The sequence below is a fragment of the Lampetra planeri genome, chromosome 1 (assembly GCF_965212315.1).
Source record: "Lampetra planeri chromosome 1, kcLamPlan1.2.h2, whole genome shotgun sequence".
In the NCBI taxonomy this organism is placed as follows: Eukaryota; Metazoa; Chordata; class Hyperoartia; order Petromyzontiformes; family Petromyzontidae; genus Lampetra; species Lampetra planeri.
In genome coordinates, this window is record NC_136107.1 from 13,282,031 (window position 1) to 13,354,119 (window position 72,089).

Genomic DNA, 72,089 nt, shown 5'->3' on the forward strand with positions numbered 1-72,089 from the left:
GAACGGCTGGGGACAGGTGTGGATGGAAGAAAAGAATTAAAGGACGAAACCCCTGCAATCTTGTGTCGGCTCTCCTTTACAATGGTATGGACCACAATTCAGCTCAACACTGATTTTTTTTATTCAAGGCGGGATAGTTTACCCACTGTGACTTACGTAATACATGTGGTCTGAAATCTTCCAGTACAGTACAAATGCATCACCCCCTCGTGCGTCGTGCCATCCATAATAGGTGCTCGCTAACAGCACTTGCCTCAAACGTTTATGTTGGCTACACGGAGGCGGCAGGGGGTTGGATCTTTGCCTTTATATTATATGTTCCTCCTTTGTAGATAACAAATGCCGGCGGGAAGGACACAGACGTGACAGGATCAACCTCCGATGACGACACCAACATTGCAGCCCTTTATGCCATTAGCCCCCAGCAGTGAAGGTCAGATGGACAGAAAGAGCCGGCCACCTGGCCCTCACAGCGAGCATATCTCCTGATTTCTGACACAAAAGACAATGGCAATCAGCTAAGTGGTGACCTGCTGAGGAATGCTGGTCCACAGGGGGAATGATGTAAGATAAAATCACTGTATGCACTATTGTCTAAACCTTCAGAGGTCATTTGACAAAAAGCATAGCCTTGTGAACACAGCAGTGAATACACAGTACAGGCTATACACATATACACGCAGGCACGCACAAAATAGATGAATATCTATGTGTAGGCGTTCACGTGAATAGGTAAAGGTATTATCACCATGAGCCATGGTCTATCCACTGCTGATTGAAAGCCTCCCTACACCGTTGCCATCCCTTGTAGTTCTGAGATGCCACGATTTTTCTCACTCTTGCACATCAGCTGATCCCATCGCGCTATCTCCATGGCAACTGAACTCTTTACGATAAGGGTGCTCAGTAAAAACATGTCTTCATTTAACATCCTTTCATCATAAAAAATACATATAGATTTAAAACTAATTTATTTAGACCTGGTTTTTGTGTTTAGTTAGTTGTCCTTCCCTCCGCACCTCCGTTTACGCTACACATACGTGTCTGTCCCATCGGTGTTGTAACACCTTCATGTCAGAAAGCATTCATTTATTTAGTTAATTTCAGGACACCTGCAGTTGCTGTGCTCACTCGCCACGGATCTCCCTTGCAAAATAGTCGGGCACGTGGCTCTAGGATCATCCACGTGGAGTGGCGTAATGCGTGGGGTTATCAAAGAGAGAGGGTGCACCTGAGTTCGCGCAGAGGTAAGCGGGGAGACATGGGTTAGGCGCCGTAGAGGTAGCAGCAATTAGGGGGAGAAGCATTAACTGAGCGGGTGCATTTGGGGACGAACAGGTGCGAGCGTTGGAACACGGGGTAGGCGCCGGAGAGGCGGGAGATGGAGGCGATAAGAGAGCGAGAGAGCTCGTGCCGGAGGCGCCAGCTTAATGGGGGGGGGGGGGGGGGTAAGTGAGCACCCCAAATGAGGAGGGATATATAAAGGAGTGTGCGGAGCAGTACGGGGAGTTGGTTGGTGCTCAAGGGATGAAGAACACAGGAGTCGGGGAGAAGACGCCTGGGACCTCGCCCTCCCCAGCAGTGTTGGCTGATCTCCTGCTGGGGGCAGGGACGAGGGTGGAGGTGTGAGGGCAGCAGGACAGGTTAGCGGAGTATTGAGTGAGAGAGATAGCGGAGAGACAGAGTGGTTAGCGCGCACGAGATGTGCGGGGATGAGTCGGGGGAAGTTGGGGAGTTGTATAAAGTGACACAGTGTCCGTGTGAGTATGCCACTAAACATGTAACAAATCAAATAAACTCACGTCCTCGTCACCTTTTACCAGTGCACATCCATTTTCAAATATTTTGCACCACCCAAAAACACTTTTAGGTATGTATCAAAAAAATCCACGAATAACTATCGAACAAAGACGGTCACCGCATCACACGCTTTCAGATGCACTTCTGCGGCCGTCTGAAAGGCTCCTCCGATATTAGGAAGCCACTGGAGATATGCACTTTTAAATCTAAAAATACTTTCTTTAGAACTGATTTTGTGTTGTTTGTTGTCCCCCTGCACCTCCGATTAGTACGGTTGGCTACGTACGGTGCGAATGAAGTTCAACACACATTCAAATCACTGCACGATGGTCTTCCCGGCGTCTTGGCCAGTGTGGATTGGTGAAGGCAGGGAGGGGCTCAAGGACCCGCTCAGATCATACTCTCTACTGATGTTAGCCCTGGCCTGGAATCAAGCTCAGGTCGTCAGGTTAAAGTTATGCCTTGAGACAAGGAAATGTCTGTTTGGAACCAGGGGCGGTTTCTTCATTAGGGCGATTGGGCGACGCACCACCAATGTCATTCAACCACAGAGTCACGCTAGCGGTCACTGTCAGCCTCTGGATATAGTCCAATCAGCGTCATGTCACGTTCTGTGGAGTACCGCCTCTTTTTGGGCGATTTCACTACGGCTGAGAATCGCCCCGAGTGGCCCCATAGACTTACATTCAAAGATGTTTTTTTTCGAATGGGGGCGCTGCAATGCATTCTCTATGGCTTCCGGGAGGGCATGCACTAACATGCTTACGTCATCATACGTGCTAACGTCATCATACGTAAGCACGTTTCATCCAACAATATAATTTATCGCCACCTAGTGGAATCTTTAATACAATAAACTTGAGTGGTTTGTTTTAATAGTGAGTATATAAACAAACAAGATGTATTGTAAGAGTCACTTTATTTTTCATTAATATTAAAGAAGTGAAGTTGCCTTTACATGCTTAAGCTGTTAATTTATTCATTGCATGGGTGGACCTTATCCTTATCAATCATCCAGACATTTGCCCCCCCTGAGAGATTTTGCAGGAGCCGCCACTGTTTGGAACACTGATAGAGAAGTGCTTCGCCAATTGTTTGAGAAAGGCCTGTGGAAAGTGACATTTCTGAAAGTCACGTTAACGCGGTGGCGCACATTATCGCATGCCCTGCGAGAGACGTGCTCATTGCACGATAATAACACCACATTGCTTCGAAAACATACTGAATTTAGTGAAAACCGATTTTTTTTTTAGATGATTAGTTGTTTTCCACAGTCATTGGTCACCCAGTTTATTTGCAGGCGATGTCAGCTCATTGCCCTGATGACATTGAGCCCCTTAGCCATCCAACCTCCTTTGCTCCCATAACTACCGTGTGTCATTTATGACATACACAATTTAAATTTCGATTTAAAGCTTTCGTGACTGCAGAGATTCATATTCTTGGTTCTTTCGGTAAAGTCACGTAGAAGGGAAATAATAAAATAATAAAAATAAAGCAATAAAATTATCACGACGTTTCGATTGCAACACAAGCAATCAAACACCTGATGATGATTGCTTGTGTTGCAATCAAAACGTCGTGAGAATTTAATAGTTTAATTTTTATTATTTCCCATCTCCGTGACTTTACCGAAAGAACCAAGAATATACACAATTTATTCACAACAGATGTCAAATTCCAAGCGCGTTGACACAATTCCATTCCTTCGTGAATTTCCGTCGGTTAAATTGCCGTCTTGGGAGGCTAAACCAATGCTATATTTTTTTCACATCTCGACGTCACGATGCGCTATTGGCGTGCAGAGTGTACCCGGTGGTGGCTGCTCGTGTCCCACGGGTCGTTTCTACTGTGGCGTTGTGAAAAGTGCGATTTCGGTCATCTCGATGGTGTTGGGGTAAAATATATAGAAACTGTACTGTATTTGCCAAACATTCCACTGTTGAAAAAAAAACATGCCTGCCAAGGGGATTCGACAAAAAAACATCATCACTCATTACTGTGTGGGGGGAAAAAAGACTTGGCACGGAACCATCTGCAAAAGAGTTTTGAGGAAGGTCTTCCCGGGTAAAGAAGCGGCGGAATAAACACATTCCTGTGGTGGAGGGAGCTGGTAGGAACGTTGGGTTGCTCGGTCAATGGCCAGGGTCAACGGCGGCGTAGTGTATTCCGCAAATATGCCCGACTGTGAGGGCGGGCACAAGCCGGCGTGAGTAGGTTAAACGTTGAGTTTTATAAGGGCACCACGGGGTGACCAGCCCCTCCCCACCCAGCCCCACCCCTCCCACCCCCCACCCAGCCCCACCCTCGCCACCCAGCCCCCCCCCCCACCTGCCCCACCCAGCCCCTCCCTACCCACCCAGCCCCGCCCCTCCCACCTCCCACCCAGCCCCACCCTCCCCACCCAGCCCCTCCCCACCTTCCCCACCCAGCCCCTCCCTACCCACCCAGCCCCACCCTCCCCACCCTCCCCACCCAGCCCCTCCCTACCCAGCCCCTCTCCACCCAGCCCCTCCCTCCCCACCCAGCCCCTCCCCACTCTCCCCTCTCCACCCAGCCCCACCCTCCCCACCCAGCCCCTCCCAACCCTCCCCACCCAGCCCCTCCCCACCCTCCCCACCCAGCCCCACCCTCCCCACCCAGACCCTCCCCACCCTCCCCACCCAGCCCTCCCCACCCAGCCCCACCCTCCCCACCCTCCCTTCCACACCCAGCCCCTCCCTCCCCACCCAGCCCCTCCCCACTCTCCACTCTCCACCCAGCCCCACCCTCCCCACCCAGCCCCTCCCCACCCTCCCCACCCTCCCCACCCAGCCCCTCCCCACCTTCCCCTCTCCACCCAGCCCCTCCCTCGCCATCCAGCCCCTCCCCACTCTCCCCTCTCCACCCAGCCCCACCTTCCCCACCCAGCCCCTCCCCACCCTCCCCTCTCCACCCAGCCCCACCCTCCCCACCCTCCCCTCCACACCCAGCCCCTCCCCACTCTCCCCTCTTTACCCAGCCCCACCCTCCCCACCCAGCTCCTCCCCACCTCCCCTCCCCACCCAGCCCCACCCAGCCCCTCCCCACCCTTCCCTCCCCATCCAGCCCCTCCCCACCCAGCCCCTCCCCACTCTCCCCTCTCCACCCAGCCCCACCCCTCCGATTTTTGGATGCACGACAGACGGACGGACACAATAATCCCCTGTGGGCTGGTGCAACCAGGAGGTATAAATATAAATAAGCGGTGTTACACCCGTGGGGGCGACTGTCGCCCTGGTATAAACAACTCGACACACACACATACCTGCCACCACCCCCCAGCTTCCTCCCTCTCTACGTCTCTGCCCCTGACCCCCTGCCGACGTCAAAGTTGAGGTTGGAGGAGGCGGCGGAGGAGGAGGAACAGCACGAGCCAAAGCCGTTGCCATGTGGACAGAGACGCCGCCCTCTGTGTGTGCGTGGACAGAGAAGAGAGAGGGGTGAAGAGAGCCGGGCATTCGAGGTAAGGACAACTCAACGCATCGGCAATGACAAAGCCACTGGCTTTAAAGGCACACCGCGGTTGCCTCTATTGGATTGCCAGCAACAGCAGCGATCGTTTTGTCAACCCACTGCTGGATGAAGGTCTCGGTCCAGAGCGTTTGGTTGACCATACTTCACCACCCTGCTCAATGCTGCCTATGTTAGTGGATGGTTTGGGCAGCGGAGTGTCAGGATTTGGCTTGGATGTCCATCGTACCGGTGCGCTCACCACTGTGCCACCGCTCTTTGTCTCTCTGTACCCTGGCTGCTTGTCGGCTATTTGCAATTGTCTCGTGACAATTGCAACGATCAACGACAAACGGGCAGCACAGGAGGAACGGTACAAAGGTTTGAGTTTTATCGGTACAAAGGTTTGAGTTTTATCGCTGCAAAGGTTTGAGTTGTATCGCTACAAAGGTTTGAGTTTTATCGCACGTGGGTTTGGTGGGTATCGTGGGGAGCGGTGGCGCAGAGGTTAGCGCGCTACTGAACTCGGTGCGGACAACACCAGTGACGATTATATCTGCACCGAACCAGGGCTTATCCAAGGGCGACTCAGCCTCAAATGAGAACCCGGTGCGTTCTGTAAACATCGACACTGGGGAGACAAAGGCGACCGGGCGTGATGCTGGCCACTCACCCCTTGCTTGCGTGTGCCGTGCCAAGCTTTATTATTGTAATTGCTACTCGCTCACAATACTTGCTCCAAAGAGCCTGATAAGGCTATAGTAGATGGGGGTGGGGGTGGTCTGTGTCACTGGCCACGCGTGGAGTCTGTCTCCATTGGTTGGTGTTGCTTGACCATACTTCACCACGCTGGTCAGTGCGGGTTTGTGAAGGTAGGGGAGGAAGAGGGCCTGCCAGGTATCATTCGACGACACTGAGGCTAACCGTGGTCTGGACTCGGACTCGCACTGGAGTGCATCGTCCTGCATTCGCCTAATTTTAAAATTATATTCATAGCATATACATTGCAAACAGGGCCGCGCAAATCCATCCAATAATCGATTCTTTTTTCAACTCTGGTAAATGTAGCGGCCACTAGTGGACTACTAATATACGATTTGAATAACGGATTCTTACAAGCGCTCATCATGAGAGCTTAAGCATGGATATTCGGCAATAGTACTCTTAACAGTTAACACGATAATACCCAACCCAGATAGGACGTGTGTGTTCATTATACTGTGTAAATGTATATAGCACATCGACATAACCCAATGGGGTTGTTGTGGATCCCATTAAACTGGCAGCAAGTAAGGGACAGTTCTGTGCTGCTGTGATTTACTAAGTTGAGCAATTTAACGTGGAGCGGCAGTGGCCTTGGCTATTCATGCAGTTGTTGTGCAACTGACAACTCGTTAAGACGTTTGATTTAACCGACATGAACACCGTTGGTATACCGTGGTTTAAAACATCGCATAGTAGTAATTCAGTATGTTGACTGATAATGCCAAAGTGTTGTTTGGCTTCAGCGGCGAGATTGGTAGTGCATCTTTGAGTTTTTTGTAATCAATCCGATATGTTTCGATTTAAAGCTTTCGTGACTGCAGGGAATCCTATTCTTGGTTCTTTCGGTAAAGTCACGTAGAAGGGAAGTAATAAAATAATAAAAATAAAACATAATAAAATGAAATAATTCTCACGACGTTTCGGCTACAACGCAAGCAGCCGTCTTCAGGTGAAGAATGAGACACTACCAAGCTAGGAGCTTATATATAAACTGGGTTGGAGGTGGAAGAGCGCCTTAACAAAAAAGAATGTGCATATGAAGAGGAATTTAGCATATTCATGGAAAATGCGTAGGAGGTGGGCGGGGGGGGGGGTTTCAAAGGCATATTATGCCCATGCATTATGCAGGATCAACAGCACCAAGGGGGGGGGGGGGGGTGCACGGAGTAGCATTAACAAAGGAAAGGAATGTTATTGATATGTAGCTGCAGTTACTAAACAACCACGTAGAAAACTAAAGTATAAACTACATAAAAAAAAACTGCATAGCACCATCAGTATACTTACTATACTCTACAATAAGCTGAGTTACTAACAGCAAGTAATACATTACAATTCTACGTCGTAAAAATTATATAATATGCTTCCATCTAAACTTTATTCTCTTACATCACACGAGCATATACCGTACTATATACTGCCATAGATAAACCCAACATTAAATTATATACTGTATTACTATAAACCACCCTATACCTTATACATTTCAACATAACACTATGTATTATTCTACCCACCCTAATGTGTATCGAAATGGTTTATTACGTCCTTCCAATGATTGCTAAGCCAGAATCCATCTTCTCGGTTAAAATTGTCTCTGTGTTTGTATATGTGGATCGCCTCATGAACGAATCTCTCATGATAGCCAGATGGCTTGCAGAGAACCTCTGTCTTGGAGAAGTCAATGTCATGTGAGCCCACTGAGTTGTAACAGTGATCTGCCACGGCTGAGGTGTTTGTCCTACCGTGTTTCAGGTCAGCTTTATGTTCACGGATGCGGTCCGAGACATGTCGTTTGGTTTCCCCAATGTAACTGCTACCACAGAGGCAACTTAGTTTGTAGACACCAGGGTACTGTATGTCTGGAACCACATCTTTTACAGACGGTACCAGATCACGGATTTTATGTACTGTATTGAATCGGACCTGGATCTTGTGTTTAATCAGGATTTTGGAGATTTTTTTTTTGTGACCCCAGCAATGTAGGGTAAGGTGATGGTCTTGAAAGGCTCCTCAACAGGATCCTTCTTGATGGTTGGAGTGATGGCTTTGCGGATTGTGTAGTCGGAGTAACCATTAGCCTTAAGAGCTTGGCGTACGTGTTTGAGTTCACTGGAAATGTGTTCATGGTCGGAGATGCATTGGGCTCTATGATATAGAGTCTTGATGAGAGAATTCTTCTGGGATGGATGGTGGTGGGAATCCGGTTTTAGATAAGCATCCGTATGGGTGGTTTTCCTGTAGACAGAGTGGCTCATTGAACCATCAGGTCTCCTTTTGATTAGGACATCCAAAAAGGGTAGCTTGCCATCAATTTCGACTTCCATGGTGAATCTGATGGCTGGGTGTATGGAATTGATGTGGTCGAGAAATTGGTCTAGAGCAGGCCGGCCATGTGGCCAGATGACAAAAGTGTCGTCTACGTACCTCTTCCATAAGGTCGGACGTAGAGTGGCAGTCTGGATGGCGTCCGTCTCAAATTTCTCCATGAAGATGTTGGCTACAACCGGAGATAAGGGGGAGCCCATTGGGGTGCCCTCAATTTGCTTGTAGAAAGTTTCATTCCAAGTGAAGTATGTATTGGTTAAGCAGTGTCTCACCAGGGGGGGTACCCCAGCATTCAGTCCTTGATGAACCAAGTCTTCAATGATTGCGATGGTGTCAGGTACAGGAACCTTGGTGAATAAGGAAACCACATCAAAACTGACAAGCAGGTCGTCTGGGGACAGGGCAATCCCCTTGATTGTCGATACCAGGTCAGTAGAGTTTAGTACTGCAGAGGTGGTTTTTCCAGTGAAAGGCCGTAGAATTTCAGACAAAAAACGAGCCAATTTATAGGTGGGGGAGTTGATAGTAGAAACAATGGGACGAAAAGGTGTATCTTCTTTATGTATCTTTGGCAAGCCGTATAATCTTGGTGGCCTGGCTGCAGAAGGTCTCAACGAGATCTGTTTGGTCTGATCAAATAATGCGGTTGAATCAGAAATGATTTTGTTGGTTTTAGTGACGAGGCTGTTGGTGGGGTCTCTTTTTATTTTTGTATAGCTGCCATCGTTGAGTAGTTCTTGAATTTTGTTGTTGTATTCTATTTTGTCCATGATGACAGTGGCATTGCCTTTGTCGGCTGAGAGGATGACAATGTCATCCCTCTTTTTTAATTGAGCTAATTCAAAACGCTCATCTTTGCTGATGTTGCAACATCAGCAAAGATGAGCGTTTTGAATTCTCTCATCAAGACTCTATATCATAGAGCCCAATGCATCTCCGACCATGAACACATTTCCAGTGAACTCAAACACGTACGCCAAGCTCTTAAGGCTAATGGTTACTCCGACTACACAATCTGCAAAGCCATCACTCCAACCATCAAGAAGGATCCTGTTGAGGAGCCTTTCAAGACCATCACCTTACCCTACATTGCTGGGGTCACAAAAAAAAAAAATCTCCAAAATCCTGATTAAACACAAGATCCAGGTCCGATTCAATACAGTACATAAAATCCGTGATCTGGTACCGTCTGTAAAAGATGTGGTTCCAGACATACAGTACCCTGGTGTCTACAAACTAAGTTGCCTCTGTGGTAGCAGTTACATTGGGGAAACCAAACGACATGTCTCGGACCGCATCCGTGAACATAAAGCTGACCTGAAACACGGTAGGACAAACACCTCAGCCGTGGCAGATCACTGTTACAACTCAGTGGGCTCACATGACATTGACTTCTCCAAGACAGAGGTTCTCTGCAAGCCATCTGGCTATCATGAGAGATTCGTTCATGAGGCGATCCACATATACAAACACAGAGACAATTTTAACCGAGAAGATGGATTCTGGCTTAGCAATCATTGGAAGGACGTAATAAACCATTTCGATACACATGAGGGTGGGTAGAATAATACATAGTGTTATGTTGAAATGTATAAAGTATAGGGTGGTTTATAGTAATACAGTATATAATTTAATGTTGGGTTTATCTATGGCAGTATATAGTACGGTATATGCTCGTGTGATGTAAGAGAATAAAGTTTAGATGGAAGCATATTATATAATTTTTACGACGTAGAATTGTAATGTATTACTTGCTGTTAGTAACTCAGCTTATTGTAGAGTATAGTAAGTATACTGATGGTGCTATGCAGTTTATACTTTCGTTTTTTATGTAGTTTATACTTTAGTTTTCTACGTGGTTGTTTAGTAACTGCAGCTACATATCAATAACATTCCTTTCCTTTGTTAATGCTACTCCCTGCACCCCCGCCCCCCCCCTTGGTGCTGTTGATCCTGCATAATGCATGGGCATAATATGCCTTTGAAACCCCCCCCCCCGCCCACCTCCTACGCATTTTCCATGAATATGCTAAATTCCTCTTCATATGCACATTCTTTTTTGTTAAGGCGCTCTTCCACCTCCAACCCAGTTTATATATAAGCTCCTAGCTTGGTAGTGTCTCATTCTTCACCTGAAGACGGCTGCTTGCGTTGTAGCCGAAACGTCGTGAGAATTATTTCATTTTATTATGTTTTATTTTTATTATTTTATTACTTCCCTTCTACGTGACTTTACCGAAAGAACCAAGAAGATAAAGCAATGTAATGTTTTATTATTTTTTATTTTATTATTTCTCATCGACGTGAAGAGAAATAAAAAAAAATTCAGCTATTTTATTGTTTTATTTTTATTATTTCCCTTCTACGTGACTTTACCTAAAGAACCAAGAATATGAATCCGATATGTATTTGCGTAGGGTTTTCTCCGGGTACTCTGGTTTCTTTCAACTGACCAAACACTAATTCATGAAATTGGCCCAACATCCCAGTGCAGGACCCACTTGTAAATGTCAGCCGGTTCGGGATTCTCCTTTGCCACAAACTACATTCGGCATTTATGTTTCACAGCACATTACACAACGTTCAACACCATATTGGAAATACCCACACTGCTATGCACATCTGTGTGTTCACTTCATACGGGACTTGATTGATGTCACTGCTGCTCCACAAACTTGGAGGGATCTGTAATTTTCTTACGCTTATCTACAATGAAAACTGTAGGTTAACTTAGAAGGACCCGCGCAAAAATATAAACCTTTTAATGTACTTTTTGTGTAATTGTCATTTTCCATGTCCTCAGATACTCCTCAATTTAGATACTTTATAAACTAGAGTTATGAATGCAGTGTGATCCATGTTTAGATACCCACTCATTTCTAATTATCCTCTTTTCAACGGGCGTTTGAATATTGTCAAAGAGATGGCGCCACATCTTACACAGAGTGTTTACAAATGTAATCAGTGTATTTAAGAGTGGTGTTTTCTCTATAATTTCCCCATAATCGATCATCTTGTATTATTGCTTTGCAGTGTTGGTCGGCGCATGGTGTGGCATTGTCCGTCCCTCCCGCCACGTCATACTTTGCGCTCCGTGCCTGTGAGACCGACTCTGTCGCCATGGAGGTGGAGGCCCCAGCTCCGCGTCGCCGGCCCTCGTCCCGCGTGACCCGCAGCGGGGGCAACCGCCCCCTGACTTTGGCCACCACCGCCAGCGCTTCACGGATCGCAAACAAGGAGGACGAGAAGACGGCTTATTTGGCCAAGGTAGCGGCGCAGCAGGACGCTAGCAGCTTCGTGGAGCGGCTGAGTCGCGGTGAGCAGCAGGAGCTCCTGGCTGGCGTCGCGTGCGGGTGGCTGCCTGCCGGAGACGACACAAGGCCCAACAGGGAGGCTCCCGCGGGGATCATCAGCCAGATGACCGGAATTGGTGTCTCCACCGAGATTCTGCAGCTGCTGTGGCCTCTGCGGAAGGACGGGCCGCCCCCGCTAGACGCGCGTGAGGTCCACCAGATGGTACGAGAGCTCACGCTTGGCTTGTACGGCCTCAACCAGGCACCCAGCGTGAGCATGGAGCCCGCGAACGACAGGAGCACGGTGTGCCAGTTGCCGCCCGCATACGTCCACACGAGGGTGGGTCAGGTGCTCGCCGAGGTGGACTACACGCTCAAGGCACTGTGGCACGGGGCGCACATGGGCCACGAGAAGCGGGTGCGGTTTGGGGAGTACTGGCGCGCGGGCCTGGAGCTGGACAGCATGCGGAGCACGCAGGAGGATAAGGATATCCTGCAAGACTTCAGCTCGGCCGGTGCGTAACTACCACACCTGTTAGGATAGAGTCGAAATACCAAAAAGGGAAACAAGGACTCATTTTTACTGGCTCTATTTGGCTGGGTTAGGGTTAGGGTGTGAGATACTGTAGATGCAAGGAATTTTGTGGTCAGGTAGAATAAACAATGTGGAGTCCAAAAGATAATGTGGCAGGGAAGTGTTGTAGATATGATTAGGAGCAAAGGTTATGCTGGGGAACACATGGGTGCAGGATGAAGAAGGGCCAGTTATTGAAACAGGCATTGTAATGGTCTCCACAAATCCGATGACCAAATGGAAGATCTATGACCACATGGTGGGATACTGTTAGGGGAGATCTTGAAGGTTGCGTGTCTACTATTCAGCAGCTGAGGATCTGCCAGAAGGTGCTGATGAGGTGTGGTGGCATCAGCAGCTTTGCCTATGATCAAGTCTTGATCTTGAATTTTACAGTTAACAGCGAGGATTGAGGAGGCGATAGGGGAGCAAATAGAGACAGGGAGAGAGGACAAGAACATACGTTGTGAAGCGATCTTGTCCTCTCATTACACACTCATGGTAATACTACAATAGTTTTACAGCCCTTTGTTAAAGCCTTCCTACGCTGGTTCGGTAATGTGGCTTGTTGACAATGTTTAACCACGCTGGTCAGTGCAGATTGGTGAACACGTTACGCTTGCCGTTAATGCAATCTGTCAACATTTTCTCCATGATGAAACTATCACTCTTTTGCCCAATATTAAAACTACCTGTATTCAACAAAATAGCAATTTCACATTCGTAAACATTAAAAATTATGGATTCATATTATAACTGCATTACAATAAAACGGACACAAACAGGTGACTCATCCATCCACATCAACTCCGGGTTCGGTCAATGTATACCGGCACTTCGTACTTCCACACCATCCCTTTCATTTACGAAGGTGAACACGCGATGTGAGCGCACCACGTAACGAAGAAGAGGCCACTTAACCTCGTTTCTTGACCGCACGACACAGGGATGATCGACGTGGCCAAAGACCCGGACTGGGCCGGGATCTATGAGGACGACGGCGTGGCTGACCCCTCGTACGAGGTCAACAGCGCCGAGGAGCGCCTCCTCTTCACGGAGCACTCGGAGGGTGCATGGCTGGGCCTGGTTGTGGCGGTGGCCTCAGTCGCTCAGCACCATGGCCTTTTTGTGTGCGAGCCCCGCTGGGACGTGGACGGCGGCCTCCGTCCCAGCGACGAGCAGGCGGAGCCTCCTCCCCAGATCCGGCGCCGGCTGCAGCGGCGGCTGGCCACGCACCGGCGCCTGATGCGTGCACACTTGCCGCGCAAGGCCGAGTCGCGGAAGCTGCTCGATCAGCTAGGCCTCGTGGCGTGCCTAACGCCCATCCTGCTGGCGCTCAAGCGGCGGATGAAGGTGCCCAACCTGGGTCGATTGCTGCCGCCGCTCACCGGTAAGAGGAGTCGTGTGCCGCTGCCAGGCTGCTCAGCTGCATGAGTTGAAACTTAGGGACTGTGTCAATCCCAGATAATTTTTTTACGATCGCGCTCTCACCGTCTTTTAAATCGTCCATGGATTCGCCACTGCCTACCCCTCCCCTCTCATCTCACTCTCCTCCCATCGATGCACTCTCCTACCTCTCTGCTCTCATCTCACCCTCCTATCCACGTGCTCTCCTACCTCTCCCCCACTCATCTGTATTCCAGTCCCCGCCCTATTCTACCGCTCTCTTAACCCTGATAAAACGATAACAGTGATGAAGATGCATACACACCCGGTCTGAACCGTAACTATCATCAGAAATAGCTTTGCCGAGATGAGGAATCCTGTGTGATGTGCGCTCTGTCCTTCAGAGGAGAAACTCAAGACGGAGTCGGAGTTCCCACCGCTGGTCCTGGGCCCCGACTTTGCGTGCCGCCACTTCTTGTACGAGAAGCAGAGCTACTTTCACCTGCACGGTTCTGTGCAGCTCGATCTCAGCACGCCGCCCCTCAGCAACGTCGACCCAGATATCGCGGTACGAGCAGGCCTTCGTTTCTCACCGAATATTTTCCGGGCTGCTGTCAGACTGGAGTAGATGGCACGTGACTAGTAGCTACGGCCTCTATGTGTGAGACTTGGCAGCCAAATTAGCTAGCCTATAGATTTTTCAGTTGTGACTGATACATGGAAAGCATGACATTGGTCAGTCAAGAGGTAGGTCTTGAAGGGGTCAGTCACTCTTTCTCTTCTGCTGCCCCCACAGTCTGGAACTCTCTGCTGCAGCGATCTGTGCTGTCGATCCCCTGCCTGTGATCAAGTCCAGGCTCTCAGCCTTCCTTTTTTCCTGAGCTTATAACCAACTGCCTTTCTTTGCAAAACAAAAATGCCCACTGTGTCTGTGCAGCACCTTGAGAATCGGCTGCATGTAGACACTATCTAAATCCAAATTGATATGGGAAAATGTATTAAAAGAGGCAGAGGCAGGATGTCAGGCTGTGGGAAAGGTTTGTAGCGATGATGCAGCTATTTAAAGCATGGAAAGATGCCTTATTCCTCAGTGTATCGACCTATCCAAATGTCACGACACTCCCCGAGGAGCGGCATTCAATGTCATATTTAGTCCAATTTATGATTTAAAAATATTTACACGGTCACGCACCCCAAGGAAATTAATATGGCCTTTGCACCCTGTTGTGGTTATAATTGTGCGTTAATCCATATTACCTAACAATAACAAACGTGAGTTGACAAAGGACTGGAAATGATCATTCTCGTCGGATTTTTGTTATGCAATAATCCAATACCACGAGAGAGCTGGTGATGGCTTAGGGAGGTCTTTATCCAGCAGTGGTCGGGTGGTGATCGGGTGGTGATTGGTGCTGCAGGGCCGATATGCGGAGATCCAGCGCTTGGGGAGTTCTCATCTCCTCCAGATGCTGGACCCAGACGCTCCCTACAGGGAGAGCCACCCCTTTCCCACCATTGTCGTGGGAGATGAAACGTAAGTGATCGTTTTTTCAGGGTGTCGTCACTCCCACCTCGAGTGAATTGTTGCTCACGAGCCGTTGTGCATTCCCCACCTTCACGCTCCCAGCGGCAAAATCTCTTCAGCAATTGATTCACGAAAAGTCAGAGTGGGCAGTGGAGTGGTGGCGCTGTAGTTAGCACACTGAAATTCTGGCCATGGCTAGCATGAGTCGTGAGTGGTATCTATACTGTCCTTGAACCCTCACCATCCTCATCATCATCTTCAATCTAATGCAGGAATGAAGGCCTCACTAAACAATATCTATGACTGACATGTCATGAGGAAGCCTTCACTAAGCAGTGGATTTGCAAAGTCAATGTGTTTATACTTTAAAATGGGCATGGGGTGGGCGGTGATCATCTGTTTTGGATGCCACAAGCCGGTGGTGGAAATTTCACATTTCTCTTGAAAATACGTGTTTCTCAATAGGACAATCCTCTGTGAAGTCACTAATTCATTATTGTAACAGTAATTGTCATGAAATGAGCTACGAACTGTCTTGGGATAGTGTCCCTTTAGGTGCCACAGTGTGCCCTATCCTGACCGCTTGAGTTATCCACTGGTTAAACAAACTCAACTCGATTCGGCTCTTGTCGCCTGGAAAAAGACAACAAAAGAATTCCACACGGCATGATGGACCCTGCGGTGCTCGCGCGCCGCGCCCAGGTACCAGGTGATCTCGGTGCCACTGGAGCCGTTCTCTCCACACATGGGGCGGCCGTGGTGGTGCGGGGCATTGCGCCAGCTGGTCGACTCGCTCCGCCTGCGCCGCCTCCCGCTCAGCGACGTCATCATTCATGAGCAGTTCAAGCAGCGGTTTGGATACCGCAGAGCCATCCGCTACAAGGCACGCATGCACGCACACAAACACATACACACATGCACAGATATAAAGATAAAGGTGCAGACCTGTAATTGCTTGCTCACACCCCTGGTGGAGGAAGGGCCTCCACTAGAGAGGGCTCTCGAGAGTCTCTCCAGATAGAATTTGACCTCCTCTCCCACGCTGGTCAGACATCTTAGAAAAGGCGGATGTACTCACATTTTACCCCACCGTACACGACCTGCCGACCGACTTAATAGTCGTGTTTATATTGCTTTATGAACACAGGCAAGCGGTTTGAACACTTGCACGTTGTTTAAACTGCCATGCCGGGAGATCAAACTGACAACCTCTGCATTACAAGCCCAGTGGCAGCATTCACCTTGACAAAGATTTTTCCTCCAATAGCCTGCATAGACTGTTGGGGCAAGTTATGTTAGCGACCAAATATTAAGGCCGGTATGACACACTAGGGAGCAGTGTAGCTAGTATGACACGTGGCTACATTCATTCCCTTGGTGAGAAACAACAGACTAGAAACTCATTTAAGGCTGAGTCGACCTAGGTGATGCCCAGGACCGGTACACTAATGTACACAACTGCTCCCAAGAAACGAACAAACACACATGCACTACAATCCCTCGTATAAAGTTCGGAATTTTGGGTATAGTGTTTCATTTGCTTTTAGGGGTAATCGCTTTTACAATTGTTCATTTAGCCATATGTAACCTGATGCGCAGATTGGTGAAGTGCAGGAGATTAAGTTTTATTTAATGGTGTTGCGATATCCATTACATGGAGATACAACGAAAATGTTATTGCATTGGTGTAGCACTTAAACTAGGACCCAGAAAATATACATTGCACAATTGGCTACATACGGTGCGAGAAAGAAGTTCAACATACATACATGTAAGGCAGTGGCATATTCATTGAATGTGCAGGTGGTGCAACTGCACAAGGGCCCACTGCCGGAGGTATCCATGAGACCAGCTATGAAGATAGGGGGTAATTGGACCAGGGGTCCCCCATTTGATTCCTAGCACCAGGGCGTATGCCGAACAGAATCTGCACCACTGTATATAGAGCGCGATCAAATTTTCGAGAGAAAAATTCCTTGTAAAACAAAAATTGCACATAAGAGCAATTACTATTACATTTGAATCAATCCACTTATGTGCATTGTCTTTTAACTATTTTTAATTTCTGCACTGCAATTTTCAAGTACATCCATGGCAAAACCAGTAATTTCATCAACCCACCAATCTCGGGTACCGCAACGGTTCGGCCGCCACTTTCTGTTCGTCTCACCTACGTGCTGCCCTGCGTGTTGCCTTGCATACGTACAGAGCGTGCCGGTGGGCCTCCGGGCGGCAACCCAAGGTGGCCTGGTGGCTGCCTTCCTGTCTCTGAGCCGCCGGGAGGTCGCGTCCCGGCTGGGCACGCTGGACGAGCGGGGCCTCGCGCTGGTGCACCACGCCGCCACGCACAACCGCCCGCCGATGCTCAGCCTGCTCGCCAACGCCGGCGCCGACCTGCAAGCACCGAGCCGCTCCGAGGGGCCCGACCCACGCCTCAACGGTTGGCACAACGCACACCGCCACGGCCGGAGGACAGCACGAGCGTTTAACGCCTGGCCGAGGGTCTAGCCATGGGGACGCGATGCCCCGCTTTGATTGCCGCGAACGAAAAAGGGGGAAGTACAGTATGGTTATTTGTGACAAAGTTGGGTTTAGTTTATAGGTTCAGACTTTTTAGATTTGTCTTTTTGTCCTGAATTTATCTTGATTGGGCTATCGGCATCCATTGAAATCCCTCAAAGAGAAGTGCTAAAGCTTAGAGAACGACCCCAGAAGCGGATACCACAGAGCTACCTCTGGTCCGCATAGTAGGGGGGGTGGGCAGCACTCTCCCACGAACTCTGCCTGGATTGAGATTGGTGACCGCCGTGGCACTGTGGGCTTCCCTGGACAAGAGGCCGCGTATTAAATCAAAACGTTTACCTTGTTCCGTCGGCTGTCCTTACCTGTCATGTCCTTCGAAACCTCTACCCATCAGGTCCCGCTCCCATCCATCTGGCGGCGCAGCATGGCTCGCTGGAGGCATTGGGCTGCCTGCTCGCGCTGCGTGTCGACCCGACGCTGGCGGAGGGGCATGGCTGGACCGCGGCACACTTTGCGGCGGCACACGATCACGAGCCGGTGATCCGCGCGCTCTACCACCGCGACCCCGCGCTGCTCACGGCGCGTGCCACCACCCCGTGAGTCTGCTTGTGCGCTTGCAAGTTTGGCCTCCGTTTAAACTCTGTAAATGTGCCACTTCATCGGCCTAGCAGAAGTGTCCTTCATTGGGTTTTGATCGTGTTTCATTAATGATGAGTAAAGGGTTAGTAGATCAAGTTTAACATTCGAACAGAGTGGAGCATGGTATAGTAGTTGGCAAACTGCAATATGAACCCGTCGACCTGGTCATGGTTAACATCAGTGTTGAGAGGGTGCCACTCTTTCTTTCACGGCATCGTTGCGGCCAACAGACCCCGATCGACGCCGGTGCTGGTGGCAGCGGCGCATGGCTCATTGGACACCCTGCGCTGCCTCCTCACGCTGGGCGCGGAGGCCACGGGTGCCGATGACTGCGGGAAAACGGCGGCACACGTGGCCGTCGCCGGCCTGCACACAAACGTGCTGCAGCACCTGGCTCGACTTAAGCTGCCCGAGCTGCCGGTGTGGGCCCTGCTCGTCGGTAACAGTGCACGCGGCACGCAGACGCCAGAACACACGCACGCAGATGCCAGAACACACGCACGCAGACGCCAGAACATACGGACACGCACGCAGAGGACCCAGAGATATGTGCGGGGATGGATACACAGGAGCAGAGAGATAGGCACACACGGACATGCACGCACGAGAACACAGACGCTGCCATTCCAACCATTTGTGAACGTGGTGATGAATCAGACAGTTGTCATCATATTGCAGTTTCATTCTTTGGCAAATTTCACTTTCTCTTGACACCCGTTAGAGGACAAACAACTTAAAGTCTGGAAACAAAAATATATTACTCGTGAATAGCAGCAGTGTCACTCCACTAAAATAGCACTGGCTGTGAGTTACAGTATTATTATTAAGAGCCTCTTGACGCATGAAACCGCCATCGTATGTAAGAGTATGACCCTGCTTCTGTGCCCCAAGGGATGTTGGGCGATGAAAATATCGAGAAGGTTGAGATGACTGCACGGTGCCTGGAGGTGCTGTGTGTCTCGCGGGACAGATACGAGCATAGGACGGACAACTGGAGACACCTGCTGGCAGCAGGTGTGTCGTGCTATTGCTCGCTAACACCACTGCTGGTGGAATTTCCTCCACTAGGTGGAGTTCTAGAGAGCTGCTGTAGAGGGTATTTGGTCGACCTCGTCTATACTGGTCAGACATCTTGCAAGAGGTGGGGGTACCCATACTTTATCCCACGTGAGGTGCAGATTTGCAAACTGTGAGATACCAACTTATACTGCTGGTTGGACATAGGTGGGAGAATGTAATAAACTTTCCCATTCATATCTAGAAATTACAATAATAACCCATCGTAACAGAAAACGATTAAACTTGCACATTGTTGCGCCAAGAGATCGAAGCTAAGGTCAGTTTGTGAAAAATAGAATCGAGCAAGGTCCATTGAGCTAAGAGGCTGTCTTTCAATGAGACTCAGTGAGGCTTTCCTGGGTAAACGAGCGTAATAACAATAACAACATAATAATTACCTTGGCCAGCGTGACATTCGACACAAACTGACGAAACAACGCATTGCCTGGTGGGTGCATTTCTCTCCGGTGGCTCGTCGCGCCAGGCGGTATGCCGGAGCTGGTGCGGCTGCTGGACAGTGAGAGCGAGACGGTGTCGTGCCTGGCGGCGTCGGTCATCTGCAACGTGTCCGACCACGAGGAGGCATGCGATGCGGCCGTGGCGGCCGGCGCCATCCCCGTACTGGTGCGGCTGCTGGGCTCGACGGCGCGTGGGGAGCTGCAGTCGCGCTGCGCCGTCGTGCTGGGCGACGCGGCCGCCCTGGGCCACCGCGACGCCATCGCCCGGGAGGTGAGGATGGCAGCCGGGTGGTGGCAGAGGTGGTGCCACGAATGTGCCACAATTGCATGTATGTTAAACTCCTTTTGCACCGTACGTAGCCAAACATGCTCATCGGAGGTACATTGACCCGGTAAAGCCCATTGAGCTATTAGCTCTTTTTCAGAGGCGATCTGGCCACACATGATAGCTCATAAAAGTGGCGTAACATATGCGGGATTTATAGTAGCGCCAAATAATCTAAATGCACGTTCAAAAATGTGCAAAACCTGAGAAAAATCCACATGACGGCAGATTCAAATATACAGGTGAGATAACATCTCGCCACCGCAGGGTTATTGGATAACATCAAGGTGTGTTGTATTTGAAAGTCTGATTTGGCCTTTTGTAATACAAATTTTCTTTAAAACTTGCGTCGCACAACATTGCTTTTACAACGTTCGTGCTTTTCCAGTGCGTACGCGTGTGTGTGGTTAGCGCTCTGCGCTACGAACCTGGCGACCTGAGTTCGATTCCTACTCACGGCGAACACCAGTGACGATTATCTGAATCGGTCCTGGGCCTGCCCTAGGTCGACTCAGCCACAAATATATAAACATCGCCACTAGGAAGACAAAGGCGGTGGGGTGTGGTGTCGGCCACCCACCCCCTTGTGTGCCATGCCGGCCTTCATAGCTTCTCGCTAACAGCACTTGCCCCAACAGTCTGTTAAGGCTATACGGGTAATCTTTGTCTTTGTGTGTGCCTGGGCAGAAAGGGATCGCGGCATTGGTGCGGCTGACCCAGCGATGCAGCCTCGAGGGCGTGCTCGTGAACGTAGTGGACACTGTGCGCGTCATGTGCGATGGCGACCCGTTATGCCAGGTGGCCGTGGTGCACGAGGGTGGCATTGGTCCTCTCGTCGAGTTCCTCGGACTCAACTCAGGTGTGGGCCTCCACCCCCCACGCCCGTGGGATTGCGCAGTCAGCGTCACGTAGCGAAGCAAAGGACGTTCTGTTCGGGAATCTCCAGCGAGCAGCGCACCACATTGTGCCCAAGAGCAGGCCAAGAAAAATTTGCCATAGTGCTTTTGTAGTTGAAGAGTAACCGATGGTGCGTTAAAGCATTGCAAGAAACAGTAGATACGACCTCACACCAGGAAGCATGTTTTCATCATGAAGGCACTTTCTGTTTTAATATGAAATTGAACACATAATTCAAGTGATTCCCAATTTAAAACATAATTAATACTCAAGTAGGTTCACGTATATCAAAGGAAAAAAAATAATTAGGTTGTGTGAAGAGTCAAAATACAGACAAGGCAAAGTGTTGTTCAGATTTGTGTCTAACATTTTGCTCCATGTGCTGGGAGCTCCGTCAGGAACTCAATTCAGTTCTCAAACCAATTTCTGAAGAAGCTCTTGACACGTGGAACAAAACGTCGGACATCACGCCGAACAGCACGCAGCGCAACCCGGAAAAACACCTGCGCAGTTGTCTTCTAGTCAGCTATTCTATACCGACGCTTCTGCCCCAGGATACCCCTGCACCACCTTAACTCTCCCGTGGCCGCTGCTCTGCTGCCGTCCGTAGACAGCCTGCAGGCCGCTGCAGCGCTGGCCCTGGCGACCGTCACGAGGGCCCACGAAGGGAACCAGGCAGCGGCGGCGGCCGGGGGCGCGCTGGCGGCGCTGGCGCAGCTCGTGTGTAGCCGGCGCACGGAGGAGCAGGTGAGAGCGGCGGTGGCGGTCCAGGCGCTGTGCGATGGCAACCCCGGCATCCAGCGTGACTTCTTGGCACTGTCCGTCACCCAACCCCTGCTGCGTCTTCTCAAGGTGAATTCCGATTTTTAATTCTCGGAAAAAAATAAAAAAACATATACATCGGGCACTGCACTTACAAATGTTTAACTTTTGTCTAAATTTGTGACCGGTTGACGGATTGAACATTATTATCCAATGGCAGAGACAGGATTTTCAAGTAGGGGGGCAACCCCTCCAACAATGAAAAATTATAGGAGTTGTTAGTAAGTAAGGACTTGTCCTTTGTTTTTTATTCGACGCGTGTGCGGCTATGGCGCAGCCATTGATCGAGGGTCGAATTCTAACCGTGTGTGATCGGCATCGCGCTCGCTGAAGGTATGCCTTCAGGGAAGTCGTGTACTGTATACGCAACTGCGAGTCACTTATAACTGCTTTGCCGTTACTTATTGCCAATTATGGACTCAGACTATTGTCCTATCATCTCATAGAGTCCCTGGCACGTAATAATATGCTACACAGTGGTAGTGGGGGTCGCAAAATGCCGATTTATTATTAATAAACCCCAATGATCTGAACGAAATTAGGGATTTCGATCGGATCATTGGGGGGCACGTGCCACCCCACCCCCCGCCACTGGCTCCACCAGTGTTATCATCATCAGCCGTGATCAATCCACTGCTGGATTGAGTGTCAACATTTTTGTTTGATCTATTGATTGATTGCTAGTCTTTATTTAGGGTGGATAATAACTCGGGTCGAGGAGTCTCATTTTCAATGGAGACCTGGGCGATAATGATTGATTAAACAGCAAAGGGTCGTACAATCAAACATTGGGCAGCCCTCATGCGGCTTCGCTGGTGGCGATGCCCACACGTTGCCCGCAGACAAGGAGGCAGCGCTGGCGTTGTTTAACGGCGCTTGTTGCATGTGGCTCGCCCAGGTGTTCCAGCTGGAGGTGCGGGAGCATGGGGCGTTGGCGCTGTGGGCGCTGGCAGGTGGAACCCAGCACCAGCAGGCGGCCGTGGTGCTGCAGGTTGGCCTGCGTCTCATCATCGACATGCTGCTCGCATCCTCCGACAAGCTGCAGTTTGTCGGTGCGCGTCGACTTGGTCACCGCAGCTCACGACACCGCACACAGCCCCACACGTCGCACGTGCCGACACCACGGCACCAACGGCTCCCTGCACATCCTCCCAATCGCACATCTCACTGGTCGCGCACACACAAGCACGCAACCTACGCTGTGGTACACACATCTACGCATCTCCACTGTCGCACGCAGGTTGCCACGCGATGGCAGCGATGGCTCGGGAGGGCCGCGCCCACCAGGAGCAGATCTGCCGTGAGGACGGCGTCGCCCCGCTGGTGCGGCTGCTGCGAACCCCGCGCACCACCGAGCGAACGCTGCTAGCTACCGTCTCCGCGCTCGGGGCGCTCTGCGTGGGTGAGCGAGTGTGGCCACGAGGAAGCACTGCGGCGATGTAGGGGCATCCCCTCACGACTGGGCACCGAGAGCACAATTGGAATAGCACTGAGGAAGATTATAGATATATATTTTTTGGGTAAAACGTGGCCCAGTAATTCATTTAGCGAATCGACCCGGAGTGGTGAGGGCACGGTGGGTACTCATGGAGTGGTGAGGAAGGGACGGTGGGTACTCACGGAGTGGTCGCGCGGTGCCGGCAGGTGTGGCCCATGTGAACACACGGCTCAGCCAGAACAAGGTGGAGGAGGAGCAGGCCATTCCCGAGCTGCTGCGGCTCCTGTCAACTCACGCCAACCCCAACATCAAGGCAAGCGCCGCATCACCAGAGCCCCACCTTACTCGCACCATCACATTGATGCCTCGCGCACACCAGTCTCACTCACTCACCACACTCGACAAACCACCACCATCATTCAGCACACCACAACACCACCTGCACGTCCACTGTTCCTACCTCTGCACTATTCAGGCACGTCAAATGCAACTACCCAAATAGTACATTAAACGTTTTCATCACAGTAGAATATAAGCGTGGCTAGGTGGCTGGGTTGTTAGGTGGATGACTGGGTCCCTTAATTGCAGACTGAGGCAGCTGGTTGCATTTGGTGGCTAAGTAGCTGAATAGTGAGTGAAGTGGCTGCGTGAGAGGTTACACTGGGTGGCTGGGTGATTTTAGTGGCTGATTGAGCGGTGGCTGGTTGGGTAATTTGATAATTGGGTGGCTGGGTGGTTTGGTAATTGAGTGGCTGAATGGCTGGCTGAGTGGTGTGGCTGGGATGGGCGTTGTTCTGGATGGCTGGGTAGCTGGCGGAGCCACAATTGTGTTGGGTAGTTGCACTCGGTGGCTGGATGTGCTGGATGCGCGTGCGTGCGTGCTGCTGGTGGTGGCGTGCAGGTGGAGGCAGCGTGCACGCTGGCCTATGTCCTGCTGAAGAACCACGAGGTCCAGGAGAAGATGATGGAGAAGGATGGCTTCAACTACGACGTGGTCCTGGAGCTCCTGGAGCATCCGGACAGGGTCAGCAGGGGTCGTGCTCGATGGGCGGCCAAAACTTTAAAAAATAAACTACACAAATTCAAAAGAACATAAGCGCTCCAACAGATACAGTTGGTTTACACAATTGTAATACAGTTGGGATTTATATAGCATCCAAGTGCGTAGACATCTCATAAGGATGTAAACAGTGTGCACATTTAACGTGTAGATAGAGGCAGTGTTAGGCAAAGGAACGAGTAAATTGCTATATTTATTGATCATGTGATGAATTCAGTGTTTTGATGTCAGGGTCGGCTGAATAATCCAATGAGTGTGCACTCGCAATACTGAGTGCATTAATGAGTTTCTCGGGCCGCACACTGGGTGGGTTATCTGCGTGTACTGTACAGAATTCATGAGATACACACACGTGTTGTTAGCTGAACCGCCAAGTCACAGAACATGCGCGGGAATCGCTAAACCAATGCTTGTGGTGGTTTTCCTTTGTCCGTTTTAAGCAAAGAGATTTCACTAAATGTTTTAATTTGAGACTGTTTCACATGCTGATTTGCTGAAAAGGTGTTGGTATAAAAGCAACGGACCTTTGCTAAATACAGTAATGAATCAACTTAATTGTTTTACATATGGTGTTTGAAGTAATGAATTCCAATTTAAAAGTGAAAAAGCGGTGTACAGTATGACCTGGCCAGAGTGCAAGAGGAATTCAAATACTCTAGAGAGGCTCGCTAGAGCATTCTCCAGTGGTGGCCCTTCTGCCAGCAGTGGCGTGAGCAAAACATTGCAGGGCTGCACCTTTACCTGTATTGTCCCGCACACCCAGTAGTGGGGGGGGGGGGCAATGTGGTGGGTTGAGGAGGGGTTGTTGACGACGGTCCCCGATCATTCCGCTCACCCAGGCGGTCCGGCTGCGTGCGGGCTATGCCCTCGCCGTCTTCGCCTACAACAATCGGGAGCAGCAGGCAACCTTGGCGCAAGTGGGGCGCATAGCCGTCAGCGACCTCCTGCCCTTCCTAGAGTCGGAGAACGAGCACGAGCAGGCGCAAGCCGCCTTCCAGGTACGTCGTTCTGCCCCGGCGCCGAGCCCGGCCCATGGTCGCGCGCCCGACGCGACGACGGGCGGCTCGATGCCCATGCACTCTTCACTCCGCAATTTGGCTTGCCACAAATTAACCACAATACCTTGCTGATCTCGTCAAGGAGCATAAATCATCATGTGAAACTCTGGTCATCCTCTCAGCACCTTTTGGTTATCTATCAAAAACAATCACTGCGGTGATTAGCATGGTTGGCTAGGTACGGTGCGAAAGAACTGCAACATTCATCCATATACTTTTTCTCACTGCTCTAAGACTTAACGTGAATTGTGATAGAGAATGATGTGGTTCAGGAGTTGTGCGTGTAGCCGTCAGAAAGTGTGCCCTGGTCACCTGTGAAGGTGGCTTCATCATCAGCACTTTCTCCACTAGACGGGCGCAAGCAGCCCATGCAGTTTGCTAGGAGCAGCAGTCTGGTGAAGCCCATTACAAGTGCATCATCAGTTTCATCAGCACTAACATCACCACCTTTGCTTGCAAAAAAATATTCTTCGGTTTTTTCGGTAAAGTCACGTAGTTAAAACATTTAAATTAATAAAAGTTAAATAAAAATAAAATAAAAATCACGACGTTTCCGAGGCAACACAAGCTTCCGTCTTCAGGTGGAACCGTCACAGCACGATAGCTGTATCAAGTGAGAGAAATTCCAAGAAACAGTATTTGTATATATACTGGTTGAGGGTGGGAGGAGCCAAGGTAGGCCCTGAATATTATTTTCGTGAGGTTCGGTGCGGCTGAAGCACGCTGTTAGGAATGAGCCTTTGTTGTGTAAACAACAAAGGCTCAAGGACTGTTTTCTTGGAATTTCTCTCACTTGATACAGCTATCGTGCTGTGACGGTTCCACCTGAAGACGGAAGCTTGTGTTGCCTCCGAAACGTCGTGATTTTTATTTTATTTTTTATTTTACTTTTATTAATTTTAATTTTTTACCTACGTGACTTTACCGAAAAAACCTAAGAATATGAATCCTTGCAGTCACGAAAGCTTCAAATCTAGAATGGAAAAAAATACATTAAATAAACTGCACACATTAAAATTGTACAACCCAGTTGACTTCCTGAACGTTGAGCCACAAACCACCATCACCACTGGTTATCGTTCCTGCATGGACGACTTAGCGATGACCGTGGCATGGTGTGATAACCGGTGCACCGTCTATGAGCGGGGGCCAGGCTGTGCTGTTGGAGAAATGCGACCGTGGCAGTCGCTCGGCGTGGCGTTCACAGCGGCTGCTGTCTGCGCGCAAGCAGATGGTGGTGCTGTCCGGAGTATTCCGGGATGGCGAACAAGTCCCGCTCACGGCGCAGGGCCTCTCCGTGCTGGTGGGACTCCTCAGCTCCAACAACCTGGATTCCATCGTCTTGGCCAGTGAGATACGCGCACCACCCCACACCCATAAATCCACACGTGGCGCTCGATGCTCTCTTCAGTCAATAATACATTAGTGCATTTAACATTTACGGCAATCTTACAGTGCAATGTACTCCACATAGGTTTTACAGAAGGGGGCAATGTTGCTACGTGGCGATTATTCAGATGAAAAGAGGGAATAGTAATAATATCTGGTGCATGAGTGCTCGTAGCGGTGTGGCCACCTGATTTATGAGGTCATTGTGTAATGATGCGGCATGCGTGCGTGCGTGTGTGCAGGTGAGCTCCTTGCCAGTCTGGCACACACGAGGGCCGGCCTTCCCATTGCCATGGTGACTTTGGGGGCCATGGAGATGCTCACCGAGCACCTCTTCTCCTCCACCGACACGGTGCGCATCAGCACACGGCACGCAAGTGGCCATTTCGAGCCGGGCACATGGCTCAGCGGTCAAGCGATGGTTGCACGATAAAATCCTGGTTGGAGGGTTGACTCAGCCCATCATCCCTCTGAGGTTGCTAAAACAAGTACCACTTTGTGGTGGTTGTATTAATAGATACCCTCGTCCCTGCCATATGAATGTGGAATTTGCACCACTGGCTGAGGGCTATGAACAGGAGAAGGGAGATGGGCACTGCCTAAATGCTTGCTTCAGCAGAAAACCACTTTAACCTTTAACTTAAAGCTCCACAATCAAGCTGCAATCAACTGTATACGACGATTATTGATGTATATATAGTGTATATAAATTAGGCTTTGCAGTGACAAATACCAAAGGAGAAAACAAAAAGGCAGATTATGGTGAGTCAAAGGATTTGCGTACCGCATGTTTCTCTGCAATCCCCGGTCGTGATTTATAGACATGAGGGAAGAGGCCAAGCAAGGGGAGGGGGAGAAGAAGGGAGGTGGACGGGGGGGGGGAGACAGCAAAGAGGACAGGGGAAGGGGAAGAAGAGAGCGGAGCGATGAGCTCGGTGCGCCGAGTGGAGAGGGGAATAAATTGGGTCTTGGGCGAGTTCATAAAGGGTACCATATATTATGAGATCTTTGTCATTCTGCTTATAATTTAGAGACCAAAAGTAGTTCAAGGATTAGCAATGCAGCAAATATAAGCAAAATATTCACAAGGAGGGAAAATCGTTACAGCCTGTTATGAAGGTCACCAACGAATTAATAAAAAAGTCTAAACATTATTCAGTGGTGCATACCCAGCGGTTGCCTACAGATGTAAGGAGGTCACACCAAAGCCACACCTAAGCCACATCTGAGGCGAGCCCGCGCACCCCAACTTGTTCTTGCCCAGGTTCGTGAGGCAGCGGCGGTGGCATTGGGCTACCTGAGCTTCAACCGCGAGGCTCACCGCATGCTACTGGTCTCCTGCCGCTGCCAGCCCGGCCTCTACAGGCAGCTCATGTCCAGCCTGGGCCCCGATGCACGCATCAGCCCAGACTTCATGGCTGACTTCGAGCGGCAACAGCTCATCGGCCTGCCGGCGCTCAGGTGAGCAGCCCTCCTCCTTCTCCTCCCTCCTGGTTGTTAATCTCACTGCCAGCTGCGAGTGCCAAATGTTGCAAGTCAATGTACGCGTGCATGTGTGTGTGTGGTAGTGTCGTGGTTAGCGTGCTGCTATACAAACCCGGCGACCTGAATTCGATTCCCGCTCACGGCCAACATCAGTGACGATTATCTGAACCAGTCCTGGGCCTCCCCTAAGTCGACTCACCATCAAATGAGTATCTGGTGCGATGTGTAAACATTGTCAATGGGGAAGACAAAGGTGGCCGGGCGTGCTGCTGGCCACCTACCCCCTCGTGTGCCGTGCCGGCCTTCTTAGGTGCTCGCTAACAGCACTTGCCCCAACAGTCTTTAAAGGCTACACGGGGGGTCTGTCTTTTGTGTAGAGCCCTCTCTCATTCCACTGCTGGATGAAGGCCTCCCTACGCTGTGTCAGTCATGGGGATTGTTGACTATACTTCACCATGTTGGTCGTTGTGGGTTTACATGGGGGGGGGGGGTCCCTGACCAATTTAGATATCATTCGGAGTGGTTAGCACAATGCACTAACAACTGCACTACCACTCCACCAAAAGTAAATGTGAGTGTTAAATGTGCGAGTGATAATTGAACCCTTTCTGGATATCCGGCCTTCATCCAGCACTGACCAGCATGGTGAAGTATGGTCAAACAACCCCCATGACCATCAACAAGGCAGGCAAGGAGAACAATTTCTCCAGCGTTATATTGAGAAAAGGTCGTAAATAATTTTGCATTTTTTTAATCACGTGTAATATGTTGTACACAATGCTTTAGAAACCCACCAACTTTGTGTGCTACAAAAGGACGACGCTTAGATAGCGCTTACATCACGAAACACGAGGTCCCTTGTAAAAATGACGAATTACGAGTTATGTTTAGCATGGCGATGATTCCATGTGTGCTGTTGAGCTGTGACTACCATACACAGATCATGCCTCGGTGTGTTTTAACAGCTTGGAGATATACGGTGGCCCCAAAGTCATCCCCGACAATCATAAAGGTATTATGCTGCTTTGTCTCTCCTTCAATTGATTCTGAAATGTTGTGATTGTATTAAGTTCTTGGTTTTCTTTAGTTAACATTCATTCATGGACTAAACCAGTGGTGGGAAACCTTTCCTTACTGCTGAAGAGGACTTTGAAATACCTTGGACTTAGCCGCACGTTAACACGCACCTCAGCATTTTCCAATAATACCCGGAAAACTAAAATGTCAGCTGAGTATACAGAGGCCCTTTGCAGTGACAGAAATGGCTGAGTGTGTCAAAACTATAATATTTCCCTCTCTAATGCTCATTTGGTGTGGTTGAGATGCTTGAAGTGATGGATAAATATAAGTTTCGAAGTGGTAGGCCTTATGTGTCCGTCGACCATATGAATTGAAGGGCCATGTGCAGCCTAAAGACCCTTGGTTCCCCATGCCCAGTTTAAATATTGTAGATGCTGAGCAATCCAGCTGTGTTTCATGAATGAACGGACATTTCCAGGCCGAGCCAAAACTGCCGTGGGCCCCCGATACAAGGCCGATGGTTCACCGGAACGGAGAACTCCTCGCGCAATCTCAGCGCCGGCCAAGCTGGCCCTGCAGCCCTCGAGGAGCACTTCTCTCCGCGCCAAGTCAGCGGCGCCTCGGGCCCACCCAGCGTCCGCAGCGCTCGGCGGCAGAAACATGCGACCCCTGTCTCGGCTGAGCCAAATTTGAGGCCGCCCGAGAGGTGCAGGAGTGGCAGAATTGTTTTTAACACACGGTTATCCATGTCCACACTGAGACACGATACATGTCATGGTTGCTCCAAAATGTGGCCGCCACTCCTTCTGATGTCCTGTCCACTTCAGCAATCAAGGCCTTCTGTTTAAGCCTCCAGTCAACCTTCACTTAATGGGAGGTTTCTCATTCTCCCCTACAGCACCCACAGTCTATAACTCCCCCAGCTATCCGTGCTGTTGACTCCCTGCCGATACTCAAGTCCTTCCTTTTCCCCTCTCTATAAGTGCCTCTAATTATGGGCCCACTGTTTCTGTACAGCACCTTGATATGCGGTTGCAATTTAGATGCCATATGAATCAAAATTGCATTGTTTTATACAGTTGTGATAATAATAATAATGGGATGGGTCTGGTCAGGTGGTGCTATGAGGTTAAAAATTCAAAATCCAGTCGAGGTGCAGGGAGAGTAAATCAAGTACCACTTTGTGGGAATTCAAACGTTATTCACAAATAACCACCATCAAAGGAACAGTGTATCGCGGTTGTAGATGGGCGTGAGCAGTGTTCATTTGCTAGATGATGCAGGACAATCCTTTTGACTTGACTTTGTTACTTGGGTGCTGTGTGAACTACTTGGATTGCAATTAAAAAAGCAGTACCGGATTTTGATCAGCAGATGGCGACACGATGTTGGTTTGCGTGCTTGTGCGGTGAGACACGAGTTGTGCGCGGGAAGTCAAAAGCTACGATGATTTCTGATGCGGTTCAAGTTCAGGTATAGAGTATACAGCAGAGGTGTGGACTCGAGTCATGTGACTTGGACTCGAGTCAGACTCGAGTCATGAATTTGATGACTTGCGACTCGACTTGGACTTGCATAACAATGACTTTGTCCCACCTATGAGATGTGGACTCGAGTCATGTGACTTGGACTCGAGTCAGACTCGAGTCATGAATTTGATGACTTGCGACTCGACTTGGACTTGCATAACAATGACTTTGTCCCACCTCTGGTATACAGTATAGGGATATCTTTAAGTGCAAATAGTAAATACGGTCACTCAACAGACATACAGATGGTGGCAAAATAGCGCGAACCAGGGCTGGTGTTTACTCTCCAGCGATGTTACAAATATAAATCGACTGCTGTATCCAGAGTGCGGGTTTGTGAAGAGGGTGTTGATGATAGGTAAGGTTCGGGCGGAATTTGGGGGGGGGGGCACGGAGAGGGCAACGCCTCCCCCCCCCCCCCCCAAAGTGGACACCTTTATTAATTATGTTCAGTAGTTTACAATTCGTGTGAAAATTTAATTAATTACATGCACCCGCGGTTCCTAATGTGCGGGACAAAGCGAACTTCGGCCCCTGCCCAAATGTAGAAGTCGGTCTGTGACTGCACGGGACTTCTCGTCAGTCAAATCCGTGACCAGGTATCGAACTCTGAAGACGGTCGGGGTTCATGTTGCCATGATTACTGCGCCACCCGCTCATGTGTTACTGATGTCCATTGATCGACTCAAGGGACGTGTACCGCTGTTTTACCCACGTGTCAGTGAACGCACGCGTCATTTCGAGGACACTCCAGTGCCGGCGTTTTGTTTTTGTGAATGGCACCCTTATCAGCGAATTATCCACACCCACTAGTAAGGGGCCATCGATTTAGTACGTACTCATGGAGGGGGGAGGGGGGTTAACCCAAATGCGTTTGCTTGTGTATGGGGGGGGGGTGAAAACTCGATAATTTGTCTCCATTGGCCATCAAATTAGTTAGTCCAGCGGTGGACTATCTGGTTGCTTAAACACGTTCATATGATTAATCCTCGATCGTTTCTGCGTGGATTAAATATCGGCCGTTCTATAGGATTCGGGGAGGGGGGGGGGTCAAGCGTACGTACGCAGGTGGGGGGTGTATAAAGCCCCATGCACATGTGTCAGAAAATTAATGACCCATAAACACGCGTTCACAGTGAATAATCCATATCGTATTATTTGGCCGATTTTTGACCTCCCCTCCTCTCCTCGTCACACGGCGTCACAAAAAGTCAGACCCCCCTCAAATATGACGTCACAAAGCTCTGCCGCCCCCCTCTAAAACAGTATTTCCATTTTAAAAATAAAACATGCTTCAAATCACTTTTAACTATTGTCATTATAGTGCATATTTAATGATGGCGCTGCACTCTGATGTTGTAGGAGAAAACATGCATTAAAAAGGAGTTGGAAAGCTGAAATTTAGCATGAAATTCACTTGAAAATATTCATCGTCTAACTAAAACTGCAGATGTTCAGAATATTATATTGGAATTCTCTCATAATGATCAAATATTAGAAGTAATTATAACTATAAAAAATACTTGAAACTTTGTAGTATAACGAAGCAAAAATGGAGAGTACAATTATAACAATCACATGTTCATTCCATAGAATAAAAAGCTCTGGTAGTGTCATTAGAATCAAAATGTTTAAGAACAATCATTATTTTTTTTTTTACAAATGTATGCTTCTCCATTCTCCCATGGAGAAGCAAAATGCTCCCTCATGGAATAAAAAAACAATGTATTTTTTGCGCATACAATAATAAATCGTGCACACGATATACTGAATCGTGAGCGGTTTAGTTTTATTTTCATTTCCATAAGGGAAGTCCGTAGTTAAATTAAAGATTCTAAATGGTTAAATTCAGTCATTCATGGTTCATAGTAGGGCAATGGCGAAAAGAAGCATGACGCCATTTTCTGGGAACAAAGAACTAAAATTGAATGGAGAAATAATTAATCATAGAGGATGCGTTGGCTATTGTGTGCTTGCCGAATGACGTCTATTTAGTAGGTACTCCCTGATTAGTTATCCCTCCATGCTCAAAAATGGCTGTTTGATATCTTTGTACCCAAAAACTTTTCTCTCTATATTATCATATAAATGTTATCGAAACATTATAATAATATAAAAATGTAATACTAATATAAAACAAATATTTAATAAACAAATGTGTGATTTAACATTCTGTCGATTGATATGACAAGAATAATAGTACTTAAGTTTTTAAAATTCGTTTTTAATATGACTGCATTTACATTTTATTTGCACTTCCTCTTCCTGACGAAGTATTATTCTCTAAAAAAGTGTGACGTAGTGTGACTTCCGGCTCTTAAGTTTAACATAATATAATCTCTACTAAAAATAAAAGGTGACCTTAATAAATGAAAATTAATAAAAATGAGTGTTATAACAATTCTATTTAAATAAGCAGAACGTGTTTATATTTATTTAAAGTTTTTTTTTTTATGTGGACATCACATTTCTCAAAACCCCTCCCACCCTGGTCGCACATCGTCACAAATGTCTGACCCCCTCCCCCCCTAGGTGCGTGACGTCATTTATGGACGGCCCCAAAGTAAAAAAAATTGTGTTTTAATGTTTTTTTTATTTAGGGCCACTTTACAACATATGCTACAGACCCCGCACTGCCAACATGCCGCATTCACTCAGCGATTCGTTCCCCGTGTGTCGCGCAACCAATGAATGACCCAAAGCCCCCCCCCCACGTGCTGTTGAATGGGCCAGCACCACCACCACCAGCAGCAGCAGCTTCCTCGTCGACCCCGGAAGCAAACGCCCTCCCCCTTCCCAGCCGCCACGTGCGCTGCAGCGGAGCTGCCGCTCGAGGCGAGGCGAGAGGGGGTCGAGACCGCGTGGAAGGGAGACGAGGCGAGCGCGGCGTGCACCAATTCCCCGCAGCACTGAACAGATCGGCAGTGATTGTGGAGCACTGAGACGCCGCAATGTCAACAAGGCATCTCCCCGTCCGAGAAAACGGCGGCTGCAAGTACTAGGGGGCAATGGTTTTAGAGTAAGTAACGCGCGGTTACTTTTCGTGCTGTACGGTGGTGAGCAGTGATCGCTAGCACACGATCGGAGCCCAATTAAGGTTAATCGCCCCCCTCTCTTTCTGAATAATGATTAGTTGTGTTGTATCTACTGCTGGATGAAGCCCCCCCCCGCCCCGAACGCCTTCATATCTCACGGTCCTACGCTGGGCACCACTCCTGCCCACTCACTGCTTCATATCCGTGGATCTAACGTCGCTGTTTGGACTCGTGTGTGTGTTTTATATTGTTGTTGCGGTGGTCACCGTGTTTTGAGAAGTATCGATACGAAAACTCTTACGACCTGCAGCCCATGTATTAAACACGTACTTTGTGAATCACAAACGCGCATCCTTGTATCCAAAATGGCATAGAATCCTTTTTTTTACTGCATTCGTTTGCGAGTCGGATCGTCCGTCACAGCACTTGTGCTTAAATCACTTTCATTGTTCAGGGCCATGTTAGAACCTCGTTTTTGACCGGAAGGAACGACGGACCTTTGGTCTTGATGAGTTGTGTGTGAACATTATACTGGTAGGAACCACCTGGTTCCACCAGCCCACAGGGGATTATTGTGTCCGTCCGTCGTGCATACAAAAATGGGAGGGGTGGGGCTGGGTGGGGAGGGGCTGGGTGGGGGGTGGGAGGGGTGGGGCTGGGTGGGGAGGGGCTGGTGACCCCGTGGTGCCCTTATAAAACGCAACGTTTAACCTACTCACGCCGGCTTGTGCCCGCCCTCACATATTTGCGGAATACACCACGCCGCCGTTGACCCTGGCCATTGACCGAGCAACCCAACGTTCCTACCAGCTCCCTCCGCAGGAATGTGTTTTACCCTTTTATTTTGGGTAACAGAAGAAAACATCCTGTGACCAAGATTTGTGTCACCGTGCTTGTGGCAATGGCTGGGGGGGGGGGGTTATTGCTAGGAGATTATATTAATATTTATAGTTGGTTGTAATCACCAGGGAAACGTCGAACTCAAATTGAAAATGTTGTGGGGTTACTGTTCATCGCACCGGTGTGCTTGAAGTAGCTAATTGGCACGGTTTACTCACGTGACACACCTTACTATTTTCCTGTCGGGTGGGTGGTGGGTTAACGACATTTATATTTACGCAGTCTAACTCAACAAAAACCTTTATTATGAACAGTTTAGGAAAGGGGTCGTCCATAAATGACGTCACGTAATTTTGGACGATTTTTAACCCCCCCCCCCTCGTCACACGGCGTCACAAAAAGTCAGACCCGCCCTCAAATATGACGTCACAAAGCTCTGCCTCCCCCCCCCCCCAAAACCATATTTCCATTTTGAAAATAAAACATGCTACCAAATCGCTTTAAACTATTGTCATTGTAGTGCGTATTTAATGTGGCGCTGCACTCTGATGTTGTAGGAGAAATCATTTATTAAAAAGTCTATTTAATTAAGTAGAACGTGTTGTCTATATTTATTTAAAGTTGCGCATTTTGATGTGACATCACATTTATCAACCCCCCCCCCCCCCCTCGTCACACATTGTCACAAATGTCTGACCCCCACCCCCCTAGGTATGTGACGTCATTTATGAACGGCCCCCAACCCCCCCTAATCTACAGGATGTGGAGTTGGTTCCAGCTTGCCCCAATATAATTACACATTGTTGTCATGCACGCACATGGTCTCGTTCTCAGGAAAGCGAGGTAGAGCAGCTTCTAGCGACCGGCTACGACGCTCACCCGCAGATGTAAATGGAGCCAGATCCGAAGAAGCAGAGGACGGATGAGGAGGGTGCGGCGAGGTGGCACGCCGTCCCCGTGCTCGCCGACCACCTCGTCGGGAACGAGGTGCCTACACAGCCCGCGTATGCCGCCCCCATCCTGGACAAGCGCGCCACCGCGCGGCTCATCGCCGCCATGTGCCGCCTCTACCCGCTCGAGGGTCTGCAGCACCTGAAGAGGGTGCGCGGCACACTCGACGCATCCAAGGCGCACGCCCTGGAGATCCTGCTGTGCCTGACGCGCGACCTGCCGGCCAACCACAAGGAGCCGGTCCGCCTGGCCGACGTAATCCCCGACGACGGCAGCTTCGCCGAGTACGCGGCGCTGGGCCTGCCTTTCGGTGTGCTGGTGCCTCAAAGCCCCCCACTGACGCGGCCGCAGTTCGAGTTCGCCTCTCGCTGCTGGCCGTGCTCGTTCCACGAGCACAAGCGGCTGTCGCTGCTGCTGAGCGGCGAACCGTTCAACGACGCCGACAAGCGGCGGATGGAAGTGCACATGGGCCGCGCGCTGCAGGCTGCCAGGGCCGGGCTGGCGCGTGGCACGCGGCCCGTCGGGGCCGCCGTGGCGGACTCCCGCACGGGCGAGGTGGTGGCCGTGGCCCACGATTGCTGCTCGCCTGAGCGGCCGCTGCACCACGCGGTCATGGTCGCCGTGGACCTGGTGGCGCGCGGCCAAGGCGGCGGCGCCTACTCGTACGACGAGTACCCGGATTGTGTGTGCATCGGTGCCGGTCGAGGGGGATCGGCGGGCACGGAGGACGATCGCGGCACGACTGAGGTCGCGGGGGGCGGAGGTCATGACCCACAGACTCCGTCAGAGGAAGAGCCGTACTTGTGCACGAACCTGGACGTGTTTGTGACGCATGAGCCGTGCGTCATGTGCGCCATGGCGCTGGTGCACTCACGCGTACAGCGGGTTTTCTACGGCACACCATCGCCGGACGGCGCCCTGGGCAGCGCCTACAAACTGCATGCCAACGACAACCTCAACCACCGCTTCGAGGTCTTCCGCGGCGTGATGGAGGAGGAGTGCCGACAGCTGAGCTCTGAGATCAGCTGAGCCCGTGGCTCATGCACGTGGACACCAGGCTATTAAATCGTATTGCTCTTTCATTTAGTAATCGCCATATTCACGTTTCATGGCCAGGCAACATTGCACCCTTGAGCTCTCTGTTGTGTTTTCAGGTTGTAATGTGTGTTGATCGACACAATGTCTGAAGTTTTGCTCAACATTGGGAGCGAAATTTCAGACATCTTGCCAAACAACACACTATACACCCCAAACAACACATTATACACCCCAAACAACACACTATACACCCCAAACAACACACTATACACCCCAAACAACACACTATACACCCCAAACAACACACTATACACCCCAAACAACACATACACCCCAAACAACACATTATACACCCCAAACAACACACTATACACCCCAAACACCACACTATACACCCCAAACAACACACTATACACCCGAAAAAACACTATACACCCCAAACAACACACTATACACCCCAAACAACACATTATACACCCCAAACAACACACTATACACCCCAAACAACACACTATACACCCCAAACAACACATTATACACCCCAAACAACACACTATAAACCCCAAACAACACACTATACACCCCAAACAACACTATACACCCCAAACAACACATTATACACCCCAAACAACACACTATACACCCCAAACAACACTATACACCCCAAACAACACACTATACACCCCAAACAACACACTATACACCCCAAACAACACATTATACACCCCAAACAACACACTATAAACCCCAAACAACACACTATACACCCCAAACAACACACTATACACCCCAAACAACACTATACACCCCAAACAACACATTATACACCCCAAACAACACACTATACACCCCAAACAACACTATACACCCCAAACAACACACTATACACCCCAAACAACACACTATACACCCCAAACAACACACTATACACCCCAAACACCACACTATACACCCCAAACAACACACTATACACCTGAAAAAACACACTATACACCCCAAACAACACACTATACACCCCAAACAACACATTATACACCCCAAACAACACACTATACACCCCAAACAACACATTATACACCCCAAACAACACACTATAAACCCCAAACAACACACTATACACCCCGAACAACACACTATACACCCCAAACAACACTATACACCCCAAACAACACATTATACACCCCAAACAACACACTATACACCCCAAACAACACTATACACCCCAAACAACACATTATACACCCCAAACAACACACTATACACCCCAAACAACACTATACACCCCAAACAACACACTATACACCCCAAACAACACACTATACACCCCAAACAACACATTATACACCCCAAACAACACACTATACACCCCAAACAACACACTATACACCCCAAACAACACACTATACACCCCAAACAACACATTATACACCCCAAACAACACATTATACACCCCAAACAACACACTATACACCCCAAACAACACACTATACACCCCAAACAACACATTATACACCCCAAACAACACACTATACACCCCAAACACCACACTATACACCCCAAACACCACACTATACACCCCAAACAACACACTATAGACCCCAAACAACACACTATACACCCCAAACAACACATACACCCCAAACAACACATTATACACCCCAAACAACACACTATACACCCCAAACACCACACTATACACCCCAAACAACACACTATACACCCGAAAAAACACTATACACCCCAAACAACACACTATACACCCCAAACAACACATTATACACCCCAAACAACACACTATACACCCCAAACAACACACTATACACCCCAAACAACACATTATACACCCCAAACAACACACTATAAACCCCAAACAACACACTATACACCCCAAACAACACTATACACCCCAAACAACACATTATACACCCCAAACAACACACTATACACCCCAAACAACACTATACACCCCAAACAACACACTATACACCCCAAACAACACACTATACACCCCAAACAACACATTATACACCCCAAACAACACACTATAAACCCCAAACAACACACTATACACCCCAAACAACACACTATACACCCCAAACAACACTATACACCCCAAACAACACATTATACACCCCAAACAACACACTATACACCCCAAACAACACTATACACCCCAAACAACACACTATACACCCCAAACAACACACTATACACCCCAAACAACACACTATACACCCCAAACACCACACTATACACCCCAAACAACACACTATACACCTGAAAAAACACACTATACACCCCAAACAACACACTATACACCCCAAACAACACATTATACACCCCAAACAACACACTATACACCCCAAACAACACATTATACACCCCAAACAACACACTATAAACCCCAAACAACACACTATACACCCCGAACAACACACTATACACCCCAAACAACACTATACACCCCAAACAACACATTATACACCCCAAACAACACACTATACACCCCAAACAACACTATACACCCCAAACAACACATTATACACCCCAAACAACACACTATACACCCCAAACAACACTATACACCCCAAACAACACACTATACACCCCAAACAACACACTATACACCCCAAACAACACATTATACACCCCAAACAACACATTATACACCCCAAACAACACACTATACACCCCAAACAACACACTATACACCCCAAACAACACACTATACACCCCAAACAACACATTATACACCCCAAACAACACATTATACACCCCAAACAACACACTATACACCCCAAACAACACACTATACACCCCAAACAACACATTATACACCCCAAACAACACACTATACACCCCAAACACCACACTATACACCCCAAACACCACACTATACACCCCAAACAACACACTATAGACCCCAAACAACACACTATACACCCCAAACAACACACTATACACCCCAAACAACACATTATACACCCCAAACAACACACTATACACCCCAAACACCACACTATACACCCCAAACACCACACTATACACCCCAAACAACACACTATAGACCCCAAACAACACATTATACACCCCAAACAACACACTATACACCCCAAATAACACACTATACACCCCAAACAACACACTATACACCCCAAACAACACTATACACCCCAAACAACACATTATACACCCCAAACAACACACTATACACCCCAAACAACACATTATACACCCCAAACAACACACTATACACCCCAAACATACTATACACCCCAAACAACACACTATACACCCCAAACAACACATTATACACCCCAAACAACACACTATACACCCCAAACAACACACTATACACCCCAAACAACACACTATACACCCCAAACAACACACTATACACCCCAAACAACACATTATACACCCCAAACAACACATTATACACCCCAAACAACACACTATACACCCCAAACAACACACTATACACCCCAAACAACACACTATACACCCCAAACAACACACTATACACCCCAAACAACACACTATAAACCCCAAACAACACACAATACACCCCAAACAACACACTATACACCCCAAACAACACACTATACACCCCAAACACATTTTTGAGTGGAGTCTCATTATCAGCCCTGGTGGTTATTGGGTGCCTCACAAGTGCTGAATAGAAAGCAATCGGCAGACTTTCTCAGCCTCGTGTTTGGGGACTACTGGAATGCTCTCGATTACAGAAACGTTTTCGACCGATGGCAATAAGCGGGAGACGATGATTTTTATTGTGTATTTTAACGAATGTGCAGCAGATGTGCTTTGTCAGTTGTCGGACTCAGCATTCCTTGTCGGTTTTATAAAACACCTGAATGGAATGAGATCTCAGTGTTGCACACTCGAAATGAAGGACGTGGGCAGGTGCTCCAAATCGAGGGTGAAACATTTATTGTGGTTAATCTGTAAAATGCAACAGCACGTGTGTCACACACAGCAATCTTCAACCGAGTCGCCAATAACCACATGACTGGTGTACACGTCCGGTTAATCAATAACCCTGCCAGCCTCCCCACAGGCCCAACTCAGTCATCACATGCTGGTGTACACACGTGCATTGATGTACTGCACAACACATAAGGACTTTCTAACGTGCCACATCAGGACTATACTGTTGTGACAAATGTAGATGAGAGAGGTGTACCAATGTGGCAGAAATCGCGTAAGTTACTGTTGAATTTGTTTTCCTAAACTTTTAATAACACTTTGGCAATGTGTGTGTGTAAATAAAGTTACTGATTTGTTAAATCTCGATTATGCTTGGTTTCTATGCTTAATTATTATTTATTCCATATTATTTTCCACGAATTTTTTCTTTAGTTTTTTTATTTGTTCATCTTCAAGTAACCAAAGTACGTACTTGGTCAGCACAAATTTAATTTCTGAGGGTGAGTCGAGGCACAGTGATGTTCTGAACCTGGCGCCCTGAGTTTGATTCCCAGCAAAAACTGATCAGTAACGAGTGACATCCAATGCTGTCCGGCCCCTTTCCACCCCCTTCACTAACCAGCATGGTGAAGTATAGTCATGCAATCCCTATGACAATGAGGGCACGGGGAGGGAGGCCTTTATCTAGCTGTGGATTTCCAAACGGCTTTATTTACAACTATATTTACCCAAGCATGTCAGTGGGTAACGTGCGTGACGGGTTCTCCATGCGAAGTGACGTCACCCGCTCATGATTATTGAGGGACGGATCCATGTGGAGGACGTAACCTGTTCATGATTCTTCTTGGTTCTTTCGGTAAAGTCACGTAGAAGTATTTTTATTATTTTATTACTTCCCTTCTACGTGACTTTACCGAAAGAACCAAGAAGAATCATGAACCGGTTACGTCCTCCACATGGATCCGTCCCTCAATAATCATGAGCGGGTGACGTCACTTCGCATGGAGAACCCATCCCTCAATAATCTGAGCGGGTGACGTCACTCCACATCGAACAGCCCCTCTCAATCATAAGGTGACGTCCTTCAAATGGACACCCCCCCCATTCATAATTAGCGGCTTACAACCCTCACTACAAAGGCAGAACCCTCACGTCACGTGATCTCCGTCACGCTGTTGAGACATCGAAGTAAAAAGGACTTCATGATGGACAAGGGATTGTAACCTTGAAATGAAATAGGTCTGTGTCACCGCGCCATTACAAATTGCACACACATAAGAGCTTGGCGTACGTGTTAAGGCTAATGGTTACTCCGACTACACAATCCGCAAAGCCATCACTCCAACCATCAAGAAGGATCCTGTTGAGGAGCCTTTCAAGACCATCACCTTACCCTACATTGCTGGGGTCACAAAAAAGATCTCCAAAATCCTGATTAAACACAAGATCCAGGTCCGATTCAACACAGTACATAAAATCCGTGATCTGGTACCGTCTGTAAAAGATGTGGTTCCAGACATACAGTACCCTGGTGTCTACAAACTAAGTTGCCTCTGTGGTAGCAGTTACATTGGGGAAACCAAACGACATGTCTCGGACCGCATCCGTGAACATAAAGCTGACCTGAAACACGGTAGGACAAACACCTCAGCCGTGGCAGATCACTGTTACAACTCAGTGGGCTCACATGACATTGACTTCTCCAAGACAGAGGTTCTCTGCAAGCCATCTGGCTATCATGAGAGATTCGTTCATGAGGCGATCCACATATACAAACACAGAGACAATTTTAACCGAGAAGATGGATTCTGGCTTAGCAATCATTGGAAGGACGTAATAAACCATTTCGATACACATTAGGGTGGGTAGAATAATACATAGTGTTATGTTGAAATGTATAAGGTATAGGGTGGTTTATAGTAATACAGTATATAATTTAATGTTGGGTTTATCTATGGCAGTATATGGTACGGTATATGCTCGTGTGATGTAAGAGAATAAAGTTTAGATGGAAGCATATTATATAATTTTTACGACGTAGAATTGTAATGTATTACTTGCTGTTAGTAACTCAGCTTATTGTAGAGTATAGTAAGTATACTGATAGTGCTATGCAGTTTATACTTTAGTTTTTTATGTAGTTTGTACTTTAGTTTTCTACGTGGTTGTTTAGTAACTGCAGCTACATATCATTAACATTCCTTTCCTTTGTTAATGCTACTCCCTGGTGCTGCTGATCCTGCATAATGCATGGGCATAATATGACTTTGAAACCCCCCCCGCCCACCTCCTACGCATTTTCCATGAATATGCTAAATTCCTCTTCATATGCACATTCTTTTTTGTTAAGGCGCTCTTCCACCTCCAACCCAGTTTATATATAAGCTCCTAGCTTGGTAGTGTCTCATTCTTCACCTGAAGACGGCTGCTTGCGTTGTAGCCGAAACGTCGTGAGAATTATTTCATTTTATTATGTTTTATTTTTATTATTTTATTACTTCCCTTCTACGTGACTTTACCGAAAGAACCAAGAAGATGAATCCCTGCAGTCACGAAAGCTTTAAATCGAAAAGTAAACGTTCTGTTATGTAACGTGGTGCACGTCAAAGCGATCCAGATAGGGCACGAGCGGGGGGGGGGTCCTGCGTTTCTGCAACAACCCCGCGGCCCCAAACCAAACTCCAATCACGCTGCTCCCTCCCACTCCCATCCACTCGGCTGGTTGTGACAAGTTATTTTTAATGAGACAATTCGTGCTTGTGATTTATTTGTCTGGAACTAGAGCATCTTTCCACCCAGCCATCTGTGCTGTTGACCCCCCTGTCACATGTTCAAGTCCAGGCGCAAGACCATCCATGTTTCCAGATGACGCTTGCAAATGAGACTCATCCTGGTCTCTTTGAGTTATAATTAAATAAATGAACGCGAACCCCCTCTGCATATGACCGACTGCCTCTTTCTATAAACCGACTGCCTCTTTCTATAACGTACATTTGTCCAACGTTTATGTACAGTTGTCTTGAGATGCTATATAAATCTCGCCTGTATGCAAGCGCCATCTAGCTGGTGACAAATAGGGGACAGAATGCTGTTGGTTTTGTGAAGCCATGTGGGCAGAATCAAGATGATGGAGTACAAAAACTATCATAGTAACAAAATCCAACTGAGGAATTTCATGCCGAGCTAGAAACCCCAAAAACAAACCTATTGCCATTTCTTAATCCACTGCTGGATGAAGGCCTCTCTGCGCTGTGTGAATTATAGAGGTCTGATGAGGCCTCTCTGCGCTGTGTGAATTATAGAGGTCTGATGAAGCGATAGTTGGTGAGGATAGTGCTGCAGGACTAGGTCAGATATCACCACTGTCCTTAGTGGCTCTGGCCAGTAGAAATGCTTAATTTGGAGCTTTCGTGACTGCAGGAATTACTCTTTGGTTCTTTCGGTAAGGTCACGTATAAAGATAAAATAATGAATTAAATACTAGCATACGACGTTTCGATAGCAACACAAGCAATCATCATCAGGTATAAATGAAATAGAAACACAAATCTAGTATACTTAGAAATGTAATGTAATACAACAGAGAGTCGGATAACATAACAGTCAACACCCTACCTGGTTGATTACGTTCTTCCTGAGAATGCAAAATTTGAGAGAGAGATAAAACACAGAACCAACGGTGCTTGATTTAATAATAATTTACATTTGTAAAGCGCACCTGAGCTGTCCGGGGCTAAGCTCCAGAAAAAATTGTCCCAGAAAAAAAAAATCATAATAAATGAAGTAGTGGGGGTTAATATTATCCTGAAATTTGCACCATGTTACAGTGTTAGAGGCTAACCATTCCACAAATTCACGTATTCGTGGTTTAATCCGTCCCAGATTTTCCTGTCGACCTGCCAAGCGAGGCGGACGAGCGCGTAGTTATTGGATACCGTGAACGGGTGGCCACCAGGAACATCGAGACCCTACACCCGGCTGGGGAATGGCTTTTGAGAACCGCTTTCTTGACGGATCAGCGTCTCCGTCGACTTATCGATCTATCATCTATTTAAGTCGCTTTTCCCAGGACATGAGAGGGAGGTAACGATTAGTCGATGAAAATCGGTTGATACTCTCACGGTACGTGCATATATTTCGAGCGTGTTAACATTCGATTATTTTAGATATGTGCCAAGGCCGTAATTATAATATATATTGGGGGGGACACATCCCCCCCAATATTCAAAGATGCTCAAAATGTCCCCCCCAATATATTGCTATAAAATAGATTCATGTTTATATGATTGTGGTTATGGTTGTACTTTATTAATCCATAATCTCTGCCATTACATACAATGAAACAAGAAAAGGTAAAAAAGAAAAAACAGAGCAATGTAATATAATACACTATTAGACATTATTGTAAAAAAATAAATAAAAAGTCCATTCTATGTGTTAGTGAATTTTTTTTATATTTTAGGCAGGAAATTAGTTTTAAAATTTAGATTATTTTTCTGGGGGGGACCCCCAGACCCCCTGGAAGAATTGGTCCCCCCCCAATGTTGACTCCATAGATATGGCCTTGATATGTGCAACTCACTTTCAAATTATAATTAATGCAACGAACGTGATGTAATCTTTCAGGCAGACGCTACAACCAATATTGAAAGAAAAAAAACGATTATTGACTCGATCATGGCCCACATTTGTGATAGTCGAAGTAGAGGGGGTAGGGTAACTAGGGTTTTCGTTGTCTGGTTTATGTGCAGTATGTATAGTACCCGTAACCGTTGTACATTTACGGACTCACGACACGTGCACTAAGCCGGGATTGTGAGTGCTTAACCAAAAATCTTTATTTGAAATTGGTTACCCTAACGTTTCTCGTTCCTCAGTCCTTCAAATATCAAAAACAATCATCCGCCTTTTTTCTATATCTCATATGACTAACGCTGCAATTTGGCAGTGGCTAAAACCCGGATTCGAACCCTGGAATCTCAGCTGTTCTGGCTCCCATGTTCTAGGTGCTCATTATAATTTGTGCTTTTGCCCGATCTGACAGTGCATTAGCTCAGCTCAAACATAGGTTGTTGACTGTTGCGTCACCGCAGCGCTTGTGACAGGCGAGGGGCCTCGCTGGCACGAGGACACGGGGCAAAGCCCCACGTGTTTGAAAGTTAATAGCCCGAGGTGGCTGGCAAGATGCACCACCCCGACTATTGCCACCCTTGCTCCGAGTTGGATCCGCCAGGCGCTCCACCGTTGTTGCGCAACCACGCACGGACGCGACAGCGCCCACGACACGTAGCGCTTCGTGTATCGATGATTGTTGCAGCAATGTAATTTTGTGCACCGCTCCATGGTCAATGTATAACGGTGACATGTGCAAAGCACTTACATTATTACACTGTGCCAAAGGTATACAATTTACACTTCAAAGTATGTGTATTTGCAAATCATTAGTCGACGAGGCTTGCCAATTTTGAATGTCCCGGTTAGTACACGTATGTTGTAACGCACTGTAAGCGCTGCATAATATATTTTTCACCGCGATATGAGGATGGATACAGATTGGGTTTAAACACCTATCACGTACGGCGTAACAAGTAGTGTGCGTCACGTGAACACGTTATTTGAAATGTACGAAGTATGTGTTTCGCGAGCGACAGATGTATGAGAGTGCGTCGCAATTCTACAACTCATCAATCAGTGCAAATAAGCTTTATCCGACAGACGTGGAGGTGACGATGATGTGTCGCGCATGCTTTCGATTTAAACAAAGAATCGCCGATATGAGTCTTTGTTGAAAAGATTCATATTCGGCAGAGAGACCATTTCACTGCACCCACGCCGACGGAACGCACAGGCAGCGTTAACGTCACTCTACGCCTGCTATGGTTGAGGCTACCTCCCAGTGGCTTAGCCGTGGTGTGGGCATGCGCCCTGGTGCAAAGGAAACAATTGCCCCCCCCCCACCACCCTGTCAACAGCTACGCCACTGGCCACGTCAGAAGATCTCCCGATAAGGCTGTAATTTTTGGACATTGATAAACCTGGAGCTCTTTTCAAGGATGCTCCAGAAAAAAACCCCCACAGCAACTCCTCAAATGTACAAGAAAACGTTCGGTGTCTTGTATAACCTAAAGAGTGGGCTGCATCAGCACACAACAAATACATGTTTCTGTAACTTTGTTTTGCTGCTTTATTAAAAGCATTGTGTGCCACAAGGACACCGACTCGACCTTGGGATCCCTTTCGTGGCGGAGCTTGCTTTGTACCCCACCTCCGAAGTCACCAGTCAACCTTCCCTCGCTCAGTGCGAGGTCACGTATTTTGCTCCTCTGGCCATATAGTCTGAAACGCTCTTCACCACCTGCCATGCGTGCTACTCATTGCCGCTGTTAAGTTCAGGCCAACATACCCTTGTTTTTCCTCTGCCAATGACTCACTGCCTTTGCTTAATAAAATCAATATGCGCACTGTTTCTTTGCAGCGTCTTGAGATGCGGGTGCATTTGGACGCCGCTATATAAATCCACATTGCATTGCGTGTTCGTATGTTTGAGCGAAAACAACTGAACGGGATGATAAGCTTGGCTCACGTCTCAAATAATAATCATTGAACTCTTAGCTCTCGGAATAGCTGCCGGTCATGCGTGGCCACCTCTTCTGTATAGTATGAGTCACAGCCGTAGCCTCATTGGCATATGCTCTATGCAAAAGGGTCATTGCCCAACACGTTACCTATTGTAATAGGTTTTTACCCTTTTATCTGGCACCAAAACTGACACCTTTATACAAGGGATCATGTTTGCAATAACCACAACACAAGCAGTCAAAATGCAAACAAAAAGAGCCAACTCTGATAATGATATGCACTGTACTTGAAATTGATTGGTCCACAGCCTATTCTCTACTGGTGTTGGACCAGATGACGCCAAAAGGCATACAACTCAAAAACAGCACACTATCAGAGTATTGAGAGCTCGGGAGGGTTGGGCTGGGTGGGGAGAGGAGGGTGAGGAGGGGCTGGGTTGGGAGGGTGGGGCTGGGTGGGGGTGGGAGGGGTGGGGCTGGGTGGGGAGGGGCTGGTCACCCCGTGGTGCCCTTATAAAACTCAACGTTTAACCTACTCACGCCGGCTTGTGCCCGCCCTCACAGTCGGACATATTTGCGGAATACACCACGCCGCCGGTGACCCTGGCCATTGACCGAGCAACCCAACGTTCCTACCAGCTCCCTCCGCAGGAATGTGTTTTACCCTTTTATTTTGGGTAACAGAAGAAAACATACTGTGACTAAGATTTGTGTCACCGTGCTTGTGGCAATGGCTGGGGGGGTTATTGCTAGGAGGTTATATTAATATTTATAGTTGGTTGTAATCACCAGCGAAACGTCGAACTCAAATTGAAAATGTCGTGGGGTTACTGTCCATCGCACCGGTGTGCTTGAAGTAGCTAATTGGCACGGTTTACTCACGTGACAAACCTTACTAATTTGTGTCGGGTGGGTGGTGGGTTAACGACATTAATATTTACGCAGTCGAACTCAACAAAAACCTTTATTATGAATAGTCTAGGAAAGGGGCCATCCATAAATGACATCACGCAATTTTGGACGATTTTTGACCCCCCCCCTCGTCACACGGCGTCACAAAAAGTCAGACCCCTCCTCAAATATGAAGTCACAAAGCTCTGCCCCCACCCAAACCATATTTCCATTTTGAAAATAAAACATGCTTCAAATCGCTTTAAACTATTGTCATTGTAGTGCGTATTTAATGTGGCGCTGCACTCTGATGTTGTAGGAGAAAACATTTATTAAAAAGTCTATTTAATTAAGTAGAACGTGTTGTCTATATTTATTTAAAGTTGCGCATTTTGATGTGACGTCACATTTCTCAACCCCCCCCCCCCTCGTCACACATTGTCACAAATGTCTGACCCCCACCCCCCTAGGTATGTGACGTCATTTATGGACGGCCCCCAACCCCCCTAATCTACAGGATGTGGAGTTGGTTCCAGCTTGCCCCAATATAATTACACATTGTTGTCATGCACGCACATGGTCTCGTTCTCAGGAAAGCGAGGTAGAGCAGCTTCTAGCGACCGGCTACGACGCTCACCCGCAGATGTAAATGGAGCCAGATCCGAAGAAGCAGAGGACGGATGAGGAGGGTGCGGCGAGGTGGCACGCCGTCCCCGTGCTCGCCGACCACCTCGTCGGGAACGAGGTGCCTACACAGCCCGCGTATGCCGCCCCCATCCTGGACAAGCGCGCCACCGCGCGGCTCATCGCCGCCATGTGCCGCCTCTACCCGCTCGATGGTCTGCAGCACCTGAAAAGGGTGCGCGGCACACTCGACGCATCCAAGGCGCACGCCCTGGAGATCCTGCTGTGCCTGACGCGCGACCTGCCGGCCAACCACAAGCAGCCGGTCCGCCTGGCCGACGTAATCCCCGACGACGGCAGCTTCGCCGAGTACGCGGCGCTGGGCCTGCCTTTCGGTGTGCTGGTGCCTCAAAGCCCCCCACTGACGCGGCCGCAGTTCGAGTTCGCCTCTCGCTGCTGGCCGTGCTCGTTCCACGAGCACAAGCGGCTGTCGCTGCTGCTGAGCGGCGAACCGTTCAACGACGCCGACAAGCGGCGGATGGATGGGCCGCGCGCTGCAGGCTGCCAGGGCCGGGCTGGCGCGTGGCACGCGGCCCGTCGGGGCCACCGTGGCGGACTCCCGCACGGGCGAGGTGGTGGCCGTGGCCCACGATTGCTGCTCGCCTGAGCGGCCGCTGCACCACGCGGTCATGGTCGCCGTGGACCTGGTGGCGCGCGGCCAAGGCGGCGGCGCCTACTCGTACGACGAGTACCCGGATTGTGTGTGCGTCGGTGCCGGTCGAGGGGGATCGGCGGGCACGGAGGACGATCGCGGCACGACTGAGGTCGCGGGGGGCGGAGGTCATGACCCACAGACTCCGTCAGAGGAAGAGCCGTACTTGTGCACGAATCTGGACGTGTTTGTGACGCATGAGCCGTGCGTCATGTGCGCCATGTCGCTGGTGCACTCACGCGTACAGCGGGTTTTCTACGGCACACCATCGCCGGACGGCGCCCTGGGCAGCGCCTACAAACTGCATGCCAACGACAACCTCAACCACCGCTTCGAGGTCTTCCGCGGCGTGATGGAGGAGGAGTGCCGACAGCTGAGCTCTGAGATCAGCTGAGCCCGTGGCTCATGCACCTGGACACCAGGCTATTAAATCGTATTGCTCTTTCATTTAGTAATCGCCATATTCACGTTTCATGGCCAGACAACATTGCACCCTTGAGCTCTCTGTTGTGTTTTCAGGTTGTAATGTATGTTGATCGACACAATGTCTGAAGGTTTCCTCAACATTGGAATCGAAATTTCAGACATCTTGCCAAACAACACACTATACACCCCAAACAACACATTATACACCCCAAACAACACAATATACACCCCAAACAACACACTATACACCCCAAACAACACACTATACACCCCAAACAACACACTATACACCCCAAACAACACATACACCCCAAACAACACATTATACACCCCAAACAACACACTATACACCCCAAACACCACACTATACACCCCAAACAACACACTATACACCCAAAAAAACACTATACACCCCAAACAACACACTATACACCCCAAACAACACATTATACACCCAAAACAACACACTATACACCCCAAACAACACATTATACACCCCAAACAACACACTATAAACCCCAAACAACACACTATACACCCCAAACAACACACTATACACCCCAAACAACACTATACACCCCAAACAACACATTATACACCCCAAACAACACACTATACACCCCAAACAACACTATACACCCCAAACAACACACTATACACCCCAAACAACACACTATACACCCCAAACAACACACTATACACCCCAAACACCACACTATACACCCCAAACAACACACTATACACCCCAAACACCACACTATACACCCCAAACAACACACTATACACCCCAAACAACACATTATACACCCCAAACAACACACTATAAACCCCAAACAACACACTATACACCCCGAACAACACACTATACACCCCAAACAACACTATACACCCCAACCAACACATTATACACCCCAAACAACACATTATACACCCCAAACAACACACTATACACCCCAAACAACACACTATACACCCCAAACAACACATTATACACCCCAAACAACACACAATACACCCCAAACAACACTATACACCCCAAACAACACACTATACACCCCAAACAACACACTATACACCCCAAACAACACACTATACACCCCAAACAACACATTATACACCCCAAACAACACATTATACACCCCAAACAACACACTATACACCCCAAACAACACTATACACCCCAAACAACACACTATACACCCCAAACAACACACTATACACCCCAAACAACACACTATACACCCCAAACAAGACATTATACACCCCAAACAACACACTATACACCCCAAACAACACACTATACACCCCAAACAACACATTATACACCCCAAACAACACACTATACACCCCAAACAACACATTATACACCCCAAACAACACACTATACACCCCAAACAACACACTATACACCCCAAACAACACACTATACACCCCAAACAACACACTTTACACCCCAAACAACACATTATACACCCAAAACAACACACTATACACACAAACACCACACTATACACCCCAAACAACACACTATATACCCGAAAAAACACACTTTATACCCCAAACAACACACTATACACCCCAAACAGCACATTATACACCCCAAACAACACATTATACACCCCAAACAACACACTATACACCCCAAACAACACACTATACACCCCAAACACCACACTATACACCCCAAACAACACACTATACACCCCAAACAACACATTATACACCCCAAACAACACACTATACACCCCAAACAACACTATACACCCCAAACAACACATTATACACCCCAAACAACACACTATACACCCCAAACAACACTATACACCCCAAACAACACACTATACACCCCAAACAACACAATATACACCCCAAACAACACACTATAAACCCCAAACAACACACTATACACCCCAAACAACACACTATACACCCCAAACAACACTATACACCCCAAACACCACACTAAACACCCCAAACAACACACTATACACCCCAAACACCACACTATACACCCCAAACAACACACTATACACCCCAAACAACACATTATACACCCCAAACAAGACATTATACACCCCAAACAACACACTATACACCCCAAACAACACACTATACACCCCAAACAACACATTATACACCCCAAACAACACACTATACACCCCAAACAACACATTATACACCCCAAACAACACACTATACACCCCAAACAACACACTATACACCCCAAACAACACACTATACACCCCAAACAACACACTTTACACCCCAAACAACACATTATACACCCAAAACAACACACTATACACACAAACACCACACTATACACCCCAAACAACACACTATATACCCGAAAAAACACACTTTATACCCCAAACAACACACTATACACCCCAAACAGCACATTATACACCCCAAACAACACATTATACACCCCAAACAACACACTATACACCCCAAACAACACACTATACACCCCAAACACCACACTATACACCCCAAACAACACACTATACACCCCAAACAACACATTATACACCCCAAACAACACACTATACACCCCAAACAACACTATACACCCCAAACAACACATTATACACCCCAAACAACACACTATACACCCCAAACAACACTATACACCCCAAACAACACACTATACACCCCAAACAACACAATATACACCCCAAACAACACACTATAAACCCCAAACAACACACTATACACCCCAAACAACACACTATACACCCCAAACAACACTATACACCCCAAACACCACACTAAACACCCCAAACAACACACTATACACCCCAAACACCACACTATACACCCCAAACAACACACTATACACCCCAAACACCACACTATACACCCCAAACAACACACTATACACCCCAAACAACACATTATACACCCCAAACAACACACTATAAACCCCAAACAACACACTATACACCCCGAACAACACACTATACACCCCAAACAACACTATTCACCCCAACCAACACATTATACACCCCAAACAACACATTATACACCCCAAACAACACACTATACACCCCAAACAACACACTATACACCCCAAACAACACACTATACACCCCAAACAACACACTATACACCCCAAACAACACATACACCCCAAACAACACATTATACACCCCAAACAACACATTATACACCCCAAACAACACATTATACACCCCAAACAACACACTATACACCCAAAAAACACTATACACCCCAAACAACACACTATACACCCCAAACAACACATTATACACCCAAAACAACACACTATACACCCCAAACAACACATTATACACCCCAAACAACACACTATAAACCCCAAACAACACACTATACACCCCAAACAACACACTATACACCCCAAACAACACTATACACCCCAAACAACACATTATACACCCCAAACAACACACTATAAACCCCAAACAACACTATACACCCCAACCAACACATTATACACCCCAAACAACACATTATACACCCCAAACAACACACTATACACCCCAAACAACACACTATACACCCCAAACAACACATTATACACCCCAAACAACACACAATACACCCCAAACAACACTATACACCCCAAACAACACACTATACACCCCAAACAACACACTATACTCCCCAAACAACACACTATACACCCCAAACAACACATTATACACCCCAAACAACACATTATACACCCCAAACAACACACTATACACCCCAAACAACACTGTACACCCCAAACAACACACTATACACCCCAAACAACACACTATACACCCCAAACAACACACTATACACCCCAAACAAGACATTATACACCCCAAACAACACACTATACACCCCAAACAACACACTATACACCCCAAACAACACATTATACACCCCAAACAACACACTATACACCCCAAACAACACATTATACACCCCAAACAACACACTATACACCCCAAACAACACACTATACACCCCAAACAACACACTATACACCCCAAACAACACACTATACACCCCAAACAACACATTATACACCCCAAACAACACACTATACACCCCAAACACCACACTATACACCCCAAACAACACACTATATACCCGAAAAAACACAGTATATACCCCAAACAACACACTATACACCCCAAACAGCACATTATACACCCCAAACAACACATTATACACCCCAAACAACACACTATACACCCCAAACAACACACTATACACCCCAAACACCACACTATACACCCCAAACAACACACTATACACCCCAAACAACACATTATACACCCCAAACAACACACTATACACCCCAAACAACACTATACACCCCAAACAACACATTATACACCCCAAACAACACACTATGCACCCCAAACAACACTATACACCCCAAACAACACACTATACACCCCAAACAACACAATATACACCCCAAACAACACACTATAAACCCCAAACACCACACTAAACACCCCAAACAACACACTATACACCCCAAACACAACACTATACACCCCAAACAACACACTATACACCCCAAACACCACACTATACACCCCAAACAACACACTATACACCCCAAACAACACATTATACACCCCAAACAACACACTATAAACCCCAAACAACACACTATACACCCCAAACAACACACTATACACCCCAAACAACACATTATACACCCCAAACAACACATACACCCCAAACAACACACTATACACCCCAAACAACACACTATACACCCCAAACAACACATTATACACCCCAAACAACACACTATACACCCCAAACACCACACTATACACCCCAAACACCACACTATACTCCCCAAACAACACACTATACACCCGAAAAAACACACTTTACACCCCAAACAACACACTATCCACCCCAAACAACACATTATATACCCCAAACAACACACTATACACCCCAAACAACACACCCCAAACAACACACTATACACCCCAAACAACACATTATACACTCCAAACAACACACTATACACCCCAAACACCACACTATACACCCAAACACCACACTATACACCCCAAACAACACACTATACACCCGAAAAAACACACTATACACCCCAAACAACACACTATACACCCCAAACAACACATTATACACCCCAAACAACACACTATACACCCCAAATAACACTATACACCCCAAACAACACACTATACACCCCAAACAACACTATACACCCCAAACAACACATTATACACCCCAAACAACACATTATACACCTCAAACAACACACTTTACACCCCAAACAACACATTATACACCCCAAACAACACACTATACACCCCAAACAACACACTATACACCCCAAACAACACACTATACACCCCAAACAACACACTATACACCCCAAACAACACACTATACACCCCAAACAACATACTATACACCCCAAACAAGACATTATACACCCCAAACAACACACTATACACCCCAAACAACACACTATACACCCCAAACAACACATTATACACCCCAAACAACACACTATACACCCCAAACAACACATTATACACACCAAACAACACACTATACACCCCAAACAACACACTATACACCCCAAACAACACACTATACACCCCAAACAACACACTATACACCCCAAACAACACATTATACACCCCAAACAACACACTATACACCCCAAACACCACACTATACACCCCAAACAACACACTATATACCCGAAAAAACACAGTATATACCCCAAACAACACACTATACACCCCAAACAGCACATTATACACCCCAAACAACACATTATACACCCCAAACAACACACTATACACCCCAAACAACACACTATACACCCCAAACACCACACTATACACCCCAAACAACACACTATACACCCCAAACAACACATTATACACCCCAAACAACACACTATACACCCCAAACAACACTATACACCCCAAACAACACATTATACACCCCAAACAACACACTATGCACCCCAAACAACACTATACACCCCAAACAACACACTATACACCCCAAACAACACAATATACACCCCAAACAACACACTATAAACCCCAAACAACACACTATACACCCCAAACAACACACTATACACCCCAAACAACACTATACACCCCAAACACCACACTAAACACCCCAAACAACACACTATACACCCCAAACACAACACTATACACCCCAAACAACACACTATACACCCCAAACACCACACTATACACCCCAAACAACACACTATACACCCCAAACAACACATTATACACCCCAAACAACACACTATAAACCCCAAACAACACACTATACACCCCAAACAACACACTATACACCCCAAACAACACATTATACACCCCAAACAACACATACACCCCAAACAACACACTATACACCCCAAACAACACACTATACACCCCAAACAACACATTATACACCCCAAACAACACACTATACACCCCAAACACCACACTATACACCCCAAACACCACACTATACACCCCAAACAACACACTATACACCCGAAAAAACACACTTTACACCCCAAACAACACACTATCCACCCCAAACAACACATTATATACCCCAAACAACACACTATACACCCCAAACAACACACTATACACCCCAAACAACACATTATACACTCCAAACAACACACTATACACCCCAAACACCACACTATACACCCAAACACCACACTATACACCCCAAACAACACACTATACACCCGAAAAAACACACTATACACCCCAAACAACACACTATACACCCCAAACAACACATTATACACCCCAAACAACACACTATACACCCCAAATAACACTATACACCCCAAACAACACACTATACACCCCAAACAACACTATACACCCCAAACAACACATTATACACCCCAAACAACACATTATACACCTCAAACAACACACTTTACACCCCAAACAACACATTATACACCCCAAACAACACACTATACACCCCAAACAACACACTATACACCCCAAACAACACACTATACACCCCAAACAACACACTATACACCCCAAACAACACACTATACACCCCAAACAACACATTATACACCCCAAACAACACATACACCCCAAACAACACACTATACACCCCAAACAACACACTATACACCCCAAACAACACATTATACACCCCAAACAACACACTATACACCCCAAACACCACACTATACACCCCAAACACCACACTATACACCCCAAACAACACACTATACACCCGAAAAAACACACTTTACACCCCAAACAACACACTATCCACCCCAAACAACACATTATATACCCCAAACAACACACTATACACCCCAAACAACACACCCCAAACAACACACTATACACCCCAAACAACACATTATACACTCCAAACAACACACTATACACCCCAAACACCACACTATACACCCAAACACCACACTATACACCCCAAACAACACACTATACACCCGAAAAAACACACTATACACCCCAAACAACACACTATACACCCCAAACAACACATTATACACCCCAAACAACACACTATACACCCCAAATAACACTATACACCCCAAACAACACACTATACACCCCAAACAACACTATACACCCCAAACAACACATTATACACCCCAAGCAACACATTATACACCTCAAACAACACACTTTACACCCCAAACAACACATTATACACCCCAAACAACACACTATACACCCCAAACAACATATTATACACCCCAAACAACACACTATACACCCCAAACAACACATTAGACACCCCAAACAACACGCTATACACCACAAACAACACTATACACCCCAAACAACACACTATACACCCCAAACAACACATTATACACCCCTGTGATGCCGCCGCCGCGAAGCCGTTCGGCAGGCGCCCAAGCCCCGACCTCGCCACCACCAAGCAACGGAGCCAACCCCGTGTCCCCCTCACCTCACCTCACATGAACACACCCGCACGCATTTCCCCCCATAGAGCTGGAAGGGGAGGACACCTGATCGACCGGTTTTTATCCGAGAAACCCTTATCGGGATTAACTCTCACGGTTTCCGGTGATCAGGGAATTGGATGACCTCCCCCGTGCTACGTTGCGCCGCGGCGCTGCGACCGGCCTTAATATGGTGTGGTCGCGGCGTGGGGCATTCGGCCACCGCGGTTGAGGCGCATTTCCCCCCCACACACGCAAGTATCGACAGGGCAGGCAGTGGGAATGAGCATTGTGATGGAGGAGCATCATTAGAAAACACACAGCGCATCTGAATTGGATAATCAGGCACCCCCCGCACAGGCAGCGGAGGGACGGCATGGTTACGCTCGGGCACGCAGGCACCATTGTTAAGGGGGGTTAACAGATGGGGCTGTTAGTATGAGTAATCGGGAGAGCGGGGTCACGCGGGGAGCCGTGCACGGGTTCCCACGGCGCACCTTTGTGACGGACGCTGCCGCATGAACTGCAATAATAGCGAAGGCGCACGGTGCGTGAGAAAGGGATTGATTGGAATTTGCGCCGTGCAGGTCGCTCATTGATTAGCGGAACAAAAGCACTGTGGAGGCGCCGCGGAGCCGCCTTGCCGGCAAGGGGGGCGCGGGCTATTGTTTAGAGTTTACGCCGCGCGGACAGAGGATAAATTAGCATAGCAAAAGCGCACGGTACGTGGGAAGGGGGTAGGGGCCCGAGTCCGGGAATCAGGATAAAAAGGAGCGTAGCAAGGTAGGGAGTCTCTCTCTCCTGACTTCTCTTCAAGAGGCTCGCGTGCAAGTCGGCTCCCAGCTCTGCCTCCGGACGTCCGCGCGACGTGCCCCGACGGCATAGAGGAAAAGCCACAGGACGACCGAATACTTCGACCCGTGAGTAGCAAGGTGACAGGGTATCGTAAGCCGATAAATAAGGAATAGGTCCAGGGGACGTAGGATAGGCCAGCCTCGTCGACTCATACTGACATAACATTAAATTACCAGGTAGCAGATAATAAATCATTAATAGTGAAGCGTGGTCTCGCATGATCTTGTCGTGCAGCGTGAGCGTGTGGGTGCGCGGGTGCACACAGTGGTTCGCCACGTGAGTGAGCGCTGCGCGGAGCTGAGCGCGTGGATGAGCGTGTGTACGCAGTGGTTCTGTAGTGCTGCGGCTCGCCTCGGGGGAGCGCTGCGCAGAGCGGTGCGAGAGTGGGTGTCGCGTATGTTCACTCCGTGTGTGATACAGGTGCACGATCATAACGCGAGTAGTCAGTGTGGAGTTGGAGTGCACGGAGCGGTGTGTGTGTGTGTGCGTACGTTCGCTCCGTGTGGGTCGCAGGTACGCGATTAGGAAAGGGAGGTATCGTGGTAGCGTAAAGGGGGACATAATACTACGCGGTATCCAACCATGCCTACTACGCGGACCCGCGGTGGAGGGGAATCCTCGGGCGACGGCTCCCACACCATGGGTGAGGAAACTAGCAGCGGTTCGCTTAGCAGCGGGGGGGCGATTGATGATGTTAGCCCGGCCGTTAGCATTATCGAGGGAGGGATCTCGGGGGCTAGCGACCCCCACATATTGGTGTCAGAAGTGGGACGATCCCCCGCACCCCCAAGGGAAAGAGGCCCCCCAACCCAGGTTAAAATCAAATGCACATTTACGGGCAAAGGAATTCCATCATGGAAATCGTTTGCCCGCAGCATCAGGGGGGCTAAAAAGGTTAATGGGTGGTCGGATGAGGAGGCGTTGCAGCAGTTAGAGATACATTTAGATGGACGGGCAGCTGACTTTGTGGAAGCTTTGCCCGCAAGCGCACAAACTCAGTGGGAAAAATTAATGTGCGAACTCGAACGGCGCTTCGGCGCCTATGACGAGGAGGATGTGCAGGCGGCCTTAGAGGCACGCCGCCGCCAGCCCGGCGAGGATCTGCGAGATTACGCCGAGGACGTACGCATGTTGACCCAGCTCGCGTACCCGGAGCACGAGGCGAAAGTAATTGAGAGCCTCGCCGCCGGGAAGGTCCAGCGATATTTGGCACGCACCCCGTGGTGGCAGCCAAATATAGACGGTGCACGCCTCTCCTTTAACACACTTGTCGAGCGCGCGCGTAAATGTGAGAAGCTCTCTGGTGAGCGCGCGCAGCCTCGAGGGAGGGGACGAGAGTGCACCGTAGCGAGCCTACTCTCGGACGAGGAGGAGGAGCTCGCCATCGCAGGAAGGGGACGGGCAAGGGAGCCCCAGAGACCCAGCGAGACTACCCCGGGGTGGGTAGCCGGGTTACAGACCGGCATTGGAGATATTGCTGGCCGGGTAGACCGAATGGACGGTAAGGTAACCCACGTAGGTGAGAGGGTATCCCAGGTACGCGAGGAAGCAAATAAAAATATGAAGACCCTCCAGTCTGAGATGGGTGAACTACGCTCGACAGTAGGGGGACTGGCCGGGAGGGTGTCCCAATTAGAGTCCGATTTGGGACAACTGCGTACTGGGGGAGGGAGCGGACAGGGGACCCGCTACGGAGACGTCCCCCCTCCCCGGGCATGTTATATGTGCGATCGCCGAGGGCATCTAGTGAGGGACTGTCCTGAAATCACCCGAGCTAGACAGACGCGGGGGTTAAACTCCAACGCCCCCTAGAGAGAGGACCAACTAGGGGTGCAATCGACGCGGTCCCGATACAAATAGACGATAATGAGAATAATGGCGAGCGAGTGATCTCCACACAGGTTCCAGCAACAACGCCCACAGAAACGGTGACTCCTGGCGACTGGCTACGGGAGCTGGTGGCGGGGATCACGGGGGCCACGTCGCTGGTGGAAGGGGAGGTAAACGGAGTGCGTACCCGAATTCTGCTGGACACGGGGGCGGTGGCCTCGCTCGTGAGCGCAGCGCACTGCAGCGCGATCGGGGTCGACGTGCGTCACCTGCAGGCCCCGGACCGCGCGCTGCACACGGCGAGCGGAGCCGGAATGGGGTTGCTGGGGAGAACCACCCTAGAGGTCCGCATAGGCAGCCAGGTGTGCACCCAGGAGTTCTACGTGTCGAGTGCGTTGTGTCACGAGTGTATTGCAGGTACCGACCTCTTAGAAAAGCTGGGACTCAACGTGCAACCCCGCCAGCGATGCGCCACCATGGAGAGCAACGGCGAGCGGATTCCATTCCTGGGACGAGAACCAACGCGCCCCCGCTTCGCACCTGTGGCCGCTATCCTGGCGACGGTAGTCACCATCGGGCCGCTCACCGAGATGCTGGTGCCGGTGGCAACATCCCCCACCGACCCCGCGCTCCGACCATCAGGGGAGGTAATGCTAACTCCTCACCCGGAGTTGGCAAAACGGTATGGGATCGTGGGATCCGCCACGTTGGTAAACGCAGATGGGGACCGATTGTTTATGCGGATGTTTAACCCCCACAGTACCCCAGTGATACTGCGACGGCGCACCCCGATAGCCACCGTACACCCCCTGCACGCACGCCACTCTAACGACTCGGTGTTCGCACTCTGGGCTGAGGACACCGGTCGTCCTGAGGGTGACCAGGACCTGGCCTGGCGAGTCGGCCCGACTCCCCGAGCCGAGGTCATTCCCCTGCTCGACGCGTTACATGTACCATGGGCGGATTTACCTAGGGGAGAGGCCGATCGGCTGCGCGAGTTACTGCGGGAGTATGCCGACGTGTTCAGCGAACACGACTCGGACGTGGGTCGGACCGACCTTGTTAAGCACCAAATTGACACCGGTGCAGCCCGACCCATCAAACTCCCTGTGTACTGAGTGGGCGCACCCGAACGCACCCAGATCAAAGAGGCGGTTGGGGACATGCTACGCGATAACATAATTCAGCCCTCGGCGAGCCCCTGGTCAGCCCCGGTGGTACTAGTAACGAAAAAGGATGGGTCAACCCGGTTCTGCGTCGATTACCGTAAATTGAACGCAGTCACGCTCGGCGACGCCTTCCCCATACCTCGCATCGACGACACTTTTCACAGCCTTTTCCACCCTCGATCTCGCGTCCGGGTACTGGCAGGTGGAGATGGCGGAGGAGGATCGGCCAAAAACCGCATTCACCACCCCGATGGGACTATTCGAGTTTCGAGTACTCCCGTTCGGACTCACCAATGCGCCCGCGACGTTCCAGCGGCTGATGCAGTTGGTGATGCGGGGTTTGCAATGGGAACAGTGCCTGATTTAATTGGACGATGTGATCGTGTTCAGTAGATCTTTGTCTGAGCGTTGGTCCAGGCTACGAGAGGTGTTCCAGCGACTGCGAGCGGCTCATCTCAAGCTCAAGCCACGTAAGTGTTACATCGCACAACGCGAGGTGGGGTACCTCGGGCATCGCGTCAGCGAGGCAGGCGTGTGCACCGATCCGGAGAAGGTACGCGCCGTAGTGGAGTGGCCACGGCCAAGGAATCTGACGGAGATCAGATCATTTTTGGGGCTCGCCACCTATTATCGTCGATTTGTAAAGGGATTCAGCGAGATTGCACGCCCCCTCACCCAACTCACCTCCCCTAAACACCCCTATCAGTGGACGGGGGCCTGCCAGACGGCCTTCACCACTCTCAAAGACCACCTCACCCACGCCCCCACCCTCGCTTTCCCCGATTTTACCACCGATTTTATTTTGGACACCGACGCCTGCAGCAGCGGGCTGGGCGCGGTGTTGTCACAGGTACAGGATGGGACGGAACGAGTCATCGCGTACGCCAGCCGGACCTTGAGTGGGGCCGAGCTGAACTATTGCGTTACCCGCCAAGAGTTGTACGCCGTGATTTTCGCATGTAAACAGTTCCGGCCGTATTTGTACGGCCGGAGATATCGCATACGCACTGACCATTATGCTCTTCAGTTCCTTCTTACATTCAAGGAGCCGCGGGGGCAGATGGCCCGTTGGTTGGCGCAGTTGCAGGAGTACAACCTGCAAATCGAGTATCGGGCTGGCCGGACGCATGCAAACGCAGACGCCTTGTCGAGGCGGCCCACGGTGTACGCCGAGACAAGGGCGGAGGAGGCCTGCCCGTGTTTCACGGGGGGATGCTGCCGGCAGGCAACGGACCCCCGAGAGGCCGCGGCCACTGATCCCCCCCCAGCGAGAGAGAGTGCAGTGTGCGCCACAGAGACCCTCACAGGTGGCACCGAGGATCCCGTCGACCGCCCGGCAAGCGCTGGACCCGCGGCTCGGGACCCGATCGGACGGATCCAGTAGGACGTCGGCTGCGCCTTCCAGGGCCTAAACGACGAGCAGCTGAGACAGACCCAGCAGCGAGATCCGGATCTGGCGGCAGTGGAGGCGGCACTGCGGGAGGAAAAGAGCGCCCTACCAGGACCCTGGAGCGGTTTGTATGTCCGGTTGTGTGTGCAGAACGGAGTGGTATGGGAGTTAACCGAGGCCGGCCAGCCGGGGTGCATCTGTGTTCCTGCCCAGGTGCGACCCCAGCTGCTACGGCTGGTGCATGACCACCCACTCGGGGGCCACGATGGGGAACGACGCACTCGAGAGACCCTGCGTCGCCAGTATCTCTGGCCCAAATTGGCACAAGACGTGGCGGCCTGGGTACAGGGCTGCCGCGCCTGTCAGCAGTGCGGGCCGAAACCGGCACGATACCAGGTACCGCTAAGGCCGTTCCGCGTCAGCCGCACGAATCAGCTGGTCGGAATCGACCTACAGGGGCCATTCCTGCGATCCCATCGAGGCAACCGGTATATCCTGGTCGCAGTAGAGTATTTCACCCGCTACCCCGTGGCAGTGGCCATCCCGGATAAAACGGCCTTAGTGGTGGCCCAGGGCATTTGTGGAACATTACGTACTGAAGTACGGGACCCCGGATCGAGTCCTCACCGACCAGGGTAGCGAGTTCTAGGCCGAGCTGTTCCAGGCACTGTGCCGAGAATTCGGAATCCAGAAGGACCGAACCACAGCGTACCACCCCCAAGCGAATGGTATGGTAGAACGCATGAATCAGACCCTAGCGGGGAAACTCAAATGTATGGCGGCTGCAAATCAACGGGATTGGGACGAACACCTCCCCTACGCCCTTTTCGCCTACGCCACCACCGTACACACGTCGACGGGACAAACCCCGTTTTTAATGATGTTCGGCCGTGAGTCTCGTTTACCCGCAGATCTGCTATTCGGCGTCCCTTCCCCCCAGCCGGAGGAGGGAAGCCGCCCCGTGGAACACCTGTTGGAGACCCTGCAAGAAGCCCGAGGCCGAGCATACCCGCAAGGGGAAGCCGCGCATCGGCGGCAGGAACAGGGCACCCGACCCCGCATGGAACCCCCCTTATTCCTGACAGGCGCTAAGGTGTGGCTACACACCCCTCGCGTCGGGGCCGGGCAGGTGGGGAAACTGACGACCTACTGGCGGGGACCCTGGACCGTGGTGCGGCAGATATCCCCCTGGACGGTACTAATTTATGGCGGGGAGAGGGGTCGAGAGACGGTGGTCAATGTCCGCCGCTTAAAACCGTGGAAAGCGGCCCCGGCGAGAGAGAACCCCGTCACCCGAAGGCCCCGAAATCCCGGAGTACCCGCACCCCTCGTGTTGGGGGGTCTCACACACTACATGGGCCCCGCCGGGCCCCCGAGACGCCCCGATCCAGTCCGGAGACGGCGCGGACGACGGGCCCTAGACCCTTCCGCTGCTGAGTTTGTGCCCCAGCCCACAGGTACTGGAGGACGGGGAGAGCCGCTGGAGTGGAGGAGGAGGCCGCCGCAGGAGCTGCAGAGGACGGAACCACCCGCCCCGAGGCCAGCCACCAGGTCCGGACGGATCCCCCGGACCCCGCAGTGTTTCCTCGTGGGCGCGGCCCAAGCGAGGTGCTCCAGTCAACCCGGGACGGGGACTGGCACCTCGGGGGGCTATGTGATGCCGCCGCCGCGAAGCCGTTCGGCAGGCGCCCAAGCCCCGACCTCGCCACCACCAAGCAACGGAGCCAACCCCGTGTCCCCCTCACCTCACGTCACATGAACACACCCGCACGCATTTCCCCCCATAGAGCTGGAAGGGGAGGACACCTGATCGACCGGTTTTTATCCGAGAAACCCTTATCGGGATTAACTCTCACGGTTTCCGGTGATCAGGGAATTGGATGACCTCCCCCGTGCTACGTTGCGCCGCGGCGCTGCGACCGGCCTTAATATGGTGTGGTCGCGGCGTGGGGCATTCGGCCACCGCGGTTGAGGCGCATTTCCCCCCCACACACGCAAGTATCGACGGGGCAGGCAGTGGGAATGAGCATTGTGATGGAGGAGCATCATTAGAAAACACGCAGCGCATCTGAATTGGATAATCAGGCACCCCCCGCACAGGCAGCGGAGGGACGGCATGGTTACGCTCGGGCACGCAGGCACCATTGTTAAGGGGGGTTAACGGATGGGGCTGTTAGTATGAGTAATCGGGAGAGCGGGGTCACGCGGGGAGCCGTGCATGGGTTCCCACGGCGCACCTTTGTGACGGACGCCGCCGCATGAACTGCAATAATAGCGAAGGCGCACGGTGCGTGAGAAAGGGATTGATTGGAATTTGCGCCGTGCAGATCGCTCATTGATTAGCGGAACAAAAGCACTGTGGAGGCGCCGCGGAGCCGCCTTGCCCGGGCAAGGGGGGCGCGGGCTATTGTTTAGAGTTCACGCTGCGCGGACAGAGGATAAATTAGCATAGCAAAGGCGCACGGTACGTGGGAAGGGGGTAGGGGCCCGAGTCCGGGAATCAGGATAAAAAGGAGCGTAGCAAGGTAGGGAGTCTCTCTCTCCTGACTTCTCTTCAAGAGGCACGCGTGCAAGTCGGCTCCCAGCTCTGCCTCCGGACGTCCGCGCGACGTGCCCCGACGGCATAGAGGAAAAGCCACAGGACGACCGAATACTTCGACCCGTGAGTAGCGAGGTGACAGGGTATCGTAAGCCGATAAATAGGGAATAGGTCCAGGGGAAGTAGGATAGGCCAGCCTCGTCGACTCATACTGACATAACATTAAATTATCAGGTAGCAGATAATAAATCATTAATAGCGAAGCGTGGTCTCGCGTGATCTTGTCGTGCAGCGTGAGCGTGTGGGTGCGCGGGTGCACACAGTGGTTCGCCACGTGAGTGAGCGCTGCGCGGAGCTGAGCGCGTGGGTGAGCGTGTGTACGCAGTGGTTCTGTAGTGCTGCGGCTCGCCTCGGGGGAGCGCTGCGCAGAGCGGTGCGAGAGTGGGTGTCGCGTGTGTTCACTCCGTGTGTGATACAGGTGCACGATCATAACGCGAGTAGTCAGTGTGGAGTTGGAGTGCATTGAGCGGTGTGTGTGTGCGTACGTTCGCTCCGTGTGGGTCGCAGGTACGCGATTAGGAAAGGGAGGTATCGTGGTAGCGTGAAGGGGGACATAATACTACGCGGTATCCAACCATGCCTACTACGCGGACCCGCGGTGGAGGGGAATCCTCGGGCGACGGCTCCCACACCATGGGTGAGGAACCTAGCAGCGGGTCGCTTAGCAGCGGGGGGGCGATTGATGATGTTAGCCCGGCCGTTAGCATTATCGAGGGAGGGATCTCGGGGGCTAGCGAACCCCACACCCCACACAAGACACTATACACCCCAAACAACACACTATATACCCCAAACAACACATTATACACCCCAAACAACACACTATACACCCCAAACAACACACTATACACCCCAAACAACACTATACACCCCAAACAACACACTATACACCCCCAAACAACACACTATACACCCCAAACAACACACTATACACCCCAAACAACACATTATACACCCCAAACAACACATTATGCAACCCAAACAACACACTATACACCCAAAACAACACACTATACACCCCAAACAACACATTATACACCCCAAACAACACACTATACACCCCAAACAACACACTATACACCCCAAACAACACACTATACACCCCAAACAACACACTATACACCCCAAACAACACACTATAAACCCCAAACAACACACAATACACCCCAAACAACACACTATACACCCCAAACAACACACTATATTGGGTGCCTCACAAGTGCTGAATAGAAAGCAATCGGCAGACTTTCTCAGCCTCGTGTTTGGGGACTACTGAAATGCTCTCGATTACAGAAATGTTTTCGCGACCGATGGCAATAAGCGGGAGACGATGATTTTTATTGTGTATTTTAACGAATGTGCAGCAGATGTGCTTTGTCAGTTGTCGGACTCAGCATTCCTTGTCGGTTTTATAAAACACCTGAATGGAATGAGATCTCAGTGTTGCACACTCGAAATGAAGGACGTGGGCAGGTGCTCCAAATCGAGGGTGAAACATTTATTGTGGTTAATCTGTAAAATGCAACAGCACGTGTGTCACACACAGCAATCTTCAACCGAGTCGCCAATAACCACGTGACTGGTGTACACGTCCGTTTAATCAATAACCCTGCCAGCCTCCCCACAGGCCCAACTCAGTCATCACATGCTGGTGTACACACGTGCATTGATGTACTGCACAACACATAAGGACTTTCTAACGTGCCACATCAGGACTATACTGTTGTGACAAATGTAGATGAGAGAGGTGTACCAATGTGGCAGAAATCGCGTAAGTTACTGTTGAATTTGTTTTCCTAAACTTTTAATAACACTTTGGCAATGTGTGTGTGTAAATAAAGTTACTGATTTGTTAAATCTCGATTATGCTTGGTTTCTATGATTAATTATTATTTATTCCATATTATTTCCCACGAATTTTTTCTTTAGTTTTTTTATTTGTTCATCTTCAAGTAACCAAAGTACGTACTTGGTCAGCACAAATTTAATTTCTGAGGGTGAGTCGAGGCACAGTGATGTTCTGAACCTGGCGCCCTGAGTTTGATTCCCAGCAAAAACTGATCAGTAACGAGTGACATCCAATGCTGTCCGGCCCCTTCCCACCCCCTTCACTAACCAGCATGGTGAAGTATAGTCATGCAATCCCTATGACAATGAGGGCACGGGGAGGGAGGCCTTTATCTAGCTGTGGATTTCCAAACGGCTTTATTTACAACTATATTTACCCAAGCATGTCAGTGGGTAACGTGCGTGACGGGTTCTCCATGCGAAGTGACGTCACCCGCTCATGATTATTGAGGGACGGATCCATGTGGAGGACGTAACCTGTTCATGATTCTTCTTGGTTCTTTCGGTAAAGTCACGTAGAAGTATTTTTATTATTTTATTACTTCCCTTCTACGTGACTTTACCGAAAGAACCAAGAAGAATCATGAACAGGTTACGTCCCCCACATGGATCCGTCCTTCAATAATCATGAGCGGGTGACGTCACTTCGCATGGAGAACCCATCCCTCAATAATCATGAGCGGGTGACGTCACTCCACATCGAACAGCCCCTCTCAATCATAAGGTGACGTCCTTCAAATGGACACCCCCCCCATTCATAATTAGCGGCTGACGTCACTCCACATGGGTGGGGGGCGAGGCGCCTCCTCCCCCTTCCTCGGCGTCAACTTACAACCCTCACTACAAAAGCAGAACCCTCACGTCACGTGATCTCCGTCACGCGGTTGAGACATCGAAGTAAAAAGGACTTCATGATGGAAAAGGGATTGTAACCTTGAAATGAAATAGGTCTGTGTCACCGCGCCATTACAAATTGCACACACATTGATGCAATGAATATCACGTCGCGGTCTGCTTTTCGCTTGCAAGTTTCAGATTTACTGCAATACACCCGTCCTTGGACGGGCAAAAGGCTAGTATGATGATAATAATGCACGTACCATTCGTGAGCACGATGTAAAAGAGCTTCGCGAATATTTTGAGGATTGCAACAATATCGGCACTGGCACAGCATGATAACGCGAGCTTGCTAATAGTAAACTTTCTGTTATGTAACGTGGTGCACGTCAAAGCGATTTAGATAGGGCACGAGCTGGGGGGGGGGGGGGTCCTGCGTTTCTGCAACAACCCCGCGGCCCCAAACCAAACTCCAATCACGCTGCTCCCTCCCACTCCCATCCACTCGGCTGGTTGTGACAAGTTATTTTTAATGATACAATTCGTGCTTGTGATTTATTTGTCTGGAACTAGAGCATCTTTCCACCCAGCCATCTGTGCTGTTGACCCCCCTGTCACATGTTCAAGTCCAGGCGCAAGACCATCCATGTTTCCAGATGACGCTTGCAAATGAGACTCATCCTGGTCTCTTTGAGTTATAATTAAATAAATAAACGCGAACCCCCTCTGCATATGACCGACTGCCTCTTTCTAGAACGTACATTTGTCCAACGTTTATGTACAGTTGTCTTGAGATGCTATATAAATCTCGCCTGTATGCAAGCGCCATCTAGCTGGTGACAAATAGGGGACAGAATGCTGTTGGTTTTTTGAAGCCATGTGGGCAGAATCAAGATGATGGAGTACAAAAACTATCATAGTAACAAAATCCAACTGAGGAATTTCATGCCGAGCTAAAAACCCCAAAAACAAACCTATTGCCATTTCTTAATCCACTGCTGGATGAAGGCCTCCCTGCGCTGTGTGAATTATAGAGGTTGTCTGATGAAGCGATAGTTGGTGAGGATAGTGCTGCAGGACTAGGTCAGATATCACCACTGTCCTTAGTGGCTCTGGCCAGTAGAAATGCTTAATTTGGAGCTTTCGTGACTGCAGGAATTACTCTTTGGTTCTTTCGGTAAGGTCACGTATAAAGATAAAATAATGAATTAAATACTAGCATACGACGTTTCGATAGCAACACAAGCAATCATCATCAGGTATAAATGAAATAGAAACACAAATCTAGTATACTTAGAAATGTAATGTAATACAACAGAGAGTCGGATAACATAACAGTCAACACCCTACCTGGTTGATTACGTTCTTCCTGAGAATGCAAAATTTGAGAGAGAGATAAAACACAGAACCAGAGACATATAGACAGACATATAAGCAGACAGACATCACAGAGATACATAGAGAGAGAACAAACATAGGCACAAAGAGAGACGACACCTCTGTGTCGAGGCCTTAAATAGAGAGAGGGGGCGGGGGCGGAGAGAGAGGGAGGGGTTAGATAAATTAGCATGTCCATGAGTGGCACGGTGAGTGGCAAGGTGCAAAAGTTTGAGAGAGAGGGCGGGAGCGGAGAGAGAGGGAGGGGTTAGAGAAATTAGCATGTCAATGAGTAGCACGGTAAGTGGTACTGTGCGAACGCTTGAAAAAATTAGGAGACAGGGCAAGAGACAGCCCACCCCGCAGGGACCTGTTATGTCTGTCTATATGTCTCTGGTTCTGTGTTTTATCTCTCTCTCAAATTTTGCATTCTCAGGAAGAACGTAATCAACCAGGTAGGGTGTTGCCTGTTATGTTATCCGATTCTCTGTTGTATTACATTACATATCTAAGTATACTAGATTTGTGTTTCTCTTTCATTTATACCTGATGATGATTGCTTGTGTTGCAATCGAAACGTCGTATGCTAGTATTTATTCATTGCAGTTATGCTTCCAAGCACAAGGGTCAAAAGCCTGCCAATTGCTTTCTATTCAGCTCTTAATGGGACACTCAATAATCACAAGGGTTAAGAATGAAGCATACTGATCTCTTTGGGGATCGATACGACAGCTATAACTTTGCGGGGAGTCAACAATTGACGGCTGATGAATGACACGTTCTACTGCCATGAGAATGTGGAATTTCCAACACTGGCCCATCACCTCCAAAATGGGTAAGCACGGTCCTCAGTTGATTAGTTGAGACGGGAGAAGTTTTCAGTTTGGAGTGATGAATATTGTGAATGAAAAAATATGCGCGCACAGACGTAGGATTTGACGTAACTTGTTATAATCGCCGTGGCAACGCAATTAAATTATGAGATATACAATTTAGTCTAATTATGACTTAATGAAACATATGCGATTCATTGCCAAATGCCATCTTAAGTCCTATATTATGGTTAAATGGGTGTTCACTTAAATCAGTGTAAATGACTCGCTATGACACACGGAACAGAAACGTGCCCAGTGTAATGGAAAGTTCCACGCTTGGAATTACAGAGACGTCACGCACGACAGCGGAGGCGGCGTTGGAGAAGAGCGCAGGGGTGTCAAGAAAAGTGTTGAGCCAACGGACTCGTGTTGCGTGACTTTATCCTTTCAAGCTACAACGCCATACGATACAAGACACAGGAATAACAGATGGGTTAGAGGGTATACAAAAAACACGTTAGAGACATCATATTGAGTTAAGAAAAGTGGGCTTCGCGGGACACGTAGCTAAAAGTGATGATGGTCAATGGTCGAGACTAAGGACGTGTTGGGAGCCAAAGGAGAGAATACGCCCGAGAGAATATCGCGGGTGACGGAACAATAAAATAAAATCGTGTTTGGGAGCCGGATGGATTGTTGTATCCCAGGACTGTGAGAAGTGGCAGCGGCTTCATTCAAGAGTGGATAGATCATGGCCGATGATTGACAATTTGAGCTCGATTCACATGTTGACGTAACGGTCAACACGCGCCAACATCCATTTAGCGACATGCCCCATTGTTGGCGGTGGTAAAGACATTGACTACAGATCATTGATTACAACACGTTAACTGCGCATGATCTCCGTTGGCTAAGCAGAGTTCTGCTTATAATACTTGGATGGGTGACCAAGAAGCCTCGCCAGGTATTGTAGACGTGGGTGGGACTTGGTGGTGGCCAGAAGATGGCAATGCTGAGCGTCAACCCCTCTTCGTATGCGTTCTGGGTTCACTTCGGGTTTTCCTGGTTCCTGCCACGCGAAGTCAATCACTCGTTAATGAAAATGGCCAAACAGCTCAATGCAGACTCTTGGAAATAGACGAGGCTTCCCTTTGTCAATTTATGGCTGGATGAAGGCCTCCCAAACAAGTGACATTTGCTAACACGCGCACCCTATTATATGTGCAGGCCTACGACCCATGTCAAATCGGGCCCGATTCACGTACTGTATTAGCCACGGGTTATATTCGTGCGAGTTGTGTCGACAAAACTCCAATGTCTCCATTACCAGCAATGGAACGAACTAAAATTTCAACAACAAGAAAAATTCAGCTGTGTTGCCAAGGTGTACATCTGACCCATTACGGAGCCACGTGCGATTAAAGATGACTGTTATTCGCTCCTCGTGTCCACTTATCAACTCCGCTCGGAGCGCGTTCCAAGATCACGTCTCAATGTCGATATTCTTTGG

General features: G+C 49.0%; 3 protein-coding genes across 3 annotated transcripts; all 3 read left to right on the top strand.

Moving 5' to 3' along the window:
• Window positions 1–5,151: 5,151 nt before the first annotated feature.
• ANKAR (ankyrin and armadillo repeat containing) lies at window positions 5,152–32,616 on the top strand. Its single transcript, XM_078594017.1, is given in 24 exon segments — window positions 5,152–5,246; window positions 5,248–5,284; window positions 11,398–12,172; window positions 13,178–13,621; window positions 14,022–14,185; window positions 15,036–15,151; window positions 15,845–16,025; window positions 17,351–17,582; window positions 18,060–18,261; window positions 18,535–18,743; window positions 19,196–19,318; window positions 19,848–20,092; window positions 20,834–21,005; window positions 21,654–21,895; window positions 22,764–22,917; window positions 23,106–23,267; window positions 23,510–23,616; window positions 24,205–24,327; window positions 25,203–25,361; window positions 26,653–26,770; window positions 27,053–27,162; window positions 28,075–28,271; window positions 29,261–29,307; window positions 29,794–32,616. Coding segments are annotated over 24 exon segments (4,572 nt in total). The 5' UTR covers window positions 5,152–5,208; the 3' UTR covers window positions 30,009–32,616.
• An 819-nt stretch (window positions 32,617–33,435) lies between these two features.
• On the top strand, window positions 33,436–41,020 carry LOC144718629 (putative inactive tRNA-specific adenosine deaminase-like protein 3). The gene is made up of 2 exons (XM_078594029.1): window positions 33,436–33,863; window positions 35,554–41,020. The coding sequence occupies exon 2, from the start codon at window positions 35,611–35,613 to the stop codon at window positions 36,697–36,699; it is 1,089 nt and encodes a 362-aa protein (XP_078450155.1). The 5' UTR covers window positions 33,436–33,863; window positions 35,554–35,610; the 3' UTR covers window positions 36,700–41,020.
• A 7,623-nt stretch (window positions 41,021–48,643) lies between these two features.
• Window positions 48,644–49,857, top strand: LOC144720766 (putative inactive tRNA-specific adenosine deaminase-like protein 3). Its single transcript, XM_078598218.1, is given in 3 exon segments — window positions 48,644–49,289; window positions 49,291–49,526; window positions 49,620–49,857. Coding segments are annotated over 3 exon segments (987 nt in total). The 5' UTR covers window positions 48,644–48,774; the 3' UTR covers window positions 49,856–49,857.
• Window positions 49,858–72,089: the final 22,232 nt, after the last annotated feature.

What these genes read in the sequence shown, in the direction of transcription:
- LOC144718629 (XM_078594029.1), top strand. Translation starts at nt 35,611, where the DNA reads ATGGAGCCAGATCCGAAGAAGCAGAGGACGGATGAGGAGGGTGCGGCG.